At 35.0% G+C, this 72089-nt stretch overlaps 5 protein-coding genes and 1 pseudogene across 6 annotated transcripts; 4 read left to right on the top strand and 2 right to left on the bottom strand.

Annotated features, from left to right (window-relative positions):
• Positions 1-12730: 12730 nt before the first annotated feature.
• LOC110290159 (olfactory receptor 4F17-like) lies at positions 12731-18232 on the top strand. Its single transcript, XM_021156643.2, has 2 exons — positions 12731-12773; positions 17261-18232. The coding sequence occupies exon 2, from the start codon at positions 17294-17296 to the stop codon at positions 18230-18232; it is 939 nt and encodes a 312-aa protein (XP_021012302.1). The 5' UTR covers positions 12731-12773; positions 17261-17293.
• A 1933-nt stretch (positions 18233-20165) lies between these two features.
• Positions 20166-24263, top strand: LOC110287809 (olfactory receptor 4F4-like). The gene is made up of 3 exons (XM_021154334.2): positions 20166-20306; positions 21907-22841; positions 24008-24263. The coding sequence occupies exons 1-3, from the start codon at positions 20166-20168 to the stop codon at positions 24261-24263; spliced, it is 1332 nt and encodes a 443-aa protein (XP_021009993.2).
• A 3048-nt stretch (positions 24264-27311) lies between these two features.
• LOC110306830 (olfactory receptor 4K3-like) lies at positions 27312-31956 on the bottom strand. 2 transcript variants are annotated; one of them, XM_085829518.1, is made up of 2 exons: positions 31934-31949; positions 27312-28283 (listed from the first exon to the last, which is right to left on the bottom strand). In XM_085829518.1, exon 2 carries the CDS (start codon positions 28254-28256, stop codon positions 27318-27320), a length of 939 nt encoding a protein of 312 aa, XP_085685644.1. In that variant the 5' UTR covers positions 28257-28283; positions 31934-31949; the 3' UTR covers positions 27312-27317. The 2 variants fall into 2 exon arrangements, 1 of the variants encoding a protein (XP_085685644.1); XR_015044941.1 differs by lacking the exon at positions 27312-28283 and adding an exon at positions 29348-29475 and having other exon boundaries at positions 31934-31956.
• A 3664-nt stretch (positions 31957-35620) lies between these two features.
• Positions 35621-38425, top strand: LOC110306841 (olfactory receptor 4F17-like). The gene is made up of 2 exons (XM_021178975.1): positions 35621-35629; positions 37454-38425. The coding sequence occupies exons 1-2, from the start codon at positions 35621-35623 to the stop codon at positions 38423-38425; spliced, it is 981 nt and encodes a 326-aa protein (XP_021034634.1).
• An 8251-nt stretch (positions 38426-46676) lies between these two features.
• Positions 46677-53659, bottom strand: LOC110289914 (olfactory receptor 4K13-like; annotated as a pseudogene).
• Positions 53660-55895: 2236 nt separating this feature from the next.
• On the top strand, positions 55896-68428 carry LOC110306850 (olfactory receptor 4F4-like). The gene is made up of 4 exons (XM_021178983.1): positions 55896-55949; positions 59039-59143; positions 59262-59477; positions 67457-68428. The coding sequence occupies exons 1-4, from the start codon at positions 55896-55898 to the stop codon at positions 68426-68428; spliced, it is 1347 nt and encodes a 448-aa protein (XP_021034642.1).
• The last annotated feature ends 3661 nt before the right edge of the window (positions 68429-72089 follow it).

Raw genomic sequence — 72089 nt, 5'->3', positions numbered from 1 at the left:
AGATCTGTATTTTGAGCCTAAATTAGTTAGATATGTGTTTGCCAAATGCCTAACCATTCAACCTAACTGATCTCAAAATATCAATGGCATTCATCACAGTACTGGAAATGGGGAGAACCTCTTTAGAACTTGCCAGAGACCTGGCATGGGCTAGACTCTAGGAAGTCTAGTAGACTAACTTTATCTGAGACTCCTAGAAGGGTGGATATGGAGCCATCTCCTGTAGCTATGCATGACCTACTGGAGGGATAAGAATACCAATCCACCCACAAAACCTTCAAGATGGGTCCTGACTACAAGATTAGAAAATAAAATTTTAATGTAGAAAAAAAAAGACATGATCTAAAGAAAACTAATCTTAGGAAAAAGAAAGGGATAAAAGAGGACAAATTGTAGGAACAGGAGAGGTGACAGAGGGCAAATGGGGGCAAAATACACCAAATACAGAGAGTAAAATGTGACATAAAACACATTGTTTGTACAATTTACACTCTCTAATAGAAAACCTAATTCACCAAACAAGTGCTCAGCAGCAAAGGAAACTGCCTCAGATAATTTCAACTCCTCATTCACTGTAAGAATATTATTTAGATTTTTATAAAACACTAATTATGAAAGAGTTATTATCCTATAGAGGGCAAAATTATAAAACCTGAAACAAAATTTAAATGACTTTGGAACTGTTTGTGTATATTAAGAAGTCTGTGTGTAAAATTATACTTAGTGGTACTTGTTGAAAGCATGTAAAGAACTGAGATAATATATTTATAAAGAAGAAAATATATAAAGCTTATGAGAAAACTAGAAGAATATAGTTTCTTTTCTTTGAAAAATAAGGTTTTATTTAACCACGGTGTATTAATATAAATATTGACATTTTAAAATTATTGATCTAAGAAACATCATTTCTACAGTATTTGTTAAAATATTTAGAGATATTTATATGTCCATTTTACACTTCTCTTTTCTTCTCTTTTCAGGTTTGATTCCTTCCCTTTCCTACCTCTAAACTCTCCCATATTAGCCACCCCCGCCACTCTCCTTTGAATTTCTGGCCTCTTTATCCATGAGTTGTTATGGCATGAACATATGTATATGTATATATACATATATACATATGTATATGTATATATATGTATGTATGTATATGTATATATATATATATATATATATATATATATATATATTCCTAAATACTGCCTGATCAGTCCATATATGTTACTTATATGTGTGTTTCAGAGGTAACCATTTTGCTTTGGACATCAATGGGTGTGCTCTTCCTTGGGAAGAACACCTCTCCCACTCTCATCTATTCTCAGTTGCTTCTTGTTCTTTGTGTAGGGATGAGGTCTCACGTGTTTCTCACCATCCACTTTGGCATGTCCATTGGTATCATCCTTGTTTGTCTCACATTTGGGCAGTCATGTTCGTGAAACTTTATGTGTGCCAAAGGACCAGATAGTTTTATATAAGATTGTATATTTTACTGATGTCAAAATCCTCACCTTGTGTTCTGGATTGTATTGCTGTATTAAACAACTGGTTAAACAATGGACACTGTATCTGTGGTTCTTTAATTTTGTATCCCTCAATTCTGTATCCATTCTGTTTCTATCATGTGTTTAGGTTTAGCTTAAAGTAGTACATTTATGATGATAATTTTGCTTGTGTGTCTGCATGTGTATGTGTGTACATGCTCACACACACACACATACACACATGCCCACACACACACTCATACACATACAAAGTTATTTTACTTGTTTCCCTTTTCTGTACTGATTTTGTCTTGATCTTTCATTCATCTGTGTAAGCAAATTGCATATATGACAGTATATTATTTTCAAATCCTTTATATTTCTAATATCTTGTAAGCCACTTACTTTCAACCTTTTGCCAAATGTTCTGCTCTTCAAGCCAAAGAGTTCTGGAACACTGAATATCAATGTTTGTAAGGAAATAGAATCACTCTAAATTTTGTGTTTCTATTATTTTCTCATCATACAGCAATGAACCATGTCTAATATATATATATATTATATCAAGCAAGCAATAGTTTTCCCTGTGATGGGATTCAAAGCAAACCATCAAAGAAGCCAAAATAAGGCTTGCAGGACAGTGAAAATCCATGCGGGCCTACATAGTAAATGGACAGCTAAGAGTGCACTAACTTACTTTGTCTCTATTTATTACTATATATTTCTTAGTATTGAGTATAAACATAATTTAATAGATACCAAACAGGTATTATCAATGATCTTAATAAGTCCAATACATCAAACCTCAAAGTTAAGAAAATATTATCATAGTCACACAGAGACTCTCATCAAACAGAACAATTTGTCAAAATCAATTCTGCATCTATTAATAGTTGACTCTTGGGAAGAACAATATTTATGTAAGGCATTGTTTCTATAGAAAATCAATAATGATGTAGATATTGGATTTTATGCCCAGTCTTATTAATTATATTAATTATATTATATGTGACTATTGAGAAGGGTGTTGTTTCCCCAATTTCTTTCTCAGCCTGTTTATTCTTTGTGTAGAGAAAGGCCATTGACTTGTTTGAGTTAATTTTATATCCAGCTACTCACTGAAGCTGTTTATCAGGTTGAGGAGTTCTCTGGTGGAATTTTCAGGGTCACTTATATATACTATCATATCATCTGCAAAAAGTGATATTTTGACTTTATCTTTTCCAATTTGTATCCCATTGATGTCCTTTTGTTGTCGAATTGCTCTGGCTAGGACTTCAAGTACAATGTTGAATAGGTATGGGGAGAGTGGACAGCCTTGTCTAGTCCCTGATTTTAGTGGGATTGCTTCAAGCTTCTCACCATTTACTTTGATGTTGGCTACTGGTTTGCTGTAGATTGCTTTTATCATGGTTAGGTATGGGCCTTGAATTCCTGACCTTTCCAAGACTTTTATCATGAATGGGTGTTGGATCTTCTCGAATGCTTTTTCCGCATTTAATGAGATGATCATGTGGTTTTTGTCTTTGAGTTTATTTATATACTGGATTACGTTGATGGATTTCCGTATATTGAACCATCCCTGCATCCCTGAAATAAAACCTACTTGGTCAGGATGGATGATTGCTTTAATGTGTTCTTGGATTCGGTTAGTGAGAATTTTATTGAGTATTTTTGCATCAATATTCATAAGGGAAATTGGTCTGAAGTTCTCTATCACCAGAGGTCTTAGGATCCCATGGGGTATCTTGTGTGGGTTCTTGCCGGTGTCAGGAGACTCCGCTGGCAAGGCACCCTGGTGCTCGAGTGGACCAGAAGGGACTTGTGCCCCTGCTCAGGCCAGGTTGTCTGCTTCCCTAGTTAATGCATTCTCAGGTCTGGCGCGATTGGATTGGAGAAGACACTGTGTTCAACTCACCAGAGTATTTTATTGAGTATTTTTGCATCAATATTCATAAGGGAAATTGGTCTGAATTTCTCTATCACCAGACTCCGCTGGCAAGGCACCCTGGTGCACGAGTGGACAGGAAGGCTCAACCAGACTTTCAAAGAAGACCTAATACCAATATTACTCAAACTATTCCATAAAATAGAAACAGAAGGAACACTGCATAACTCGTTCTATGAAGTCAAAATTACTCTGAAATTTAAACCACACAGGGACCCGACCAAAAAAGAGAACTTCAGACCAATCTCACTTATTAATATCAATGGAAAAATACTCAATCAAATTCTGGCAAGCTGAATCCAAGAACAAATCAAAGCCATCATTCACCATGATCAAGTAGGCTTCATCCCAGGGATATGAGGTTGGTTCAATATGAAAATCCATTAACTTAATATACTATATACACAAACTCAAAGAAAAAAATCATATGATCATCTCCTTAGATGCATAAAAATCATTTGAAAAAATAAAAAAACCCTTCATGTTAAAAATATTGGAGAGATCAGGAATTCAAGGCCCATACTTAAACATAATAAAAGCAATTTACTGCAAACCAACAGCCAATATCAAATTAAATGGAGAGATACTTAAAGCAATCCTACTAAAATCGGGGACAAGACAAGGATGGCCACTTTCACCTTATCTATTCAATAACTCAAAGTGCTAGATAGAACAATAAGACAACAAAAAGGGATCAAGGGGATATAAATTGACGAATAAGAAATAAAGGTATCACTGTTTGCAGGTGATATGATAGTATACTTAAATGACCCCAAAAATTCTACCAGAGAACTTCTCCAACTGATAAACAACTTCAGCAAAATGCTGGGATAAAAAAATTAACTCAAATACATCAGTAGATTTCCTTTATACAAATGATAAACAGAGTGAGAAAGAATTTAGGGAAACAATTCTCTTCACAATATCCACAAATAATATAAAATATCTTGGGTAACTCCAACCAAACAAGTGAAAGATATGTATCACAATAACACTAAGTTTCTTAAGAAAGAAATTGAAGATCTCAGAAAATGAAGAGCTCTCCCATGCTCATGAATTGGCAGAATTAACATAGTAAACATGGCCAACCTACCAAAGGCAATCTACAAATACAATGCAATCCCCATCAAAATCCCAACACAATTTTTCAAAGGCATGGAAAGAGAAGTTCTCAAATTCATCTGGAAAGGCAAAAAACAGAGAATAGCAAAATCAATTCTTAACAATAAAAGAACTGCTGGGGTATCACCATCCTTGACCTCAAGCTCTACTACAAAGAAATAGTAATACAAACTGCAGGGGTGTTAATCAGTGTAATAGTATTGAAGACGCAGAATTAAAACCACACATGTACAGACACTTGATCTTTGACAAAGAAGCCAAAAATATACAATGGAAAAAAGTAGTCATCTTCAACAAACTGTGCTGGTCTAACTGGCTGTATATATGTAGAAAAATGAAAATAGACCAAATTTTTTCAAAGCTCAAATCCAAGTGGATCAAGGACATCCACATTAAACCAGAAACATCAAATCTAATAGAAGAGAAAGTGGGAAAGAGTCTTGAACTCATTGGAGCAAGGCAAAATTTCCTAAACAGAGCTCCAATGGCTCACACTCTAAAAATGACCAAGTATGCATTCATAATTGGACCTCATGAAATGGGAAATCTTCTGTAAGGCAAAGGACATAGTTAATAAGACAAAACGGCACTACAGATTGAGAACAATTCTTCATTAACACCACATCCAATAGAGGACTATTATTCAAAATGTATAAAGAACTCAAGAAGCTAGCCACCAAAAAAACTAACAACCCAGTTTAAAATGGGGAATAGAACTAAACAGAGAATTCACAACAGAGGAATCTCAAATGGCTGAGAAGTACCTAAAGAAATGTTCAAAGTCCTTAGTGATCAGAGAAATGCAAATCAAAATGATCCTGAGATCCCTCCTTATACCAATCAGAATGGCTCAGATCAAACCCTCAGGTGGAAACACATGTTGGTGAGGATGTGGAGATTGAAAACTGGTACAACCACTTTGGAAATCAATCTGGAGGTTCATCAGAAAATTGGAAATAGATCTACCCAGCAATACCACTCTTGCAATTATACCCCAAAGATGCTCCAAAAGGCCACAGGGGCACATGTTCCATTATGTTCATCATGACCTTACTTGTGATAGCCAAAGGCTGAAAACATTTCAGATGTCCCACAACAGAAGAATGGATTCAGAAAATATGGTTCGTTTTCACAATTGAATACTTATCAGCTCTTAAGAACAAGGACATCCTGAGTTTTGAAGGCAAATGGATGGAACTAGACAATATCATCCTGAGTGAGGTAACTCAGACCCAAAAGGACATGCATAGTATGTACTCACTAATAAGTGGATATAAGCAGAAAAACAGAAAAGTACACAAGATACAGTCCACGGACTCAAAATGTCAACAAGCTGAAGTTCCCAAGTGAGGATGCCTCAGTCCCACTTGGGAAGGAGAAAAAAGCAAACACAAGAAGGGAGGGAGGGAGGGAGGGAGGGAGGGAGGGAGGGAGGGAGGGAGGGAGGGAGGGAGGGAGGGAAGAGGGACTTGGGAAGGAAAGGGTACAAGATAGGGAAAGAGTGGAACATGATCTGGTATTGGGTGGGGGGAAAAGTCTGAAGCCTTGAAGGCCATCAGAAAGAATCAAAAGAGGCAACCTGTCTTCCTGCTGGAGGTGGGCTCTATAAGTTCCCTCTCCCTCCTGTCAGGCATTTCATCTATTGACTGATTATTAAAACTGTTGTACTTAATTTAATAATTAAACACATTAGACATTTAAAATATTTGTAAATACTAATATGTGGCTGTTGGTCAGTGAGTCTTCAGATTTGCCTAAAATAACCCAAACTATTGCCTTTGCCCTTGTTTGATGTCCAAGAAATCCATGCAGATCAACAAGATATAGGAGGCTTCATCTTAGAGATACAGGGCTAGTTTAACATACATAAAGAACAACATGTAACACACATTAACATAAATAGCTACTGGAGCAGGAACACATCACTGGAGTGCGAAGGAAGATAGGGAAGTGAAGACATAATGTAATTATACTTAATTTAGAAAAAAATAAATGAACAAAAACTCAGTAGTAAAGGTACTAAAAGCATGTGGGACAATATTAGTTTTTTTTTTTTTCTTAAAAAGGAAAAGATGAAGAATTGGTGCAGTTCTTTCTCTGGATCCTGAAATGTGGAGAATGGTCGCTATAGCTACAGTGGGGGAGGTCAGCTTTATTGATCGACCTTTGACTTTTCTTTTATTTAGATTGGTGCTTAGCCTACATTTAACAAGTGTTCGATATCTTTCAGAGTCTTCCTCACTTAAGTAGCTTTCTTTCTTTACAGGTACCTCTCTCTAGTGGCTACATTTAACTTTATATTCTGTGAGCTAGATCTTTTCAAAATCCCCCAATTGCCTCTTTGGAAGGGCTAACCATTCTATCTTGGGGGAATCTCCTAAGTTCATAGGAATGTGGTAAAGAATCAGCAATGAAATCTGTTCACCATAGGACTTCTATTCAACCTTTCCTCTTCTCTGAAACACTAAACATTGCACTGGAAAAATGTGCTTCAGAATTATCTTCCTTAATTTCAAACATCAAATAGTGGCTCCAGATGTTGATTCATCTACTGACCTCTGGCCCTGGGTTATTAGTTTCCTGTTCTATTCTCAGATGAACACATGGACTCCTGCCTGCAGAGTGGGCCTTAGTGTTTCACTGCCTGCATGAAGACCTGTTATATCTGAACTTTTCACTACAGAAATTAAAGAAACTTCTGCACCTGTAACTGTACTTTAGGGGGGCTTATTGTTCAGGCCACTGGTATATTAAATTCAGGCTGCCTAACTAGTAGTTTTTCCTCAGGGGAGATCAATTTTAAACAAATATTTAAGGAAACACATTCTGGGATGTGGACTTTTGTCTTTGCAGAACTATTTCTGAGACCTGGGACACAAGAGCATAAAAATGAGGCAGACAGAACTGAAAATACTGATAAAGTTTATAATAGCTCATTTATAAGAAATTCCAAAAAGAGAGGCTACAAGGGAACAAGGAAACACCTGTTCCCTAAAATACTTCATGAAAATCAGCAACACAGAGTCATTACAAACATTTAACAATGTCCCATTTTGCTCCAACAAGAACCAACATTTAATAAGTTTAAAGTTAGAAAGGAAGTTCTTTCTGAAACCTGCTTTCTTTAATCATCCCAAGCTACTTGGGATAAATAAGTAGTTACTTGGCCCCTTGTTGGTCACAATAATGAATTTCTTTCTCCCTTTGATGATCATTAGTCACCAAATTATCAAACTCTATGAACCTAAGTAGCTCTTAAATATGGCCTCAATTATTTACAAGTAACTACAGACAATTGAGTAGAGCTGGGAGAACACAATAGATTGATTTTATTCTTTGCATGATAATTTCAGCTTCTGTTAATGAGTGTTCTATTGCTGTGAAGAAACAGATTGACCATGCCAGCTCTTATAAAGGAAAGCATTTAATTGGAGATAGCTTGTAGTTTCAGAGACTTAATCCATTCTCATCATTGTGAGTAGCATAGCAGCATGCAGGCACACATGATACTGGAGAAATAGTTGAGAGATCCACATACAGATGCATGCATAACAGGAAGAAAGAGACTCTGAACTTGAAATAGGCTTTTGAAATCGCAAATCCTTCCTTCAGTTGGACACTTCCTCAAACAAGGTCATGCCTTCTAATCCTTCTCAAGTAATGCCACTCCCTAATGACTAAGTATTCAAATATATGAGTCTATAAAAGCTATTCTTATTCAAGGCTTTTAGCCTTATCATAATGTAAAATGCATTCAGTCCAACTTCAAAAGTCTCCATCGTTTAGCACAAGCTCAGCGTTTTGAAGTCCAAAATACAAAGTCTCTTCTGAGACTCATGATGTTCTCTTAACTGTATCCCCCAATAAAATTAAAATAAAAAATTTGATCACATACTTTCAACACCAATTGCACAGAATATACATTTCCATTCCAAGAGGGAGAAAAGGACAGATAGAGAGCAAATACTGGACTAAAGCAAGACTGAGAATCAGCAGGCAAACTCCAAACTCATCATCTCCATGTCAAAGAACTTGCTGTGGTTTGAATGAGTAGTTCTTCTTTCCGATGGGTTTATAGATTTAAATACTTGATCACTAGGAAGTGGCACTATTAGAAAGGATTATGAGATGTGGTCTTGTTTAAGAAAGCATAATCGTGAAGAAGGGCTTTGAGGTTTTAAACCCCATGTCAAAACCAATGCAAAGCCCCTTCTCTTCCTGCTTCCTGGGGATCCATATGTAGAACTCTCAACTACCCTCCAGCACCATGTCTGCCTGCATGCCACCATGATCACTACCAATATGAGGATGAAGTAATCCTCTGAAACTCCAAGCAAGCCCCAATCAAATGCTTTCTTTTACAAGACGTGCAGAAGTCATCATCACAGCAATAGAACACTGACTAGGACATATCTTTTCAGATCTCTGATTCCTTTTAGCTTTGTTGAATGAAACATACTTGTTTTTCTTTTAGAATGGTTCCATCAATAGTCTGAAGCGTTCCTTGGCAGTGTCCACAACTCCCCAACATCATGGAGTCTCCAAAGCAAACTAGGGCTCACCTGCATACAATAGCCTTTCTGGATTCATGCAAGAACACACCTGACACATGACAAACGTGACCTCAGGAGCTTTCCTTAGCTGTGGAGGGAGAGCCCACAATTTCCCTATTGTATTCTTGACTCTACAACCCAAGTTTGGCTGCTTGCTAGGCTAGAACTTGGCCCCTCATTCAAATGCCTTTTTATCAAGTTCCTCTTTTTGATGGTTTCCTTCACTGCTTAAACTTTTCTTTAACTCTTTTGCACAAAATGGGAGATTATCTGCGTGGGTTCTTTTCCTCAGGTCACCATTCTTTTTATTCCATTTAGTGACAGGCTTCTCTTTTAATCTCCTTGAGCACTGGTCTCAAATCCATTGTACTTCCTTGTGCACTTTTTCTCCTCAAACTCAGCTTTCTCCTTGATCAGCGTTCTCCTTTTCATTATAGCTCAGAATAAGACAGAGTCAATACTAAGTTATATTGAAATCCATTTGCCAATGCCATTGATGCAAAACTCTTAAATTTAGCCTAAGGCACATTTTTTAAAAAGGACAGAATTTTAGCCACATTCTTCACCAAAGTATCACAAAAACAGTCTATAGGCTAGTTACTAATATTCTTCAACCATGAAACTTCTGGAGCTGGGCCTCCACGGTCATTAAGTCATCACTATCTTCTATGTTCCTACTACAGTGGATCATTAATCCCTGCTCAAAATATCCAACTGCTTTTCTAGTCCAAAATCACAAAGTCTTCCATATTCCTCTAACAAACAACATGGGCAGACCTGTCACAGCAATATCCCTATCCCTGGTGCCAACTTTGGTCTTAGTGAATATTCTATTGCTGTGAAGAGACACCATGACCATAGCAACTCTTATGAGGGAAAGCATTTAACTAAAGCTTTCTTACAGTTTCAGAGGTTTCGTTCACTCTCTTTAAGGGGGAAAAGGTGGACCATGGCTGCAGGCAGGCAGACATGGTACTATAGCTGAGAGTTCTACATATAGATACTCAGGCAGCAAGTAGAAGACCTGGCTTGAGCTTTTAAAAGTTCAAAGCCAATCTCCAGTTACACACTTTGTCTAAGAAAACTACCTCTTCTAATTCTCAAGTAGTGCTACTCCCTGATGATTAAGAATTCAAATATTATTATTATAGACCATTATTACTCAAATATCATCAATTCCAATGAAATATTTGCCCTTCATGATGTTCTTTATATCATGGCTTCATTCTTCATGACATCATATCATTGGTTTCTCTAATTATCAGATTTGGATTCCTAAATTTTCAATTAGAGAGGTTTTTTTTTCTTCCTTTCCATTTATTTATTTATTTATTTATTTATTTATTTATTTATTTATTTATTTATTTATTATTAACTTTACATCCAAATCACAGCAACCCCTCTCATCCCAGAGCCCTCTCACACTCCCCCTCTCTCATTCTCCATCCTCATTCTCCTCTGAAAATGGAGAGGTTCACCCCTGGGTACCAAACCTACCTTCGCAGATCTAGTCACTGTAGAATAAGGCATTTCCTCTCCTACTGAGGCCACACAAGGCACCTAGTTAGGGAAACAGTACCACAGACAGTCAACAGTTCTAGGGACAGCCCCTGCTCCAGTTGTTAGGAGACCTGAATGAAGACTAAGCTGCACATCTGCTACATATGTGCAGGATACCTAGGTTGAACCCATGTATGCTCTTTGGCTAGTGTTTCAGTTTGTGGGAGCTGCTAAGGGTATAGATTAGTTGACACTGTTGGTCTTCTTTTTGAGTTCCTATCCCTCTGGGTTTCTCAGTCTTTCCTTCGTTTCTTCCACAAGACATCTACAACTCTGTCTAAAGATCAGCTGGTACTTTTGACATCTGCTTTGGTCAGCTGCTGGGCTGATCCTCTAGAAATCACTTATGCTAGGCTCTTGTATACAAGCATTACAGAGTATCATTAATAGTGCCAGAGATTGGTTCTTCTCCATGGGACAGAAGTCAAATTGGGCCAGTAATTGGTTGGTAATTCCTCCGGTCTCTGCTCTATTTTTGTACCTGCACTTCTTATGTCAGGAGAAATTTGTGGTCAAAGTTTTTCTGAGTGGGTGGGTGTTCTTATTCCTCCACTGGGAGTCCTGTCTAGTCACTGAGGTTGCCACTTCAGGCTCCGTATTTCCTACTGTTAGATCCCCTAGAGTTTGCCCTATTCCAGGTCCCTAGCATGTCCCACAGTTCAGGGATATTGTCCCTCCCACTGATGATTTCTCTTCACTCTCCCATCCTTCTTTCCCTGGCTTTTCTATCACTCCTAGACATATACACAAAATATGGGTTTCTTATATAACATTAAACATTCTGAAGTTGTTACTCAATACTTACATTCTCAATTTTTTAAAAAATCAAGTTACAGAATATCTGCATTCTTTGGTCATTTTAAGTTCTGCATCAGCAAAGGTAGATTTCACTGCAGAAACATCACAAACACAATAGCAACTAAAACAGTGCTGTTTCAATGGGAATAACTGAGTAGATGATATTGAGGCTTTCCATGTTCTCTTTCCATTATGATTAAAGAAGTAGATTCGTATGTGAGAGTGTTAGATTTTAGTTTTTCTTTTTAAATATATCTGGAAGATGTATTCTTCAGTTTTAATCTCATATGGATGTTATATCACATTGTATCGTACTCTATTATGTTTTATTGTATTATATTATGGTTATTTTTCAAAAATTTTGGTTGAACTAGCATCCCTTCTTTTTCTGTTGACCTAAGAAGAAAGCCTTTCCTTCTTCTGAACAAGAGAAAATGAAGTGCAGAGTTCTAAACAACACAGTTTTAAAGAAGTACACTTATAAACAAACGCAGAGCTTTCACCGTTTCAATGAAACCTCAGTGAGATCAGATTATGACTCTACATAAATGACAAAGACCCACCGAGACCGGTACCATGTTTTCATTCATATAGTGTTAAATGATGGTCTCCTTGGGTATCCAGACCCTTCATTTAAGTAACTCAAAACAACTACCTATATCTCCCAAAATTTCTAAACAAATTGACCCGATGACTTACAAGTTTAACTTATAATAGATCAACTCAAATGATAAAATAGTGATTTTCAAATATACCTATATCCTCTGGTTTTGCAGAACATTCAGTCTTTCTTGGACAAACATTTGTCAAAACAAAACAATAAGAACTTTTATCTTTTCCATACTAACAAGTGAAGTGTATTTTCAGATAATTAGTTTTAGACTATTTTTAATTTGATATATGAATCCAGAGTATAAATACAGCTATCCACTTTCGGAATATTTTTTATTCTATTTCAAGCAATTCATAAAAAAAGATTATAAATCCTCAAGGAGGTTATTTTAAACCTAACACATTACACAGAATATTCTTATTTTTTCCCTTTTAGATAACCAGACAATTCTTTTGATACTTCGCTCTTGGGGAAACCAACAGCTCATGATCCAATTCCCAATAGAAACTATTAATGAACTGGGTATTGGACACCTTCCCAGCGCCAAAGGGTCACTCTCCTGAGCAAATAATTAGCTTCTTTGCCACTATAAACAGTCATACATATATCTTTGTCTTCAGGGGCATTGCTTATAGAAATGAATAATAATCTACTTAAATTTCCTTTTTCTTCAAAGCATACCTGCTGTTACTTTAGAGAAGGTAAGGGGTGGTTTACATTTAAAACCTGCCGATTATAGTTGTTTCAGTCTTGCTAACTCTAATCTCCCATCTGTAAAATAATTATGTCAGACATGTCACCTTTCAAGAGTATTTTTACCCTTTTAATTTTAAACTATCACAGAATAGTTTTGTGATTTCATTTAAATATATTGGTTTATATAATTAATCTCATGCTCACAACTTTTTGGTATTTTTTTAATTTGCTTTTTTGGTATGAAGATTTTTCAAGAATGTGTGTTTCTGCTTTTTGTAGCCCTGAGACAATTGTGCAATTCATTTCCAACTATGCCAAGCAGATGTCTGGTCTCAGATATTCCTGCATATTAAAGATCATATTACAATCTCAATAATCTCAAGCCTTGTCTGCCAATACTCTGGAGTAATTCTTACCTTTTATTTCAACATTTGAATACTGTAAGTAGTGAATACACTGAAAGACTATCCCAAGACTTAGATATATTCTAGCCCACAGGATCCTAAAAAAAAAATGCATTGAATAGAAATTCTTTTTATTGCAACTGTTCAAGTAGTGGTCTAGATGTTTGAAAAAAAGAAAAAAAAATGGCAAAGTCTATCAAGGGCACAGGGTAGGGAAAGGACTAGTTGTTTACGAAGTAGGATGTGTAGTTTTATGCCAAACTGAGTATGAGTTCAAAGACTAACAGAATCCTTTCAGTAAAGCAAAGTGATCGTATCAAATATATAGTATTCTGAGATTTTACAACTGTTTCTCCTAATCATTTGTAGAGTAATACTGATGAACAGTGCACTAGAGTTTAAGACATCTACCCTCTGATCTGTAGTTCTGTATGTTTTGCTCTTGATGCTGTTAAACACTAGGCTGTTTTATGCAGAATCAAGTGTTAAATGCGTTTTCTCACAGTTGTTCCCAGTTTTCATGTAAATCTATGATTCCATTAGTATGCTTTGTTTAACACACGTCTATGTATCTTGTTTGAAGTGATACTTATCCCTAGACCTTGAATAATAGACAAATTTTAAGTCACCACCACCAGGAAAACCATCAAACACTATGGGGACTTGGTTTCTGATGCACTCCTCGAAGCTCCATGCTGTGATCAACAGTTCTGAAGGGAAAGGAATACAGCACTATATTTTGCTTTTGTTTTGATTTTATATTTTGAGATGAAGCTGAGAAGTTGTTTTGTTGTATTTTTACTATTTTTACACATAAATTCTCTAGAAACATGTGGATTTAATAATAATATATAAAAATAACTCAAAATGCTTGTAAGATAAAAAGACCTTCATTTATTTAAGTTCTCATTCTTTATAATTAGCACAAATAGAAAGCAACAGATATAAAGTGTATTAAATTAATTTCCACGATAGTTTTGGGGAAAATATAATGTAAATATAGGTTAGAAGTCTAAGAACAAAATCATGAATGCACTAATATTGCAAAAATTGTTTCGCAGTGTATATGGTACAATAACCAAGAACTTGAATGGGTATTTAAGGATTTTTATATGTAATAATGTAGGAAACAATGCAGAAATTGAAAGCTAACCAAAATTGTTTCATATTATAGATTAGGAAAGGAATCCAACTGATTAGTCTCCAGATTCATACCAAAGTATAATCTCTTTTTGTCCCATTTCATTATGCTTCTCTGTACTTGATCATTCATTCTATCTTTTTAAAAATAATCTCTTTCAATAATTGTTGAGCAGGGACAAAACCAACAGACATGCTAGCATTGGTGGAGGAAAGCTTCGATCTTCAATAAAGAATTACAAGTAACTAAGGAGTGCTGATAGTCGGGGAAATAGCCTTCCTGAGGGAAGAACACACTAACTGATTATCCAATAGTGTATGTTCATCCCTGGCAACATACACACAAATCACATCGTTCGGATTGAGTAAATTAATATCCCAGTGCACCTCACTACTCTGGCTCACGCTGAGCCTGATGAGGTCACAGGGCATCCATTTTTCTTGTAGTTATTTTATTATTACAAGAATTCATTCAGAATGGCACCTCTAGTCAACACAAAACAAGCAGCATGCTTTGTCACTGTTTGAGTAGACTTCCTTAGGAAGTTTTCATCTTAGGGTAGTTTTACATAAAGCCCAATGTTAAAGTATCTTTTATTCCTCTGATATATTGATATAATTATCAATGGAGGCTTACTGCTTCTTTCTTCTAACTGAGGTTTAGTATGGGAAGCTTCTGCCCTCCATGCAATTTTATCTAGGCCTAGAAGGTTTCCAGCTTCTGAGCATTACTGGTGAATAAACTCACCCTTGCTTGCTCTTTCTGAACTCTGGCTGCTGGCCAATTTAGCTGTTCTGGCTCAAAACTCCTCTCCAAACTGACTGATTTAATCTGACTTCTCTCAGATTCTCCTGAATATTTCTGTTTGGCCTAAAACTAACTCTGGCAATATATTCTAATCTTCTTGCTCCTGGCAATTTCATTTTCATTCTCTGGCTCATTCTGTCTTCACCTGTGACTAGCTTGTTCTCTGCAACCTGTCTCTGTACAGCTATCCTGGTAAAAACTGCCCTCGCTTCTGTATCTGAATGCTCTCTCTTAAGTAGCCCCTCTTTTCTCTCTGTTCTCATGAGAGATGGACATCTCTTACTTTTCAAAACTTTCTCTGATTTGCCACTGTGTCTGCCACTCAATTAGACATCACTTTCAAATAGACACATTCTTCTACAAACTAAATTTACCTTCATTGTTTGTGATTTTAAGTCTGTACGAAGGGAGTGTCTGTATTCTATCCAGAAGGATTAAATGTGGGTGCTAAGGCTGAGCTACACCACAACAAACAGGTTTTTCTAGTAAACAACAAAATCTCCAGGTTCACAGTGTGATCTAATATCCTGCAACAGCCCAAGAAAATTAAACACAGCCCTTTACTGATTTAAATGTATCTTGCTCCTAGATATCATTTGTGACATAAAAATGTGTAATAAAATCACTAACATTCTTTATTTCATCAGTGACAGGTTAACCCTAGTTTTCAAACAGCTTTGATAAATCTGTCATCTCTTTAAATCACTAGATAATTTGATATTTGAGGGGAAAATAGATATGAACGCAGTATGTGCATCAAAATATTCCTTAAATCTAAAAATAGAATTAGAAGCTCTGAAACCTGAAATGCTATCACTATAACTGGAAATGATGGGCTATGCTAATTACTTTCCAACAATGTTTAAGTAATAATCTTAAAGTCCATCATCAAGTTTTATTTTGTTATTATAGCCAACTGTGTATATTTGATATATTCATACCTATTTGCTTTCATTTAAACTGCCTTAAAGCCTTACTTAAAACAGTCAATAAAGTGTTATTAGTATTTGTGACTGGAGATATTTTCTGTACAAGTAGTATTTCAGAGAAGTATTTCACAACAAGGTATGGAGATAAAATTATTGACATATTGTTTAAGGGTTAAAATATCTTCTCTCTTGTGAATTATAAATAAACCAATTTCATTGAGCTTTTGCTCTCTGCTTTGTATGGAGAAGTATTGTCCACTCTGAATGATTTGGTGATAATAGTATTATATTTTGATAATTATATTTGTAATTTTTTATTTAACAAGAGAGTAGTATTTTCTTATATTTTATTGATTTCTAACACACATACACATCACACACAGAGAGAGAGAGAGAGAGAGAGAGAGAGTCACATTTCTCAATTCTGTATATCATTGTTTACTTTGCCTGATGGGTTTTTAATATCAATCATGTATATTTTAATCATTTTAATATTATAAAGATATCAGCTTTATTCTCTCTAAACATTGAAATTCAAGCGAAAGATAAGCATGAGTGACGAGCATGTGTAAGAAGTAATTCTTTCTTTTTCTTTCTTCTCTCTCTCTTTACATTTTTTTCTTCTTTTGCTACAGTGGATGAAAGTTCCACATGTGCTAGTAAAGCACTTTATCACTGAGTCATTTTTTTCATCTGTCATAAGTAAGAAATAAGTTAAGTGTCTTGACTCACCTTCCATTCTAATGCCTGATATTCACTTAATTTTATTAGTTTTAAATTTCAGTTTTAAAATAACCTTTTTAAGTTTTGAAAACAATGTTAATGTCCTTACAGAGTCTTTTCATTTTCTGGACTACTGTATTCATTTAGGATTGTTCCCAATATCTCTTTTCATTTCACCTGCACTTGAATTTAATACATTTTATCCTACTACATAAATCGTCTCATGTTTATGTTTTATCAATTGCTATAATTTAATGCAGTATATCATTCTGAGTAGAGCTTTTTTCATACTCCATAAATCTTATATACACTGTGTTCCTCACATTTTGTAAATTGTCTATACCAACTAAAAATACTTATTATTAATAGAAATTGTTTGATAAGCAAATGGTCTACTGTTAAGCAATATCTCTGGTACAATGACTGATTTTAAATTATTAACATTTAATCTTACTTTAATGACTTAAAATAATTCATCTGTCTTTCAGGATTTTTATGTGTTTTCCCGACTTTCTGATCCAATGGACCAAGTGAATGCTTCTGTTGTGCCTGAATTTGTTTTGCTGGGACTTGCACAATCGTTTGGAACACGGATTTTCTTTGGCCTCTTCTTCTCCTTATTTTACGTGGGGATTCTTTTTGGAAACCTCTTCATTGTGTTCATAGTGATTGTTGATTCTCATTTACACTTCCCCATGTATATTCTATTGGCCAACCTTTCGCTCGTTGACTTGGGCCTTTCATCTACAACAATTCCTAGGACAATATCTGACCTTCTTACTAGTTGTAAAGTCATTTCTTTCCACAGCTGCATGACACAAATGTTCTTCATTCATGTGATGGGTGGAGTTGAGATGGTACTGCTCATAGTCATGGCATATGACAGATATATAGCAATCTGCAAGCCTCTTCACTACCTGATGATCATGAATTCCAAAAAATGTATAATTTTGGTAATAGCAGCTTGGGTCATAGGGATGATTCATGCAGTGTCTCAGTTTCTGTTTGTTGTAAATTTACCTTTCTGTGGTCCCTATAATGTAGGAAGTTTTTATTGTGATCTTCCAAGGGTCATTAAACTTGCATGCATGAACCCTTATAAACTAGAATTTGTGGTCTCTGCCAACAGTGGCTTTATTTCTATGTGTACCTTCTTTTTCTTGATTACATCATACATTTTTATCCTGGTCAGTGTACGACAACATTCTTCAACTGATTTATCCAAAGCATTTGTCACCTTGTCAGCTCACATCACTGTAGTGGTTTTGTTTTTCATACCATGCATGTTTCTGTATGTATGGCCTTTTCCGACCAAGTCCCTTGATAATTTCTTTGCTATTGTTGACTTTGTTCTCACTCCTGTCTTAAATCCTACTATCTATACTTTAAGGAATAAAGATATGAGGTTGGCCATCAGAAGGCTAAGTAGACAGGTTTTAAGTTCTAGGGAATTTATATAATAAATTTTATTAGTATACACACTGAAAATGTGAAAAATTATCAATATAAACACTATAGAATAAAAACATTATTTTATTGGGTTTAGAAACAAAAGAATGTACCTATCAAAGAGTTTCAATTAATAAGGAGTTAAAATAACTTCTGCTGGTTACAAAATAAAAGTGTTATATGTTTTCAAATCAACATAACTAAATCTTGTTGGTTTTATATTTTGTATTAAATTGAAGTATTCATATTTATTAAAGTTATAATCAGCAATTATTGCACAAATGTTCATGCTTTTTGGTTTGTATAAATAAAGTGCATATATATATATACACATATATATATATATATATACCTTTATCAGCATCTATATGCAGATAATACAACACTGGTTACTAATATATATATTTCTTGTGGAAATTATGTGGATCCAATGGATAAAATAAAGGTTTATGTAAACCAATAATTTTAATTTAAGACTTATAAGTAGGATAACCATCACTATTAAGATTTTTGTGTCCTTCTCTTACCTGCTTTTCAATGATAATGTATAATGTCATTTTAGACATAGACATAGTATACTTTTATCATTTAATATCTCTGTGTGTCACTTTTCCATAATAGCATGACTTTGTTTCCCTGGTAATCTTCCTCAAAGAAGTTTATGATTAACATTAAAGAGACATGTACAAGTTAAAGTATTTCAAGAGACTTAATGCCTAAAGATTATTTCAAGAGACTTAATGCCTAAAGATCTTGTACTGTCAAGATCTAAAACGCTATTTAATGTGCCAGCTCTCCAGCTGTGGTGCTTGGGAAGAGGAATGTGTGTGAATTCTTCAGAAGAAACCAGAAACGCATAGTGGTCAAGAAGCACAACTTGAGACAAGTCTTAAATGAGTTTCTTAGATGTGATTTAGAAACCTAGCTGTTTATCTCAGCTCATTTAAATGTCTTCATGGTAACTAAAGCATAAAAAAAAAAAAAAAAAAAAAAAACAAAAAAAACCTCCTATGAACTGAGGTTTTATAAATTATTCAGGGAATTTTTGATATGCTCTCCTCAAACTGGCTATCAATGTCTTTGAATTATTCTCTTTATGAAATTGAAATATTATCATTCACTGACTGATTTACTTGTGTATTTTAATTCTGTAATATTACCTTATTTGTTTACAATGGGATTATTTTGCAATCACTCTTTGAGTGAGATGGTAAAATTATGCAGTGATCTAAGAAACTGCAACAATGTCCCTTAACTCAGGAATAACCCATGCTTCTCCCAAAGGCCAAGAGAACGCCTATGACACTGCATCAGTCTGCCAGTACGCCTGCGACTGTTTCTGGATCCTCCATGGACTTCTGGTTACTTCATAAATGCTTATTATTAGCCAAGCAGTTTGCTCAGGAGGACAATATGTATAAAAGCCAAACTCCCAGAAATGTTAATGCTTTAAAGTGTGTTTAAGAGAGACTCTGTACTGTTCTGTCTCTTAAGATTACTGCTGTCTCTTCAAGTTATGAAAGAGGTAAGTGGAATAACAAAATTGACATTCATCAGTGGAAGCACCTATGGGCAAAAATTTCATTGGTAGTTTAATGCTTCTATGAGTAGAAACTCACTCTGCAGAACTAAACTTTTTCTTCAGGAAAAAAAATATCATGTAGTTTTGCTTACACACTTAGAAGTTTTAACATGACTAATATTAAAAGGGTAACCCATATTATCAGTGTTGTAGTGCAATAATTATTGAGTTCTACACCAAAATTTACTAATTAAACATATCCTTTCCTCTCTGTGATGCTGTTCTATTTAGTTCTTCTTACAAAACAAAACAATACCCTAGTATTTTCTTGTTCCATGCTTTTTTTTTTCCTAATTAATCCAAGGGAAAAATAGTTTTGAACATTTCTTTCACATAGGAGTCACAAATATAGTGTTACAACTATGGAAATCCTGAGAAGAATTAATGGGATTATACCATTTGAAAACAGAAAATTGAAGGCAGAGGTGTTTTTCTTTGTACTCCCAGAATCAAGTAGTCTATCTGTGCCTAAACTCAAAGCCCTGATTCTGATTCTCATCCCTGTGAGTACAAAGATGTTTGCCTTTTAGAAAAAAATCAAGGTTAAACATGATTATGATTTATAACACAACATTAAATGATTCAATTCAAAACTTATATGTTGTGAGCATTTTCTCTTTGATCAGGCTTGGCCTGTGGTTGTTAAAATCAAAGCAGTACACCCAGCCTTAAAGTGAGGGGATGTGCTTGTTATTATTGCAACATGGTATGACATGTTTTGTTGATATACTGTTGAAGCCTGTCCTTTTCCTTAGGGAAACAAAGGAGGCGAGAATGTGGGGGAGATGGCAGTTTGTGAGGGAGAGATTGTGTTCAGGATATAATATATGAGAGAAGCATAAATTTCTAAAAAGGATCTGAGAGAACTCTTTAAATTTGACTGCAAAGTTAATAATAGAATCATTACCTCCTTCTAAAACTTCTTGCATATTCCCCAGAGGCTCACATGAAATGAGGAAGTTCTGTTGGTAAAAAGACCATTGATGTGGATACCATGGTATCATTTTCCTCTTAGCAACATAATTCTGCAGATGTGACCCATAGTGAACCACAGAATTACTTTATTTTTTAAAAAATAAAATTCTTAAATTCTTATTTTCTATTCTGGTAGATTTTGATATTCAGCAGTTGAGAACTCTGAAACCATTATCCTTGGCATATTTGTCATTGAGATACAGCCTGGAATATTTCTTTCCTTATCCTCTTAAACTTTGGAATGAATAAACACTTAAAACAACTTTAATTTACATAGTGTGATTCTAAACAAAAGCTTTCATGAAAGAGTCACACCATAATGTATCTCAACAAAAATCATATCCTTGAGTATTATCAGTTTTGGATAATTATATTTATACTCGGTTAAGAAGGCACAAACCAAAAACTTTCATGAATTATTTTGTGATTAGATCTGTCTTTATTCTGGAAAAAAGTAGAACCACTAAATTTTTATAGAACTTTGTACAAAGTAATTTGAAATTTATCTGGGCAAGGGTAAAGAAACAGATCTGGAATAATATGAAGATAATTATAATTTCTAAGCATAATGTGTTTTGGTTAGACAAACCACAAAGAAATAATAAATAACAGCATTCACCCAAGAAATTGAGGAAATAGAAGTTTTATGTCTCCTAAAAGACATTGCTCATCAAATCTGACTCTATGTTATAAATGTCTACTGTATGACCTTGTCATTTTAAATCCTGTATGTTCACTTTTTCTTTCATTTCTGTTTTCACCTTTAATTTCATGTTAGTAATTTTTTTTTTCTTAAAGACTATCATATAAGGAATGTTTTATTCATCACATTTTATTTGTTTTGTATTTAACATTCAGAGGGTAAAGAAAACAAGTCTAGGATGAGAGTACAGAAAGAGCAGCCGGTACCTGTACCATCCTGTTGGGAAGGAGTCTAGTACCATGGATACACAGGAGGCTTAGATAGCTAAGAAGCAAAGCAAAACCAGTATAGTTTAAATTACAAGTTCTGATTTTTAGTTTGGGAGATTTTAAGCAATATGTCATAGCAAGACCTTAATGGGTGAGCAGAGGTAAGAATTTGGATATAAGAACTCTGACATTTTTTTTTTCATTGTCTTCTCCAAGGCAAGTGCAGAGACTCTCTTCTGGAATCAATCAACATGGGAAACAAATCATTCTGTGGTGACTGAGTTCATTTTAATTGGACTCTCCAGTTCTCGGGAACTTCAGATCTTTCTGTTTGCATTCTTTTTTGTTTTCTATGTAGGCATTGTGTTTGGAAACCTTCTTATTGTCATAACTGTGACCAATGACTCCCACCTCCATTCGCCTATGTACTTTCTGTTGGCCAACCTCTCATTCATAGATCTGTGTGTGTCCTCTGTCACAGCTCCAAAGACTATTGCTGATTTTTTCTACAAACGCAAAGTCATCTCTGTCAAGGGCTGCTTTACACAAATATTCCTCCTTCACTTTTTTGGGGGGAGTGAGATGGTGACCCTTGTAGCCATGGCCTTTGACAGATACATAGCAATTTGTAAGCCTCTAAGCTACACTACAATTATGCGTGGCAATGTATGTGTTGGCATTGTGGCTACTGCATGGGCAATTGGCTTCCTACACTCAGTGAGCCAATTGGCCTTTGCTATAAGCTTACCCTTTTGTGGTCCTAATAGGGTTGACAGCTTTTATTGTGACCTTCCTAGAGTAATCAAACTTGCCTGTGCAGAGACATATAGGTTAGACATCATGGTCATTGCCAACAGTGGTGTGCTCAGTGTGTGTTCTTTTGTTTTACTAATCATCTCCTATGGTATTATTCTAATGACCATCCAACGCCGCCCTTCTGATAGGTCATCTAAGGCTCTGTCTACACTGACTGCTCATATCACAGTAGTTCTTTTGTTTTTTGGACCTTGCATCTTCATTTATGCCTGGCCCTTTCCCATCAAGTCATTAGATAAATTCCTTGCTGTGTTTTATTCTGTGGTCACTCCTCTCTTGAACCCCATTATATACACACTGAGGAACACAGAGATGAAAACTGCCATGGGACGCCTGAGACAATGGAATTTAAGCTTTTGGGTGAAGTCTTAGATCTCCTGTAGCCATGAGATTGAGATAATGAGCAAAGGAAGTCATTACATTATTCAGCAGACCTTATATTAATTGTAAAAATCCATTTTTACCTCACATAACAATTGTTTGAGAATGTTTGAACCTTTTATAAGGTTTGGATGTCATCCTAATAAAAAAGACATAATGATTTGTATTACATATGATTTTTATGAGAAGTAATAAAATAGAGGAGATATGTAAGATGACATAAACATGTGACATATTCACCACACAATCAATATTAGATAGTATTATGAAAGCCATGCTAATCCTTTATGTTAACACAGTTAAAAGTTTTCACGCAATGGTATTCCAGAACTTAGTTCTGGGATATGACATATTTCAATCTTAGTAGATGGTTCATTTAGGGCATTATAGTTACAATTGGAAATGTGTTCAGTTATATGCAATGTGACATTAACACATTTATACGCAAGAATGTCAAACACATATTTGGGTAATGTACATGTATTCTGTCATCACTGTAAGGAATTCTAAATATCAGGACAGAAGTAAAAGAGAATCTATATGTTTTATAAAAACTTAACAGTTATCCTGGTAACTTTTCACATTCCTATTGGCATTGATGCAGACTAAAGTTGAACATGACAGTGCTACTAAGAATCAACATGGTTGAATTGTTATAATCTGAATGAATGAATAGAAATGGAAATTCAGACAGAAAAATGGTCATAATTGTGCCTACTCAAGAGAAACAAAATAACCATGAGGTCACTAAAACACATGAACAGATAGAGTCTCTAATCAGTGGTAAAAGAGCTACTAATAAAGTGATGGAATCAATAGGATGCTTTGGAAAAGAAGGCATTTGAACTATTCATCATACTACAGAACAATTTCTAAATGAACTGATGATGTGAATCAATTTAAAAACCACACAAATATTTTAAAACATGAACTAATATCTTTAGAATTCACAATGTATTAAATGTCTTAATAAAATTAATTTTAATGTCAAATTAGACTATCTAAAAAGAAAATAAATGAGAAACTTAGTGGCACTCAAGGAGTAATAAATTATATACAACAACAATGGTTATTATATATAAGTTAGATAGCTTTCATAAACTCAACAAACTAGTAGAAAAATTACAAAAATTTTAAACTTACAGTGTTTACAAAAGATGAAGCCATATCTACAAGAAATATTGTCAAACTGCTTCAGGATAAAATATATGCAAGCTAAAATTTCATCTAAGTATCATCTTTGGCCTTTAAGGTGTCTGATGTCAATACTTAATAATACAACTAGAGAGCAAAGCTGTAGTGGAAGAAGAATAATGCACATCTACGAAACCTTTTTACAGTTACCTTTAAATGTACCTAAACATTTTCTATTATGATAAAGCCAAAACCTTGAAAAAGACAAAAGTAGAGTATCTTCCAGCAACAAGAAATTGACCATATGATGTTCAAAAATACAGTCCAGTGACAGTGATGACTATAACAAATTAAATCATAAGTACATACAAGCATCCACAAAATGATCATTAAAATAAAAGTGCCATAGTTTCTCTTTGAATGAACCTAGTAAGCTAAAATTAGTATGTAAGAATTTTGCTATAAATTTACAACAATTAGAAAAACAAACAACTTGAAGATAAAAAAATGAAGATCATTATGAATATCATGAATGGAAAATAAGGTATAAATGAAGTAATAATAAGTAATTAATAATAATTATCTGCCTAATGACATTCTATAGGAAAGAGATAGGACAAAAATGAGCAAAACTACCTAATAGATTCAACAAAATAAAAAAATCAAATACTGGAACAGTTAATTGGAAAAATTATTTAGACCATTGGGTTCAAGGAAATAAAGGTGGGTAGGAAGAATTGGTACAATTTGAAAGCCCGAAGAGACATCAAACTCAATGACTTTTGTCAAAGACCTGGCTTAAGCAAGCCAGTTTTTACAAAATTGTGAGACAATCAACAAAATTTGAGTAGCAAGTGTATATTTATAGTAATTATAGACAGACAGATATAACATCTGACTAATAAAAAAGAGAATGCAGGGTTGTAGGGTCAGGATGAATGAGAGAGAGAGAGAGAGAGAGAGAGAGAGAGAGAGAGAGAGAGAGAGATGGGAATCAGAGCACCAGGAAAGAAATGCTCATAACATTTTGTTTCATAGATAAATTCTTAATGAAATCTAATGCTGAAAATGGAGGTACAGAGAAGTTGCAAAAGGATAAAACATGGCAGCAGACCACCATACAACAAACCAGAGAGGACTAAATCAAGGACATGAAGAATAAAATCTATTAAATCAGACTTCTAATCATCTACTGAGCCTTATAATATATAAAATTATATTTTTCTCTTTTTATTATATTTTTCTTAATGCTCTCAGTATTTTATATAATTTTCATGGCATAATTCTGTTAAAGATGATCCTGAGATCTTGATATTATAAAAAGAATTATTCATTTCATTTCTGAAAGTCTACTGCTAAGGGAGAGATACATAACATTTTCAATTGTCATCATCTGTTATCTCTCTGAATTAATTTATTGTATCTAATAATTGCTATTTGGATTCTTTATTATTTTCAAAACAACAATTTGTATTATCTACCAATTTAAAGAGTTATACAATTTTAAGTCTTGTGTCCTTTTTGATTTTTATATTGTCTAAGACTTCAAATACAACCAAGAATAGAATAAGAGAAAGAGAAAGGTTTAATTTTTTGGTGAGTGCATCAATTTCCTCAAAGCTGAGAAATATAGAAGCATAAAATATTCCATATTTTGTTATTATCTTTATTGTCCTTAAGACATATCAAAAAGGACTGATATATACTTGTCTAATTATTTGATTTTATTCTATTTCACTGGTCAGACTAAAATTTTATCAATTTCATTAAAAAATAAATGGAGACACTTTAAATATTTAACATTTACTTAACAATAATCATTAATTTTATGTGTACATATTGTTAACCCTAATAACAAGCTATTTGCTACCATAGCATAGATATCCTTGGGACTCATCAGTTTCATCTATGTAAATGGTTCCCTAGGTACCCAACCTAAATACTCTGCTAAATTTGTGATCCACAGCCTTCATATATGTCTTTTTGGGGGTCAACTTTTCATAATAAAGACACACACGCACACACACACACACACATACAGAATATGTTCCAACGTGTAATAAGGACACATGCTCCACTATGTTCATAGCAGCCTTATTTATAATAGCCAGAAACTAGAAACATACCATATGTCCCTCAACAGAAGAATGGATAGAGAAAATGTGGTACATTTACACAATGGAGTACTACTCAGATATTAAAAATAATAAATTTTGAAATTTTTAGGCAGATGGATAAGATTACTTTTTTTTTTTAGATTTATTTATTTATTATATGTAAGTACACTGTAGCTGTCTTCAGACATTCCAGAAGAGGGCGCCAGATCTCGTTGCGGATGGTTGTGAGCCACCATGTGGTTGCTGGGATTTGAACTCTGGACCTTTGGAAGAGCAGTCGGGTGCTCTTACCCACTGAGCCATTTCACCAGCCCCTACTTTTTAAGATAATAAAATTATTGACCCTTTTTTTAAAAACCACAAATTACAGCCTGCCAGTAGGAGAAAATGTTTGAGCTTTGTTCCGTCCACCAAGGGTATTTATATATGTAAAGTGGTTGGAGTTTTAGAGACATCTGCACCTTTACTCACCAACACCACCATATGTACACTTACAAATATGTTTGCTAAAGACTTGTGTATTAACAACTAAATTAAGTACAATACCTCTAATAATTAGTCACTCAACTTGTGGAAACAGATGTTATGGATATTACATTTTGGGATATTGTACTATATTAAGTAATAATTTAAAGAACAAATTTTAGTCTCAGATGGAGATAACTTAAGAATCTCATTTAATTCTATTTGTTTAATTATTATTCTTTATTCATGTTACATAAAATGAAAACCCCAAATTATATAGACCACTGCTGTTTTGTTAAATGTATATCTTTGGTTTGATCTTTTCTAATTCTTTTCAGCTCACTCAATTAGTGTTTTGGTAGATAGCTGTGTTCATGCAAAAGTGGAAACCTTTGCCTGGTAAGGCAATTTAGTAAAATTTACTAAGATATTATTTATAAACATAAACATATGACTTTGTCAAAAATGTTAAGTTAAACTTTACTAAAAACAGAACAGTTAATTGAAAACCCTGTGAGGAAAAAGCATGTATGATCAGATTCAAGATTCAGTTTCACAGTAATTAAATGGTTGGTCAATAAATGATATATCCTCTTTATATTATTAACTTATATTTGGAGATTGGAACAAAATTTAAATATAAATTATATTTTCTATTTTAAAATTTATTTCAAAGAATCAGTCTTACAAATACTTGGTGCAGGTTTCTAGACATTATAAATTTCCTTTGTGACTAAGGTAGTTACTTACAAATCTTTTCATGGCATTTTTCATCTCTTTATTTCTCAGAGTATAAATGGCTGGATTTAGGAGAGGTGTAAAAACAGAGTAAAATACAGCAAGAAATTTATCCAACCAAGTGATATTGAGAGGCCACACATAGATGAAGATGCAGGGCACAAAAAAGATCAGCACCACTGTAATGTGGGCAGTGCATGTGTTCATTGCCTTAGATGCACCAGCTTTAGAGCTCTGACATACAGTGATAAGAATATATGTGTAGGAAATAAGCAACAGAATAAAGCAAGTTACAGCCACAAGTCCACAATCAGCATTCATTAGAACATCCAAGTCACGGGAATCTATGCAAGCTAGCTTGATCACCAATGGCATGTCACAGAAAAAGCTATCTATTTCCTTAGGTCCACAAAAAGGCAACTCCACAATCACTACCAAATGACTCAGAGCATGTACAAATCCAGTTGTCCAGGAAGTGAACACCAACCCAGTGCATCTCTTCAGGTTCATGATGGTGAAGTAGTGGAGTGGTTTGCAGATGGCCACATAGCGATCATAAGCCATTACCACCAACAGCACCATCTCTCCTGCAGCAATACAATGGGCAAAGAAGACCTGGGACATGCATCCTGCAAAGGAAATGGTCTTGTTTTCTCTGAGAAAGTCTGTGATCATCTTAGGAGTAGTGACTGAGGAAAGCCACATATCAATAAAGGACAGGTTGGCCAACAAGAAGTACATGGGAGAATGCAGATGGGGGTCAGTGGTGATTAAAACCAGAATGACAATATTTCCAGAAACAATGAGAAGATAAAGCATTGAAAACACCATGAAGAGTAAGACTTCAATCCTCTGTGAGCTGGAAAGTCCCCAGAGTATAAATTCTGACACCACAGTGTGATTGCCTTCATCCATTTTACTCAGTGTGTCTTCAGAAGTAACCTGTAAAAACAAAACAACTGGGTGGGTAGAGGGTGGGGGGAGGGTAGGGGATCTTTTGGGATAGCATTGGAAATGTAAATGAAGAAAATACCTAATTAAAAAAAAAACAGAACAACTAACAACTAGAGGTATGAGGGAGGCTACTTTCCCTGTACAATTTGTCATTCACACAGAAACTTACCTCAATAGAAATTCATACATGTAAAGAGAAATCAAAGCTAATTATGAGCGACTGGTCACCAAAATGAAAGTAAATGAATTTAAGTAACTCCCCAGGAAAAGAAGCATCAGGGGTGACTTTTATACTCTGTGAGAAACATTCATTTATGAGAGCTGTAAGGATATCAAGAGTGTAATGTGAAAACTTAGTGTAGTTCCTAAAGAAAATATCTGAATATGTCATCATGACATTCCATAATAACAATGTGGATTACATTTGGCAACTGGTGGTGAATTGCACTGAATTTCAATACAAATGGTATTATAAGATCTTATTATTTAGATCTTATTATTTAGATAGGATATATAATGATTACTTTGAACATGAATAGAATAAATGAATAAATGAAAACTTTAGCTTAAGACACTAAAGGACTTGTTGGGAAAGCCTAAGTTGGGAAGCAAACAGACATATACATACTCATGCAATTTAAATGGAAAAATCTGGTTCACTATTCTTTAAGAGATATATGTATCATGAGGTTTATTTTTTCAACTAAACTGATTAACAAACTAACATTGCAAATACATAAAGAAGGATTCCCCAAGCAACTATTCAACTCATATTCAGACCTGAGCGCTAAAACTCACAATCTTAGCAGTAGAAAAATATTGCTCTTAAATTGCATAAACTAATTATGAAAGGACATTAATAATATATCATCTATCATCAGTATATTTTCTCATTGTGTCCCTGGCCTACTGGTCATCTGTGTTGTTTTAAAATATATAATAAATTCAATAAACTTGTAAGCAAACCTGACCTGTCATTTGGCTGTCAGTCTTGAATGAATATGAAATTATACTTCCAGGAAGCAGCAATTATTCACCTCAAAGCACAGATGGGGTGCTTGTGCTGATATATTGAACAACACTGAAACCAGAAGAAGAATACTCATTTCCCATTTCCTTCTCCTTTCAGAAATTTGGAGACTTGGTGTTTGAAGTCTTATTGGTCTCCCTTTCTTTTATCCTAGAGCAAGTGAACAATGAAATCCCAAGAACTATCACCAGAAAAAGAAAATAACATTGATTACACAGTGAAGAGTACGTGGTTTTGAACATTTTTTCCATGGGTTAAAATGTTTCAGATCAATCTGAACTTTTTGTTTTTGTATTATTTCTTTTATCTTTTAAGATTATAATATATTACAACATTTCTCTCTTTCATTTCCTCCCTCAAAATTCTTCCATATCTTGTTCCCTGTTCTCTTTCAAATCATGGGTTTGAACAAGGCCATAAATCAACTGAGAAAATGTCATATAAACTCACAGAGAGCAAGGAAGCAAGCACATGGCCTCTAAGGATCCGCACATCTGCATAAATTCTATAGATGCCGTTTTAGTAATTTTATGCAGCTTCTGAAAAGTGGGTCTCCGATTCTTATGCCTTCTCTTGGGACTCTTGAATTTTTTATTGGCTTGTTACATTTAACTTTTATATGATGGTTTTTGTTTTACCTTTATATATATATATATATATATATATATATATATATATATATATATATGTGTGTGTGTGTGTGTGTGTGTGTATACATATATATATATACATATATATATATTTGTTGTTGTTATATCTTAGAAGCCTGTTCTTTTCTAGTGAAAAAAACAAAGAATACAAATAAGAGAGGGGGTGGGAAGGAACATGGAAGAAAAGAGAAATGGGAAACTATATTCACAATAAATTGTATGAAATAGGTATGTGTAATAAAGAGTGAAAAAAAATCATGGCCTCTTATTTCATTACACACATATACAAACACACACACATATACATATAAATGTATGTATAAACATTATTCCATCTGTATAATCTTACTTTTGTTACTTTTTGTATAACCAATGGAAATGCTTTTCCCTGGAATACTCCATTCCTCCCACTTTCAGGAATCTTTAGTTGGCTGTGATTCTTTGCATAGGGTTGAGAACTTCTGGTTTTTCCCCTCTTCCTCTATAGCATGGAGTAAGGTTTACTGAGCTCAATTTTGTTAATCATGATAGAACTATAGAACTACAAAAAAGAATTACTAAAAGAATTAATTCCCTGACAAAATGAAGTCAAACTGTCCTTTTGGACCTCTGCTGCAAAATAGAACCAAGTCTGAAGAAATGCCTTTTGAATTGTCACCTCTCGTTTTATAGGTGATATAGGACACTAATGGATCAGCCTTTGTGAATGTAAACATCATATAACTGCTTTCGGACACATTGTACCAGACTATGCATTATCAGACCCTTTTTAATGAAGTTACTCAATGTTTTTTTTTCATGTGATAAATAGAAAAAAATGATGACATATATTACAATAGCTTAGAGAATGTTGCATAGTCAATTTGATGTGTTTGAAAATATAAAATAAAATATACACGTGGAAATCATTAAATCTTTCTATATACACAGTGCAATTTGTGAGTTGTTCCTTTTATTAATATGTCCTAGTGTATCTTGAAACCATATTGTTCATAAAATTACAGCCAGTGTTTTTAATGTTTACCTGAACTCTTTGTTTAAGATATGCATACATAAATCAATATATAGATGTGTATGTATATATAAAATATATATTTTCAAATGTAACAAATATGTTCATATGTAAATACTTATGTGCTATATATATATACATGTATACTTATATATGTTTAAAAATTTATATATGTGTATAATTACTAAAGTTATATACATATATATAAATATACATTTTATATATGTTCTTGCTTGAAGTAGAATTACATTATATTTCTATTTTCTTTTAATCTCAATACCAATACCAATGCCTTTTATTTCCTATACCACTCCCAAATACCAGCCCTGCATACTGTTGCCATGCTACCCCTCAGTGGCTAGCCTCTTTGTCCTTGATTCATAGTGTTACATATATGGGTGTATAAATATATGTGTATGTATAAATGCATGTAAGTTCAAGCTGTAGGATCCACTTTTGTTGTGACTAATGGTATCAGGACTAACCTCTCTATATTTAACAATAAAATAGGGATTCATCTTTGGGAGTAGGTGATTCTTTTTCTCCTTGAAGATAATAGTTGGCAGAAATTTTTTATCTAATTTCCATTATAACCGCTAAACTTACTTTGACTTTACTCCCAGTTCAAAGTTTACAGTTGTCTTCTCTACTGTGTGCTCTTTAATTTAAAAACATTTTATCTGGTTAAGTTGCAGGAATACTTGTAAAACGTCAGCTGCCTACTACTCATATGGATTATCTGATTTTTAAAAAATGATGAAATTATGATATAGATTATGAGCAATCAAAAAATAGGAGAGGTAGGGAAAACTCATTAATTGGCCACTAAAACTGACAAGACAAAGAAACAGTTCTCAACCTAATACATCGTGGCTATTGGTATAAAGAGATAGCTAGAAATAATTTAAGAATTATATAATAGAAGACTATCAGAGAGATGACTTACCAAAAATCATAATTTTCTCTTGGGTCAGAATTTCTTCCCATCTAATATGTGCTTATGAAGACATTCATGTTGTGTAGAGACAGTTTTCCTTTCAACCTGACCAATCTTAACTTCCTGAAATTGTCTCATGGGGGTTCCATGTCACCTGTTCTGTGTTCTGAACAAAATGAGAAAGTTGGACATAATTATCTTGAACATCTCTTAGGGACTTCTCTGTTAAGTGGGATTCTGAGAGCTACATATCCGTGTAAATAGAAAATAGGACATGTGAAACCTCCTGTTAGTCATCCCAGAATTGATTATGTCAGTCAACTCTACAAAATCATTCACTTCATCAATAAGGAATATAGAGAAGCTTTCTCCTGCCTGGTCTCTTACTATATCTATATAATCTTAGTGACCACATTTTTTAAATTATTTTATTTATTTATATTTCAGCCATTACTCATCACTCCTGGAACACCCTCCCACAGTTCCTCGTCCCATTCCACTTCTCCCTTGTCTCTGAGAGGGTCCCCCACCCACCTTTCCTGAGGCCTCAAGTCTTTCAAGGATTAAGAACATCTTCTCTCACAGAAGCCAGACCATGCAGAATTCTGCTGTATATGTGTCAGAGGCCTCTGACCAGCCCCTGTATGCCCCTGGTTGGTGGCTTAATCTCTGGATACTCCCTAGGGTCTGAGTTAGTTGAGACTACTAGTGTTCCTGTGGGGTCCCTTCCTGCTTCAGTCTCTTCAATCCTTCCCCTAATTCAATCACAGGGGTCCAGTGATTGGGAATAAGTATCTATATTGCCTTAGTCTGCTGCTTGAGGGCCTCTCATAGGGCATCCATGCCCAGCATAGGCATAGCATCAGTAACAGTGTCAGGCTTTGGTGCCTCCCATCCCCATAAGATGCCTCAAGTTGGGCCAGTCATTGGACCACATTTCTCTCAGTCTCTTATCCATTTCAATACCTGTAGTTCTTTTAGACAATAATATTTCTGAGTCAGAAATTTTCACTGTGGGTTAGTAACCCATATCAACACTTGAGGCCCTATCAATCTACTGAATGTGGACTCTATGTGTTCCCTGTCCTCATTGTTGGGCATTTTGGCTAACATCAGTCCCATTGAGACCTGAGAGTCTCTTACCTCTTGGGTCTCTGGTACTTTCTAGAGGGACCCGCACCTCCTGTCGATAGCTTGCTTATTTCCATTCATTGTCCTAGCCCTTTGGGCTTCTCTCATGACTCCCCCCCCATACCTAACCCTTGTTCTCCTTTCTGCCTCTGCCTCGCTTTTCCCACCCATGTCTCTCCCTCCCCATGTCTCCTGTGATTATTTCTTTCAACCTTCTAAGTGGGATTGAGGCATCCTCATTTAATTATGAGACCATATGTTAAACATTTGAGATAACACCAGAAAAATACCCATGCTGTGAATGTAATTTCCTAATACATGGCAAATATATATCAAATATTGATCACATGACTGATGAAGTTTGATCTATAAATGTTTGTGATATTGGCATATATGAACTGAATACTATACGTATGAACTCTATAAAATACAAACATTTCCTCTATTGATTTTAGAAAATTAAGATGTCTACCTATCAAATAATTTCACCTAATATTCAGTTGCAATAAATTATGCTGATGATAAAATAAAGGTAATACACATGGTTTTTCTTAATCAGCATACCTAAAGTGAAATGATCAGCAATTGCTGCACAAAGTTCCAGGTCATTTTGCTTGTAAAAAGCCACAACCAAAGTACTGAAGTCCAGGACCCTTGTCCTGGACTTAAAGGCTTGAAAAGTTGAGGAGGAGGGCAACCCCATAGGAAGACCAGCAGTCTCAACTCACCTGAACTCCTAAGATCTCTTAGACATTGAGCCATCAACCAAGCAGCTTACACTAGCTGGTCTGAGGCCCCTGACAAATATATAGGAGAGGACTGCCTGGTCCTGCCTCAGTGAGAGAAGAATTGCCTAACCCTAGAGAAACTTGAGGCCCCAGGGAGTGGGAAGACCTGGTGGGATGGGTTGAGGAGGGTAGGGACATCCTCTTCGAGACTGGAGAAGAGGGATGGGATGAGGAACTGTTGGAAGGTAGACAGGGAGGGGGATAAAAACTGGACTGTAAAAAAAATTAAAATTAAGTAACAAAAAATCATGTATATGTATGCAATGAAACTTTATCAGTATTTCTTTGTAGGTAGGACAACACTGAATATTAATAGCTGTCTATTAAAGAAGTTATGTGGGGCCGGGCGTGGTGGTGCACGCCTTTAATCCCAGCACCAGAGAGGCAGAGGCAGGCGGATTTCTGAGTTCTAGGCCAGCCTGGTCTACAAAGTGAGTTCCAGGATAGCCAGGGCTATACAGAGAAACCCTGTCTTGAAAAACCAAAAAAAAAAAAAAAAAAAAAAAAAAAAGGAAGTTATGTGGGTCCATTGGGGGAAAATATGGGTTTATGTAGAGCAACAAATATGTAAACTGAAGAGAAAATAATCTTGTGTACTTTAAGAAAGAACTAATGAGTACCCCCACCGCTCCTTGGAACTAAACCACCAATCAAAGACAACATTTCATGGGACATGTGGCTCTAGCTGCATTTGTAGCAGAGGATGGCCTAGTTGGTCATCAATGGGAGGAGAGGCCCTAGGTCATGTCTTCACAAGACATATGTTCACACTTCTATGCCTCAGTATAGGGAAAGGCAAGGAGTAGAAATGGGATGGGTAGTTTGTAGAGCAGGGGAAGAGGGGAGTTGATAGCTTTTTTGTTTGTTTGTTTGTGTTTTGGTTTTTTAGGGGAAACTAGGAAAGGAGATAGCATTTGAAATGTAAATAAAATATATCTAACTAAAAAGAAAGAAAAAGAAGAAAAGAAACATTAGAATTTGTATGTGTCCTTTTCAGCTGAGTTTGTAATGTATAATGTTAACGTATAGACCATAGATTTTGAACCATGTAATCCTTCAACTCCCCCAAAAGAAACCTTTTGTATATTATAAAGCACAATTTTGTTGACTTGGTAGTCTTCTTTAAAGAATGATTTATAGAAAAAGACACATACAATTTAGAGTATTTTGAATAGTTACTTTCTGAAGTTATATTTAATTTAAAAGCATTGGTTGTTTGTCTTAGCTCACTTTAGTGTCTTCATTGCAATTAAATCAGATAAATGAAGCAAACTGCAGCACTGAGATATTTAATACTACTGAATATTTTTTCCTATGTTCTCCACATATTGGTCATTGACAGCTTAAGCTATGCTATTTGTATAATACCTAAATATAATCTTTCACTATATGATTAATACATATAGAATTTAATTTCTCCATGTTATTTAATGTATTTTAATTTTTTGACAATCAGACTTAGATTGAATGAGATAGTAATATTATCCAGTGGCCCAAGAAAATGTGACAATGATCCTTAACTCAGATAGATGGTTTCTTCCAAGACCAAGAGAAAACCTGAAACACTGAACCAGTTTGCCAGGAAATCTCAGGTTGTTTCTGGATCCTCTAGGGACTTCTGCTTACTTTATGAATGCTTACCATTAGCCAATCAGTTTGCTCAGGAGGACAATTCACATAAATTCCATCTCCCAGAAATGGATGCTTTTAAAGACTGTATAAAGACTGGGTCTCTGTACTGCTATGTCTCTTAAGATAACTGCTGTCTCTTCAAGTTATGAAAGAGGTAAGTGGAATAACAAAATTAAAATCATCAGTAGAAGCAACTACAGTTTAGAATTTTGTTAATAATTACATGTTTCTATGAGTAGAATTTCATTAGGCAGAACTCAGTTTTGATTCCTTTCTTCAGGAAAATGAGTGAAAAATCTTCTAGGGTTGCCTTAAGCACTTATAATAATTAACATGGGTAATAGTAAGAGGATAACCCTTGCTAGTGGTGTTCTAGCAGCAGTAAAGATTGACTCCTACACTTACTTTTTTGACATGAGAAATTACTTCATCTTCATTTAGTGGATTTTACAATTCTTCTGTGCCCCTAAATCTAGTATATTCTTTTCTGTGAGTTTGTTAAATATTCTTAGGGAAATTTTAAACTTTGTTCATAAAAGTTGAAATATACATTGATACAACTGTGGATATTCAGAAAACTATTGATTGAGTTATGCCATTTTTAAACCAGAAAAATAAAGGCCCCTGAATATTTCTTAAGACATCCAGGATCAAGCAGTGGATATGACTTAAACCCAATGCCTTGATTCCCATCCCAAAGAATAAAAAGATGTTTTTTTGAAAAAGAAATTAAGGCAAAAGATGGTTATGAAAAGCACAATATTTGAAAGATTGGATTCAAAGAGGGTGTGATTAAAGTATTTACTCCTTAGTCATGTTTGCCCCTTAGTAGCTTATATGCAGTGTGAGGTGCAAGAAACCTCCTTCAATAAAAGAAAATCAAAAAATAAAATCTGTAAATCATTTAAAAACATCTTGAGACTTTTTAACTTTCCCCAATGAAGCCTGAGGAGGCTATGTGCTGGTTGACAGACACTAGATGGGGATTAGACTTTACCATTCTCCTCTTAGCAACAAAACTCTGCAGATGTGACTCATAATGAGCTACAAGATTTCTGTCTTCTGATAAATTACATTCTTAAATTCTTATTTTCTACTATGGTAGATATTGAATTTCTTCATATAGGAATGTTTGAGCAATCTTCATGTTCAGCATATTTTTCAGGGAGCTATGTTCTGGAATTTTTGTCTATCTTCATCTCATGTCTATCTTCTTCTCTATTCCCCAGATGATATAACATTTTAAAATATATTAAAACTCAAAACAATTTTTTTACACAATATGATTCTAAAGAAATGCTTTCACTAACTAGCCACACCATAATATATCTTCTATCCTAGAGTGTTGTCAGCATTCATATGGTTATAAATTTACAGGATTAAGGAGACCCAAACTTAAAGAGTTTCATGAATTATTTTATGATTAGATCTTCCCCATATTTGGAAAAAAGAATCACTAAGTATTCATAGGACTTTGTACACAGTTATTTGATACTTAACTAGGAATGACTAAAAAAGGAGGTCTGGAATAATGAAGAGATGAACATAATTTGTAGGCACAATTGGTTATGAGTATGTAAATTTCCAAAAAGAGGAGATAACCAAATTCTACCAGAACATTTTTTTATATCCTCTTATCTCCCACAAGACATTGCTCATCATTTAACATTTAACCTTTCTATATATCTTAATGTCTTGATATTCAGAGATGAATAAAGTAAGCCTAGGAACATAGTACAGAAAACACAGCACAAACAGTAACATTTTCTTAGGATGGAGTCTAAAACCATAGAGTAATTGGGAGGCTTGGCTAACTGAGGAACAATACAGGCAATGAAGCAATGAGATTTAAATTATGAGATTTTATATTTAGCTTAGCAGATGTATGCAATAGAACATATCAAATCCTTAATGAGTGAACAGAAGCTAAAATTTGCACATAACAATGCTGAATTAATTTTTTATTGTCTTCTCCAAGGCAAATACAGAGACGCTCTTCTGGAATGAATCAGCAAGGGAAGCAAATGACTCTGTGGTGAAAGAATTTATTTTTATTGGACTCTCCGATTCTCAGGAACTTCAGATCTTTCTGTTTGCATTCTTTCTCATTTTCTATGTAGGAATTGTGTTTGGAAACCTTCTTATTGTCATGACTGTAACCTATGACTCCCACCTCCACTCTCCTATGTATTTCCTGTTGGCCAACCTCTCATTCATCGATCTTTGTCTGTCTTCTGTCACAGCTCCAAAGATGATTGCTGATTTTTTCAGGAAACGCAAAGTCATCTCTGTCCATGGCTGTTTTGCCCAGATATTTCTCCTTCACTCCTTTGGGGGGAGTGAGATGGTGACCCTCATAGCCATGGCCTTTGACAGATATGTAGCAATTTGTAAGCCTCTACACTATACTATAATTATGCGTGGCAATGTATGTGCTGGCATTGTGGCTACTGCATGGGCAACTGGCTTCCTACACTCAGTGAGCCAATTGGCCTTTGCAGTGAACTTACCCTTTTGTGGTCCCAATAAGGTTGACAGTTTTTATTGTGACCTTCCTAGAGTAATCAAACTTGCCTGTGCAGACACAAATAGGTTAGACATCATGGTCATTGCCAACAGTGGTGTGCTTACTGTGTGTTCTTTTGTTTTGTTAATCATCTCCTACACTATCATTCTAACAACCATCCAGCGCCGCCCTTCTGATAGGTCATCTAAGGCTCTGTCTACACTGACTGCTCATATCACAGTAGTTCTTTTGTTTTTTGGACCTTGCATCTTCATTTATGCCTGGCCCTTTCCCATCAAGTCATTAGATAAATTCCTTGCTGTGTTTTATTCTGTGGTCACTCCTCTCTTGAACCCCATTATATACACACTGAGGAACACAGAGATGAAAAGTGCCATGAGATGCCTGAGAGAATGGAATTTAAACTTTTGGATGAAGTTGTAGGTCTCCTGTAGCCATGAGATTGAGATAATGAGGAAAGAAAGTTATTACATTATTCAGCAGACATTATATCAATTGTAAAATTCCATTTTACCTCGCATAACAATTGTGTAAGGTTCAAACACTTACTCAATTTATTCTATGTGAGCATATAGGTTTTATACAGGTTCACAATTAATAGCATTAATTCAGAATACCTTTTCACTAGATTTTAGGACAATTAAAAGTATTATTATGGTGTTATTTGTGTACAACTGAGACTTCCTGGATACTTTTGGGTTAGAGATAATAAAAGATACAAGCTGGACTATTTTACATTAAAGAAAACTTTATTTTGGTCAATTTTCATAAAAGCATAATAAAAGAATTACTTCTTAACTAACGAAAAAAAAAGGACTAAATGATATGAGTTAAAAATCTGAATGACAGAAATTTATGAGAGATATTTCTAACTGGTAACCCTATATAAATTGTCTCCTACTACTATAGCAAAACATAGTCTAATAGTACATTATCAAGTGTGATATGGAATCCGAATTTACCATCATGATTTGCCTTCACAGTATTTCATACCCTGTAGAATATAGCATTTGGTTTTAAAACAGTGAACAGAATTAAGAGTTCCCTAGTCGCTTATCATGCTGGCACAAAGAATATGACTTACATTAACCTATCACTTTTCATTGTCAGAATTTTAAAATTAAAAGATGTTGATTTCCATTCCACTTAAACTTTGCTAAATATGATTATGGGTACTTATTTATTTTTTATAAAGTTTGGATGTCATCTTAATAAAAAAAGACATAATGATATGTATTGTATATGATTATTATGAGAAGTAATAAAATAGAGGATATGTGTAAGATCATATAAACAATGTAACATATTCACCACATAGTCAATATTAGATAGTATTATAATAACCGTGCTAATCCTCTATGTTAACACAGTCAAAAGTTTTTATGCAATGGTATTCCAGAACTTAGTTCTGGGACATGACATATTTCAATCTTAGTAGATGGTTCATTTAGGGCATCATAGCTACAATTGGAAATGTGTTCTGTTATATGCAATGTGACATTAACATATTTATATGCAAGATTGTCAAACACATATTTGTGTAATCTCCATGTATTCTGCCATCATTGAAAGGAATTCTAAATATCAGGACAGAAGTAAAGAAGAATCTATATGTTTTAAAAACTTAGCAGCTATTCTGGTAACTTTTCCCCTTTCTATTGTCTTTGATGCAGGCTAAAGTCACTGCTCTGACTAAGAATCAACATAGTTGAAAATTTATTATCTGAATGAATGAATAGAAATAGAAATTCAGACACTAAAAGGGTCAGAGTTGTGCCTACTCAAGAGAAACAAAATAACCATGAGGTCACTAAAACACATGAAGAGATAGAGTCTCTAATCAGTGGTAAAAGAGCTATTAATAAAGTGATGGAATCAATAGGATGCTTTGGAAAAGAAGGCATTTGAGCTATTTATCATACTACAAAACAATTTCTAAATTAACTGAAAATGTGAATCAATTAAAAAAACCATACAATTATTTTAAAACATGAACTAATATCTTTAGAATTCACAATGTATTAAATGTTTTAATAAAATTAATTTTAATGTCAAATTAGACTATCTAAAAAGAAGTTAAATGAGAAACTTAATGGTACTGAAGGAGTAATAATTTATATACAATAACAATGGTTATTATATATAAGTTAGGTAACTTTCATAAACTCAACAAACTAGTAGATAACTGGCAAAAGTTTTAAACTTACATATTTACAAAAGATGAAACCATATGTACAATAAATATTGTCAAACTGCTTCAGGATAAAATATATGCAAGCTAAAATTTCACCTAAATATCATCTTTGGCCTTTAAGATGTCTGATGTCAATACTTAATAATACAACTAGAGAGCAAAGCTGTAGTAGAAGAAGAATGATGCACATCTACAAAATCTTTTTACACTCACCTTTAAATGTACCTAAACATTTTCTATTATGATAATGCCAAAAAAAGAAAAAGACAAAAAAGTAGAATAATCTGCCAACAACAAGAAATGGACCATATGAGGTTCAGAAATATGGTCCAGTGACAGTGATGACTACAACAAATTAAATCATAAGTACATACAAGCATCCACAAAATGATCATTAAAATAAAAGTGCCATAGTTTCTCTTTGAATGAACCTAGTAAGCTAAAATTAGTATGTAAGAGTTTTGCTATAAATTTACAACAATTGGCAAAACAAACAACTTGAAGATACAAATCATTATTAATATCATGTGGGGAAAATAAGGTATAAATGAAGTAACAATAAATAATTAACTGCTTAATGATATTCTATAGGAAAGATATAGGACAAAAATGAGGAAAACTACCTTATAGATTCAACAAAATAAAAAATCAAATAATGGAAAAGTTAATTGGACAAATTATTTAGACCATTGAGTTCAAGGAAAGAAAGGTGGGTAGGAAGAATTGGTACAATTTGAAAGACCTAAGAGACATCAAACTCAATGAGTTTTGTGAAAGACCTGGTTTAAGCAAGCCAGTTTTCAAAAAATTGTGAGACAATCAACAAAATTTGAATAGCAAGTGTGTATTTATAGCAAATATAGACAGACAGATATAGCAGATATTTTATTTATTTTATTGATAAATAAAAAAGAGAATGCAGGGTTATGGGGTCAGGAGGAAAAAGAAAGAGAGAGAGAGACAGAAAGAGAGCACTAGAAAAGAAATGCTCATAACATTTTGTCTCATAGATAAATTCTTAATGGAATCTAATGCTGAAAAATCTAGGCACAGAGAAGTTCCAAATGGATAAAACATGGCAACAGACCAACATACAACAAACCAGGGAGGAATAAATCAAGGACATGAAGAATAAAATCTACTAACTCAAACGTCTAACCATCTACTGAGCCTTATAATATATAAAATTGTATTTTTCTTTTTTTATTATATTTTACATAATGTTCTCAGTAGTGTTATATAATTTTCATGGCATAATTCTGTTAAAGATGATCCTGAGATCTTGATATTATAAAAAGAATTATTCATTTAATTTCTGCAAGTCTACTGATAAGGTAGAGATACATAGCATCTTCAATTGTCATCATCTGCTATCTCTCTGATTTAATTTATTGTATCTAGTAATTGCTGTTTGGATTCGTTATTATTTTCTAAACAACAATTTGTATTATCTACCAGTCTAAAGAGTTATACAATTTTAAGTCTTGTGTCTTTTTTGATTTTTATATTGTCTAAGACTTCAAATACAACCATGAATAGAATATGAGAAAGAAAAAGGTATAATTTTTTTGACAAGTGCATCAATTTCCTCAAATCTGAGAAATATAGAAGCATAAAATGTTCCATATTTTCTTATTGTCTTTAATGCTATTAATATCACTGATATATCCTTGTTTCATTATTTGATTTTATTGTCTCACTGGTCAGAGAAATTAAAATTTTATCAAATTCATTCAAAACTAAATGGAAACTCTTTAATGATTTTACCTTTACTTAACAATAATCATTGATTTTATGTGTACATATTTTTTAACCCTAAAAAAAAGCTATTTGTAAAGTGCTACTATAGCATAGATATCCTTGGGACTCATCAGCTTCAACTGTGTCAGTGGATCCCTAGGTACCCAATCTACATACCCTGCTAAATTTGTGATTCACAGCCTTCATGTATGTCTTTTTTGGGTCAACTTTTCATAATAAACACACACACACACACACACACACACACACACACACAGATAATCATTTCTGTCTCTGCCCTAATGCATTACTCACCAATTGTATTAGGCTATTTTCTATCTCATTGGTTTCTGACATTACCTATTAGAATTTTTTCTTTTTGCATATTTAAATTTTTACTTCTTCTAGATCATTTACCCCTTTATTAAAGTATAATTGTGAAAATAAATAAGAGAAAAAACAATCTTTTAATATGTATGTCCTCTATGAAATAATCTCCATAATCAAGATAATGAACATCTGTTTTTTGTTTTGTTTTGTTTTGTTTTCACCTATTATAAGTCAGGTATTTTGTGTTCATTTATGTAATGAGAACACTTTAGACTACTCCTGTAAGCAATTTCAGAATGTATGATATTGTCAAATATACTAGACATGGAGTATCTTTAAATAGTACTTAGTCAGTAACAAAATCTGCCAGGTTCCAGTTCACATGGCCAGAATGGTAAGAGATCTGGCCCCTGCGGTTCAGTGTGTTTCACTCATGACACTCTATCGCAGGATTCTTAACCATATAGAAAATCTTGTCTGAGACCTGGCTACACCATTCCTCAACTCACCCTGCTACAGGAGCTTCACTATCAAGCCATGGGCACAAGTGACCATATTTGGTCAGAGAACTGCCTCTTGCATTGGTTTCATTCTTCTCACCCCAGGAATCTCAGAAAACTACCAGCCTTGTGGCTGTCACTGGGACTCTAGACAAATGAGCTTACCATTAATTTTTTTAAAAAATCTTACCAACAACCTAACTCCAGGAGACAATATCCTATCATAAAACCGCAAACAATATTAGAATGCCATTATCCAAGAAATCATTAGGTACACTGAAAAATCCTCAATAAGAACAATTTGAAAGCACAAAAGTAGTCCAAATATTCCTGAAACAAAATTTAAAAAAAGTCTAATTGGAATATTATTTCTGATCCCAAGTGATATTCCAGAGTCATGGTTATCAAAACAATATGGTGCTGGTATACCTGTATACATATAAATGAATAAAATAGAGTAGGACTTTATTTAACTCTACACAATGAGAGTGACATGCGTTTCACCACAGATTCCAAAACTACATACAGGAGGAAAGACAGAGTCTTTAACAAATCTTGTAAAAATGAGAAATGTAATGGGAAAGAATGAAAGAAGACATTTATTGTAGGAGCCTTGTTGGAGGAATACCAAAACAGCTTTAGAAATAGTGGAATGTGGCCCACCAGTTCACACAATTAGTTGAGTCTGCCTCAGAGAGCAAAGCCCAGAGGACTGACTATGTAATTTGAGAACTTCTTGCTGTTGTGGAGCATCACTCTGCTTGTTGCCTTCATGGTTAACCTAATTCTCCTAATCTATGAGTTTTATGGAAACACTAAGGGGCTTTCAGCCCCTCACCAGGCAGTATCACCGATGCAATTTTAGTGCTTGATGTTTTTCCAGCATTGCAGCTGGAGCAGATTAATGATTCGTGTCCACTATACTCAGAAAGAAATTAGAGATGTAGATTTTTAGCAATGACCCTTAGAGAGAATTTGGAGAAGTAGATTGTTAGTGAAGTTAGGTTAGGATCTTTTTACTAATGGATTTGATATAGAAAATCAAAATTTGATATAGAAGAACAATTTGGAGCTCAGAAAGGCAGTCTCTTTTTTAAAAAATAAAAACTCCAGATTTTATTCCCCTCCGGGTCCACTCTCCGACTGTTCCACATCCCATACATCCTCCCTGCACCCTCTGTCTCCACAAGAATGTCCCTACCCCTAGCCCCCACCATACCAGACCTCAAAACTCCCTGTGACCTCATACTCTTGAGGCTTAGGTGTATCTTCTCTCAGAGAAGACAAACTCTTAATAGTTAAACTAGAGAAGTGTTGAGGTCATGGAAGGACAATGGCAGCCCAAACAGCATTAGCTAATGTGCCTCTGGCTAAAGCTGGCTTTTGAGAAAGGTGATGGCTAATTTCTTGTACCGATTTTTACCCTTATCTTCTTGATCTGATTTTAAAAATATTAATAAGCAGATTTCATCCTAAGGATTTAAATTAGAAATAAGTGATTTTTATATGAAAGTTTAGGTTTGTGATTCTTTTAAAATTATTGTAAGATTACTTTTTTATTAGATATTTTCTTTATTTACATTTCAAATGTTATCCTCTTTCCTAGTTTCCCCTCTGAAAATCCCCTACCCCCTCCCCCTCTCTGCTCTCCAAACCACCCACTCCCATTCCTGGTCCTGGCATTCCCATATACTGGGCCATAGAACCATCACAATATCAAGGGCCTCTCCTCCCATTTATGACCGACTAGGTCATCCTCTGTAACATATATAGATAGAGCCACAAGTTCCACCATATATTTTCTTTGATTAGTGGTATAGTTCCAAGGAGATCTAAGAGTACTGGTTAGTTAATATTGATGTTCCTCTTGGGGGTGGGGGACTCCAGTCCCCTTTAGCTCCCTGTCTCTCTGGATCCTTCATTGGGGACCTTGTGCTCTGTCCAAAGGATGACTCTGAGTATCCACTTCTGTATTTGCCAGGCACTGAGATAGCCTCACAGGAGACAGCTATATCAGGCTCCTGTCTGCAGTCTCTTGTTGGCAACTGACTAGTGTCTGGGTTTGGTGGTTGTTTATGGGATGGATCCCCAAATGGGGCAGTCTCTTGAAGGTTGTTTCTTCAAACTCTGATCTGAAGTTTGTCTCTGTAATGCCTTCCTTGAGTATTTTGTTTCCCATTCTAAGAAGGAACAAAGGATCCACATTTTAGTCATCCTTCTTCTTGAGTTTCATGTGTTTTACAAATTGTATCTTGGGTATTCTAAGTTTCTGGACTAATATCCACTTATCAGTGAGTGCATATTACTTGTGTATTTTTGTGATTGGGTTACCTCACTGAGATTCCACCCCACACCAGTTAGAATGGCTAAGATGAAAAATTCATATGACAGCAGATACTGGAGAGGATGTGGGGAGAGATGAACACTCCTCCATTGTTGGTGAGATTGCAAGCATGTACAACCACTCTGGAAATCAGTTTGGTGGTTCCTCAGAAAACCCATAGTACTACCAGAAGATCCAGCAATACATCTCCTGGGCATATACCCAGAAGATATTCCAAATTTTAATATGGACACATGCTCCACTATGTTCATAGCAGCCTTATTTATAATAGCCAGAAACTAGAAAGAACCCAGATGTCCCTCAACAGAAGAATGGATACAGAAAATGTGGTACATTTACACAATGGAGTACTACTCAGATATTAAAAACAATGAAATTATGAAATTCTTAGGCAAACAGATGGATAAGATTACTTTTTTAAGACAATAAAATTATTGACCCTTTTTTGTAACCGCAAATTGCAGCCTACCAATAAGAGAAAAGGGCTGAGAAAACTATCTTGCTTGCTCACACTTGTATCTATAACAAGTTTATCAGTTGCAATAGTATATGGATTCTTGTCAATAACTTGTTTGTTTCACTTCGAATATGTAATTTATTATTCATGTGAGGATATTAGGGAACATGTTTTCTTTTATGTATATCCACTAGACTCATTCACTAGAAGAAAAAAAGAGTGTAGTCCCATTGTTATTTTTATACTTTTTGGCAGACTTTTCTGGGATATGTGCACTGTGGGAGAAAGCATAGAGTTGTTGGAGATTGTTCTTTTGAGCTTTGTTCTATTCACCTAGTATATGTATATATGTAAAATAGTTGATGTATTAGAGACATCTGCACCTTTACTGACCAACACCACCATATGTACACTTAAAAATATGTGTGCTAATGACTCGTGTATTAATAACTGAATTAAGAACAATACCTCTAATAATTAATCATTCAATTTATGGAAACATGTTATAGAGATTATATTTTGTGATATTGTACTATATTAAGTAATAACTTAAAGAACAAATTTTAGACTCAGATGGAGATAACTTAGAAATCTCATTTAATTCTATTTGTTTAATTATGATACTTTATTCATGTTACATAAAATGAAAACCCCAAATTATATAGACCACTGCTGTTTTGTGAAATATATTTCTTTTTTTTTTATCTTTTCTAATCTTTTCAGCTCACACGATTGGTGTTTTGGTAAATAGCTATGGTCAGGCAAAAGTGGAAACCTTTGCCTGGTAAGGAAATTCAGGTAAAATGTACTAAGATATTATTATAAATTTATATACATATGACGTTGTCAAAAAATATTAAGTAAAATTTATTAAAACCAGAAGAATAGTTAAATGAAAACCCTGTGTAGAAAAAGGATGTATGATCAGATCCAAGATTCAGTTTCACAGTAATTAAATGGTTGGTCAATAAATGGCATATCCTCTTTGTATTACTAACTTATATTTGGAGATTGATACAAATTTTAAGCATAAATTATATTTTCTGATTTAAAATTATTTCAAAGAATCAGTCTTACAATGTGAAATACTTGGTACAGATTTCTAGATATTATAAATTTCCTTTGTGACTAAGGTAGCTGCTTATAAATCTTTTCATGGCATTTTTCATCTCTATTTCTCAGAGTATAATGGCAGGATTTAGGAGAGGTGTAAAAACAGAGTAAAATACAGCAAGAAATTTATCCAACCAAGTGATATTGAGAGGCCACACATAGATGAAGATGCAGGGCACAAAAAAGATCAGCACCACTGTAATGTGGGCAGTGCATGTATTCATTGCCTTAGATGCACCAGCTTTAGAGCTCTGACATACAGTGATAAGAATATATGTGTAGGAAATAAGCAACAGAATAAAGCAAGTTACAGCCACAAGTCCACAATCAGCATTTATTAGAACATCCAAGTCACGGGAATCTATGCAAGCTAGCATGATCACCAATGGCATGTCACAGAAAAAGCTATCTATTTCCTTAGGTCCACAAAAAGGCAACTCCACAATCACTACCAAATGACTCAGAGCATGTACAAATCCAGTTTTCCAGGAAGTGAACACCAACCCAGTGCATCTCTTCAGGTTTATGATGGTGAAGTAGTGGAGTGGTTTGCAGATGGCCACATAGCGATCATAAGCTATTACCACCAACAGTACCATCTCTCCTGCAGCAATACAATGGGCAAAGAAGACCTGGGACATGCATCCTGCAAAGGAAATGGTCTTGTTTTCTCTGAGAAAGTCTGTGAGATCATCTTAGGAGTAGTGACTGAGGAAAGCCACATATCAATAAAGGACAGGTTGGCCAACAAGAAGTACATGGGAGAATGCAGATGGGGGTCAGTGGTGATTAAAACCAGAATGACAGCCCTTCCAGTCCGACCAGCACCGGGGTACCTAGGGCTCGGAGTCTGCTGACACCCGCCAGCTACACACAAGACATGCCACGGGACCTTAAGACCTCTGGTGAGTGGAACACAGCTTCTGCTCCAATCCAATCGTGCAGGACCTGAGACTGAATTAATTAGGGAAGCAGAAAACCCAGCCTGATCAGGGGCATGCCAGCACAGGGGTACCTTGGGCTTGGATTCTGCCATCACCTGTAAGGTATACAAAGGACCCTACAAGGGATCTTAAGACCTCTGTGAGTGGATCACAACTTCTGCCAGGAGACAGGTTCAAACACCAGATATCTGGTCACCTTGCCTGCAAGAGGAGAGCCTACCTGCAGAGAGTACTGTGAACACTGAAACTCAGGAGAGAGCTAGTCTCCCAGGTCTCCTGATAGAGGCTAACATAAACACCTGAGGAACAAGATCTAACCAGAGACAACTATAACAACTAACTCCAGAGATTACCAGATAACAAAAGGCAAACATAAGAATCTTACTAACAGAAACCAAGACCACTCACCATCATCAGAATGCAGCACTCCCACCCCACCCAGTCCTGTGTACCCCAACACACCCGAAAAACTAGACCCGGATTTAAAAGCATGTGTCATGATGATGGTAGAGGACATCAAGAAGGACCTTAATAACTCACTTAAAGAAATACAGGAGAACACTGCTAAAAAAAGTAGAAGACCTTAAAGAGGAAGCACATAAACCCCTTAAATTATTGCAAGAAAACAAGACCAAACAGGTGATGGAATTGAATAAAACCATCCAAGACCTAAAAAGGGAAGTAGACACTATAGAGGAAACCCAAAGTGAGGAAATGCTGGATAGAAAACCTAGGAAAGAAATCTGGAACTATAGATGCAAGCATCAGAAACAAAATACAAGAGTATTCAAGGAGTAGATGAGAATGAAGATTTTCAACTCAAAGGACCAGCAAATATCTTCAACAAAATTATAGAAGAAAACATCCCAAACCTAAAGAAAGAAATGCCCATGAACATACAAGAAGCCTACAAAACTCCAAATAGACTGGACCAGAAAAGAAATTCCTCCCGATACATAATAATCAGAACAAATGCACTAAATAAGGATAAAATATTAAAAGCAGTAAGGGGAAAAGGTCAAGTAACATATAAAGCCAGGCCTATCAGAATTGCACCAGACTTTTCACCAGAGACTATGAAAGCCAGAACATCCTGGACAGATGTTATTCAGACCCGAAGAGAACACAAATGGCAGCCCAGGCTACTATACCCAGCCAAACTCTCAATTACCATAGATGGAGAAACCAAAGTTTTCCTCGACAAAACCGAATTCACAAATTATCTTTCCTTGAATCCAGCCCTTCAAAGGATAAAAACAGAAAAAAAAAAAAAAACAATACAAGAACGGAAACCACGCCCTAGAAAAAGCAAGAAAGTAATCCCTCAACAAACTAAAAAAAAAGACAGCCACAAAAACAGAATGCCAACTCTAACAACAAAAATAATAGGAAGCAACAATTACTTTTCATTAATATCTCTTAATATCAATGGACACAATTCCCCAATCAAAAGACATAGACTAACAAACTGGCTACACAAACAGGACCCAACATTCTGCTGCTTACAGGAAACCTATCTCAGGGAAAAAGACAGATACTATCTAAGAGTGAAAGGCAGGAAAAAAAAATTTTCCAAGCAAATGGTCTGAAGAAACAAGCTGGAGTAGCCATTCTAATATTGAATAAAATCGACTTCCAACCCAAAGTTATCAAAAAAGACAAGGAGTGACACTCCATACACATCAAAGGTAAAATCCTCCAAGAGGAACTCTCAATTCTGAATATCTATGCTCCAAATGCAAGGGCAGCAACATTGATTAAAGAAACTTTAGTAAAGCTCAAAGCACTAATTGAACTTCACACAATACTCGTGGGAGACTTCAACACCCCACTTTCAACAATGGCCAGATTATGGAAACAGAAACTAAACAGGGACACAGTGAAACTAACAGAAGTGATGAAACAAATGGACTTAACAGATATCTACAGAACATTTTATCCTAAAACAAAATGATATACCTTCTTCTCAGCACCTCACAGACCTTCTCCAAAATTGACCATATAATTGGTCACAAAACAGGCCTCAACAGATACAAAAATATTAAAATCGTCCCATGCATCCTATCAGACCACCATGGACTAAGGCTGATCTTCAATAACAGCATAAATAATGGAAAGCCAACATTCACGTGGAAACTGAACAACACTCTTCTCAATGATACCTTGGTCAAGGAAGGAATAAAGGAAGAAATGAAAGACTTTTTAGAGTTTAAGGAAAATGAAGCCACAGCATACCCAGACTTATGGGACACTATGAAAGCATTTCTAAGAGGGAAACTCATAGCTCTAAGTGCCTCCAAAAAGAAACTAGAGAGAGCACACTCTAGCAGCTTGACCACACACCTAAAAGCTCTAGAAAAAGAGGAAGCAAATTCACCCAAGAGGAGTAGATGGCAGGAAATAATCAAACTCAGGGGCAAAATCAACCAAGTGGAAACAAGAAGAACTATTCAAAGCATCGACCAAACTAGGAGCTGTTTCTTTGAGAAAATCAACAAGATAGATAAACCCTTAGCCAGACTCACTAGAGGGTAGAAGGACAGCATCATAATTAACAAAATCAGAAATGAAAAGGGAGACATAACAACAAATCCTGAAGAAATCCAAAACACCATCAGATCCTTCTACAAAAGGCTATACTCAACAAAACTGGAAAACCTGGATGAAATGGCCAAATTTCTAGACAGATACCTGCTACCAAAGTTAAATCAGAATCAAGTTAACGATCTAAACAGTCCAATATCCCCTAAAGAAATGGAAGCAGTCATTAATGGTCTCCCAACCAAAAAATGTCCAGGACCAGATGGGTTTAGTGCAGAGTTCTATCAGACCTTCAAAGAAGATCTAATTCCAGTACTGCACAAACAATTCCATAAAATAGAAGTAGAAGGTACTCTCCCCAACTCATTCTATGAATCCACAATTACTCTGATACCTAAATCACAGAGAGAGCCAACAAAGATAGAGAACTTCAGACCAATTTCCCTTATGAATATCGATGCAAAAATACTCAATAAAATTCTCGCTAACCGAATCCAAGAACACATCAAAACAATCATCCATCCTGACCAAGTAGGATTTATTCCAGGGATGCAGGGATGGTTTAATATATGAAAATCCATCAATGTAATCCATTATATAAACAAACTCAAAGACAAAAACCACATGATCATCTCGTTAGATGGGGAGAAAGCATTTGACAAAATCCAACACCCATTCATAACAAAAGTCTTGGAAAGATCAGGAATTCAAGGCCCATACCTAAACATGATAAAAGCAATCTACAACAAACCAGTAGCCAACATCAAAGTAAATGGTGAGGAGCTGGAAGCAATCCCACTAAAATTAGGGACAAGACAAGGCTGCCCACTTCTCCCTACCTATTCAACATTATACTTGAAGTCCTAGCCAAAGCAATTTGAAAACAAAAGGAGATCAAGGGGATACAAATTGGAAAGGAAAAAGTCAAAATATCACTTCTTGCAGATGATATTATAGTATATATAAGTGACCCTAAAAATTCCACCAGAGAACAAATAAACCTGATAAATAGCTTTGGTGAAGTGGCTGGATATAAAGTTAACTCAAACAAGTCAATGACCTTTCTCTAAACAAAGAATAAACAAGCTGAGAAAGAAATTTGGGATACAACACCCTTCTCAATAGTCACAAATAATATAAAATACCTTGTTGTGACTCTAACTAAGGAAGTGAAAGATCTGTATGAAAAGAACTTCAAGTCTCTGAAGAACAAAATTAAAAAAGATCTCAGAAGATGGAAAAATCTCCCATGCTCGTGGATTGGCAGGATCAATATAGTAATAAAGGATATCTTGCCAAAAGCAATCTACAGATTCAATGAAATCCCCATCAAAATTCCAACTCAATTCTTCAACGAATTAGAAAGATCAATCTGCAAATTCATCTGAAATAACAAAAAAACCTAGGATAGCAAAAACGCTTTTCAAGGATAAAAGAACCTCTGGTGGAATCACCATGCCTGACCTAAATCTTTACTACAGAGCAATTGTGATTAAAAAAAAAAAAAAAAGGCATGGTAATGCTATAAGGACAGAAAAGTAGACCAATGGAATAGAATTGAAGACCCCGAAATGAACCCATACACCTATTGTCACTTGATCTTTGACAAGGGAGCTAAAACCCCCCAATGGAAAAAAGACAGCATTTTCAACAAAGGGTACTAGCACAATTTGTGGTTATCATGTAGAAGAATGGGAATTGATCCATTCCTATCTCCTTGTACTAAGGTCAAATCTAAGTGGATCAAGGAACTCCACATAAAACCAGAGACACTGAAACATAGAGGAGAAAGTGGGGAAAAGCCTGGAAGATATTGGCACAGGGGAAAAATTCCTGAATAGAACAGCAGTGGCTTGTGCTGTAAGATCTAGAATCGACAAATGGGAACTCATGAAACTGCAAAGCTTCTGTAAGGCAAAAGACACTGTCAATAAGACAAAAAGGCCACCAACAGATTGGGAAAGGATCTTTACCTATCCTAAATCAGATAAAGGACTAATATCCAAAATATATAAAGAACTCAAGAAGGTGGACTCCAGAAAATCAAATAATCCCAGTAAAAAATGGGGCTCAGAGCTAAACAAAGTATTCTCACCTGAGGAATACCGAATGGCTGAGAAACACCTGAAAAAAATGTTCAGCATCCTTAATCATCAGGGATATGCAAATCAAAACAACCCTGAGATTCCATCTCACACCAGTCAGAATGGCTAAGATCAAAAATTCAGGTGACAGCAGATGCTGGAGAGGATGTGGAGAAAGAGGAACACTCCTCCATTGTTGGTGGGATTGCAAGCTTGTACAACCACTCTGGAAATCAGTCTGGTGGTTTCTCAGAAAATTGGACATGGTACTACTGGAGGATTCCCTAATACCTCTCCTGGGCATATGTCCAGAAGGTGTTCCAACTAGTAAGAATGAAACATGCTCCACTATGTTCATAGCAGTCTTATTTATGAACCCAGATGCCCCTCAACAGAGGAATGGATACAAAAAATGTGGTACATTTACACAATGGAATATTACACAGCTATTTTAAGGAATGAATTTATGAAATTTCTAGGCAAATGGTTGGACCTGGTGGGCATTATCCTGAGTGAGGTAACCCAATCACAAATGAACTCAAATGATATGTACTCACTGATAAGTGGATATTAGCCCAGAAACTTATCATTCCCTAGATATAAGTTACAATTTGCAAAACACACAAAAGTCAAGAAGAAAGAAGACCAAAGTGTGGACACTTTGCCCCTTCTTAGAATTGGGAACAAAATACCCATGGAAGGAGTTACAGAGACAAAGTTTGGAGCTGTGATGAAAGGATGGACCATCTAGAGACTGCCATATCCAGGGATCCATCCCATAATCAGTCTCCAAACGCTGACACCATTGCATACACTAGCAAGATTTTGCTGATAGGACCCTGATATAGCTGTCTCTAGTGAGACTATGCAGGGGCCTAACAAACACATAAGTGGATGCTCACAGTCAGCTATTGGATGGATCACAGTGCCCCCAATGGAGGAACTAGAGAAAATACCCATAGAGCTAAAGGGATCTGCAACCCTATAGGTGAACAACATTATGAACTAACCAGTACCCAGGAGCTCTTGACTCTAGCTGGATATGTATCAAAAGATGGCCTAGTCGGCCATCACTGAAAGAGAGGCCCACTGGACTTGCAAACTTTATATGACCCAGTACAAGGGAACACCAGGGCCAAAAAGTGGGAGTGGGTGTGTAGGGAGTTTGGGGGGAGTGTATGGGGAACTTTTGGGATAGCATCGGAAATGTAAATGAGGAAAATAACTAATAAAAAAATTTTTAAAAAAACAACAATAAATGAGAAAAAAAAACAGAATGACAATATTTCCAGCAACAATGAGAAGATAAAGCATTGAAAACACCATGAAGAGTAAGACTTCAATCCTCTGAGAGGAAAGTCCCCAGAGTGTAAATTCTGACACCACAGTGTGATTGCCTTCATCCATTTTACTCAGCATGTCTTCAGAAGTAACCTGCAGAAACAGAAAAACTACCAACTAGAGGTATAAGGGATGCTACTTTCCCTGTAGAATTTGTCATTCACACAGAAATTTACCTCAAGAGAAATGCATACATGTAAAGAGAAATCTAAGCTAAATATGAGATACTGGAGGCCAAAATGAAAGTTAATGGATCTAGAGTAACTCCCCAAGAAAAGAAGCATCAGGGGTGACTTTTATACTCTGAGAGAAATGTCCTTTTATAAGAGAGCAGTAAGGAGATCAAAACTGTAATATGAAAACTTAAAATTGTGTGTGGTTCCTAAAGAAAATGTCTGAATATGTCATCATGACATTCCATAACAAAAATGCAGATTACATTTGGCAACTAGTGGTGAATTGCACTGAATTTCAATATATATATTATAAGATCTTATGGCAACTGGTGGTGAATTGCACTAAATTTCAATATATATATCATAAGATCTTATTATTTAGACAGGATATATAATGGTTACTTTGAACATAAATAGAATAATATGAATAAATGAAGAATTTAGCTTAAGACACTAAAGAACTTGTTGGGAAAGCCTAAGTTGGGAACCATACAGACACATACATAGGCACGCAATTGAACAATGCAAAAACCTGGTCTACATTTATTGAATAATAGATATTTATCATAAACATTTTATTTAACTAAACTGATTAACAAACTAACGTTGCAAATACACGAAAAAGTGGATTCACCAAGTAACAATTCAACTCATATTCGGACCTGAGATCACAATCTTAGCAGTAGAAAATATTGGTCTCAAATTGCATAAACTAATTATGAAAGGACATTAATAATATATCATCTATCATCAGTGTATTTTCTCATTGTGTCCCTGGTCTACTGGTCATCTGTGTTGTTTTAAAAATATAATTAAATAAACTTGTAAGCAAACCTGACCTGTCATTTGGCTGTCAGTCTTGAGTGAATGTGAAATTATACTTCAGGAAGCAGCAATTATTCACCTCAAAGCACAGATGGAGTGCTTATGCTGATATATTGAACAACACTGAAACCAGAAGAATACTCATTTCCCATTTTCCTTCTCCTTTCAGAAATTTGGAGACTTGGTGTTTGGAGTCTTTTTGGTCTCACTTTCTTTTATCCTAGAGCAAGTGAACAATGAAATCCCAAAGACTATCACCAGGAAAAGAAAATAACATTGATTACACAGTGAAGAGTACGTGGTTTTGAACTACTTTTTCCACGGGTTAAAATGTTTCAGGTCAATCTGGACTTTTTGTTTTGTTTTTGTATTATTTCTTTTATCTTTTAAGATTATAATATATTACAACATTTCTCTCTTTCATTTCCTCCCTCAGGATTCTTCCATATCCTGTTCCCTGTTCTCTTTCAAATCATGGGTTTGAACAAGGCCATAAATCAACTGAGAAAATGCCATATCAACTCACAGAGAGCAAAGAAGCAAGCACATGGCCTACAAGAATCCGCACATCTGCATAAATACTATAGATGCTTTTTTCGTAATTTTATGCAGCTTCTGAATAGTGGGTCTCTGATTCTTATGCCTTCTCTTGGGGCTCTTGAATTTTTTTATTGACTTGTTACATCTAACGATTATATGATGGTTTTTGTTTTACCTTTATATACATATACATATATATATATATTTGTTGTTGTTATATCTTAAAATATAATATATAATATAATATATTATATATAATATATAAGTGAAAAATATAATATAATATATAATATATATATATAAGTGAAAAACACAAAGAATACAAATAAGAGAGGGGTGGGAAGAAACATGGAAGAAAAGAGAAATGGGAAATTATATTCACAATAAATTGTATGAAATAGAATTTATGTGTAATAAAAAGTGAAAAAAGAAAATCATGGCCTCTTATTTCATTACACACATATACAAACACACACACACACACATACATATAAATGTATATATAAACATTATTCCATCTGTATAATCTTACTTTTGTTACTTTTTGTATAACCAATGGAATTGGTTTTCCCTGAAATACTCCATTCCTCCCACTTTCAGGAATCTTTAGTTGGCTGTGATTCTTTGCATAGGGTTGAGAACTCCTGGTTTTTCCCCTCTTCCTCTATAGAATGGAGTAAGGTTTACTGAGTTCAATTTTGTAATCATGATAGAACTATAGAACTACAAAAAAGAATTACTAAAAGAATTAATTCCCTGACAAAATGAAGTCAAACTGTCCTTTTGGACCTCTGCTGCAAAATAGAACCAAGTCTGAAGTAATGCCTTTTGAATTGTCACCTCTCGTATTATAGGTGATTTAGGACACTACTGGATCATCCTCTGTGAATGTAAACATCATATAACTGCTTTCTGACACATAGTATCAGACTATGCATTATCAGTGTAACTTCCTTCAGCCTAGACATGCTGGTTCAGACCATCTGCCACTGAGGTGGAGCCACCTGCTGTGCTGCTTCTCATCATTCTCCTTTGATGTTACACTGCCTGCTACCTGACTGAGACTGAACCAGTTCTCCAAGATCTTCAGGAGTTAGCTGTGAACTGTGAATTTCATGAGTTTCTGCTAAAAGGCTGTTCTGACAACTTCATAAGAAACTTAGTGTGACTGGGAATGGGCCTCCCCTCTCCTTTATAAAGCATGTCCAACGCCATTAAAGTTGAGCCTTGATCAGAATCCTGTCTTGGTTCCATTTCTCTCTGTCTTCCGCCTAGATTCCTTTTCTTTCAGCTCCAAAATGCCTCCCAGGCTCAAACCTGGACATGAGAGCCGCAGGCCGGCCCCAACAAATTTGTGTCCCACGCGGGGCCTGGGAAAGGCAGAGGACACTTTAAGAAACACTGCTGGTTTGGAGCTCCAGGGAAGAAGAAAGGAATTAAAGAAAATTCATAAACCAGTGCGCTGGATTTGCTTAGGTGCAGCAGTGATATCAGGATTTAGGAACGTAACAGGCAGACGGCCGCAGCTTTCAGAAGCTGCTTTTTAGGTGAGAGAGATAAAAGGGTTTAGATTTAATAATCAGGCGGATTGGCCTCAGTTGGAAACTGCATCATGCGGGAGGAAAATGTCCCAGAAGCAGAGAAAAAATTTAGGTGACTCCCTGCTTTGTTCTCTCTGGGCCCTACAGCAGAAGTTCTCTGCCCTCTTTATGTTTTTGTCTAAGGTCTTGTCTAATGTCTGGTGCACCAGTCTGTCCACATGTTCAATTCATGTGTTCGTGTCTAGTTGTTTAAATGACTGAATGTTCTGTGTTTTATGTTGGAAAATAAAAGACGGTTAATATTTTCTCTGCTGATATAACAAAGTCGAGAGTGGCCACATGCTTTAGCCAGATTCAGGCACAGCAGGAGGGCCTCTGCTGGAAAAATTGTTTTTAAAAAAAAGAGAGTCTGCAGCCTCATGGTTTTGGGGCAAAATAGATGATAGATGGCTTTTTCCTAAGAAAATTCTCTGCAATTGTGATTATTGTGTTTAGCTAATGACAAAGTGGTTTTTATTTTATAATTATAGCTAGAAAAATTAATATTCTCTGATTGGTCTAAGTGTAGCTGCTTCATTTGGTTTTTTACTGGTAATGTGCTCTGCGTGTCTTCACAATCAGCTCATAAGTTATTGGTTAGGATTAAATAATTGTTACATTGGTAACAGAAGATTAGCCTTAAATTGGCAACTCAGGAGTCTTTTCTAACACGTGGCATAAGGGGGCCAAAAAACTTGGCCTCCTAAGATACTTCTAGCTGAGTGTATTAGTCAGGGTTCTCTAGAGTCACAGAACTTATGGATAGTCTCTATATAGTAAAAGAATTTATTGATGACTTACAGTCGGCAGCCAATTCCCAACAATGGTTCAGTCGAAGCTGTGAATGGAAGTCCAAGGATCTAGCAGTTACTCAGTCTCACACAGCAAGCAGGCGAAGGAGCATGAACTAGACTCCCTTCTTCCAATGTCCTTATATTGTCTCCAGCAGAAGGTGTAGCCCAGATTAAAGGTGTGTTCTACCACACCTTTAATCCCAGATGAAAGTGTAGCCCAGATTAAAGGTGTGTTCCTTAAACTCGGAGATTTAATCTTCTGGAATCCATAGCCACTATGGCTCAAGATCTCCATACCAAGATCCAGATAAGGATCTCCAAGCCTCCAGATAAGGGTCACTGGTGAGCCTTCCAATTCTGGATTGTAGTTCATTCCAAATATAGTCAAGTTGACAACCAGGAATAGCCACTACACTGAGATAATATTTAATGTGATTCTTATACTAGAAAGTAAATTTAAAGATAAGATTTAAAGCAATGTGTCTTTAATGAGTCATTAAAGATTGCACTGTCATGCATTCATAGGTATAAGTTGGCAGCCAAACTTCATAACATGATAGTAATGCTTCTAATATTGATTCTAAAGATGATAAATTGTTTTGAAATTGGGTTTTTCTTTCCCAAAGTTGTAGCTATGGTCTAATATTGGAAAAAAAAAAAAACTTAGTAATTCTAAAATCTGTCCTCATGGCAGGAAGAACTAAGCTCAGAGCAGCCTCAATGAGGTTTGTGTGACTTTCTTTTGTCTTGTAAACGGTGGCTAAAGAAGTTCTCCTTGCCTCTCTTTGCCTCCAGGGGAATTTTCTTTTAACTAAAAGAGCTCCTTTGTAGATCTAGCCAGATGCTGTTTTAATAAAGTTCAAATTCAAAGTTTATAAAGGGTCAATCAGACTGTAGAATATATAGTCATTACAATCTGGCTTGCCTACTTTTTATATAGTTATTATAGATCTAAAAGTTTGTTTTTTCCTATGCATCTTAATAATTGTAAAGGGTCTGCTTCTAGTGAGTTTGTAATCACTGGAAAATTCTGCCTCTAGGTATGGCTAAATATAGGTCTACATTATGTAAGAAATTTTTTTTTTTTTTTTTTTTTTTTTTTTTGGTTTTTCGAGACAGGGTTTCTCTGTATAGCCCGGGCTGTCCTGGAACTCACTTTGTAGACCAGGCTGGCCTCGAACTCAGAAATCCGCCTGCCTCTGCCTCCCGAGTGCTGGGATTAAAGGCGTGCGCCACCACGCCCGGCTAGAAATTTTTATCATTTCTGCTGCTATACAAGAAACTAAGAATTTGAATCTTTCAGTGTATATTGTTTTCTAAGTGGAAAGTATTTTATTAGCTAATGCCTCTCAAGGGAAGTTTACTTAAAATCTTAGCTGTCATTAAGCTGACCCTAAGCAGAGCTGCTTTACTCTTACAGTAAACATTTATCTGGCTCCTGTTAATCCTTTTGAAGTCATTCCTTTGTTTCCTGTCAGGTAACTTCTAGGTACTTTGCCTGCTGTGACCTCCTACCCCCTTTATTTTCTGTAGTCTTTGGCTCCCAGACAGCGGGCTGCTGGTGGCTGCGGGGCCATTGGGCACACAGCTTTCCCTGAACATGGTGACATGAGAGGCCGCCAAAAATCGGGCAGCTTTGTAAGAAACTCAGGGGAGGGCCTTGCTCGCCATTGCCCCATGAGCCTCCACCTGTCCCCACCATATTTTTTCTCACTAAGACTTGGGGTGCTCCGCCACCCTCGCTTGGGTTTCCTAGCCTGAGAGAAAGGCCGAGGTGGCAGCGTTGGTGGCAGCGGCAGCCGAAGGTGGCGCCAGTAAAGGCGCACACCGCTTCGGAGATGCGGGGCACAACAGCGGGCTGAAATCCAGAGTCCTTTTCAGAGTGACTCCGCACACCATGGTGGTGAGCGGCCAAGGTTCAGCTCGGGTGGGGCAGAGAAGGACGAGGGCAAACGACCCCCCTAGGTGCACGGTGGGTGTGGGGCCCTGGACGGAGGAGCCACGACAAGGCAGGTGGGCGGGGCCTAGGTGGCACTCACCTCAAAGCACACTTTCAGCATCCTATTAAAACTACTGTGGTGCTAATAAAGAATTATAAGATATATTCATGTATTTTAGAAAACCTATAACAAAAATTGTGTCTTAGGAACCTGACATAGTGTCTGTTCCTTGTTCCAAACAGCAATTAATTTGGTTATTACAGAATATTAATAATTGATCTATTGCATACCATCATTTTAAATAAAATTGACAATATCCCAAAGATAAGTTAAAATTTGTTTTTTATGCATGCTTCTGTATCTTCTATAAATTCATGCATGCATGCATCCCAATTATTGTGTTTAAAAACAGCCCCTCTATGGGATAAGTAGATGTGAATTAGATCACACGCTTATTCTTTTGAGCTTCCCCCTGCTTCAGCACAGATAATTAAGTTGTGTGCTGTGGATGGTGTTTTAAAATACTGAACAATCAAACCTTAATTTGTATACTAATAGTTGCTTAAGATTGTTTGTCCCTCAGATGCTATTAATTCTCAAATTTGCGATTGCTTATGCATATACAACTCATAAGAAAAAATGCTGTCCTTTTAAGAAGGCTGTTTTTGGACATTTAATAAATTGTTCTAGATTGCCTGGACATCTTAAAGCAATGCCATGCTGGATTTATATCTCAGGCAGTCTATTGGTCATACATACAAGATAGATTGGATATATAATCTCGTTCTTTATATATTCAAAACAGTTATGGTTTAAGATAATATTTTAGCATTCTTGGAAATTGTGTATGTCAAATTCTTTGCTATTAGTGTCCTCAGTTACTACTTGTTTCCACATAATAGTGTTAATTCTTGAGGACTTATACTTAATAAATTGCTGCAAATAAATTATCTTATTTCTGATTTAATAAATAAATAAATTATACACATGTGACTATTAATAACTTTTCAAGCTTTCTAGTTACAACTGCTCTTTAAGAGAAACAATTGAAAGAGCAATTAGTCACTGCCCATGTTACATGAATACTGACTATAACAGTAAAGTATTTGAGATGTTTTGTCAACATATTATGAATTCTCAAGGACAAGGTATTGTGGAACTTTAAAACTTTAGCTTCTTAAAAGACAAAGAAGGGGGAACTATATCCCCGTGCATATTATTTAGTGCATTTCTGTGCACATTATTTAAATCATACTTTTATTTTAGAATTTTGAAATTTGGATGTCAAAGAATTTAATAAATGTTTATAGTATCTTCAAAGGATATACTTATTGGCATATGGCTTGATCCTGAACAGCTACTGAAAGGAAATAAAACTTGAGACCTGTGATTCATGTAATGTATGTCAAATAGCCCAAAGAGTTGTTTGTGAGCTTTGAAACCTGGTGCTGAGAACATAGCAGAACAGACCAGGACATGCCCGGGCAGGCCCATCGCCTCCCTATCTCCCACCCCTCTGACCTCAGGCTGCTGATGTTTAAATGGACCAATCATGTGAAACCGCGCCAATTCCTCCCCCAGCCCCAATCCTTTTCTATAAAAACCCCTAGCTTCCAAGCCTCGTGGTCGAATCCACTGTCTCCTGTGTGAGATACGTTTCGACCCGGAGCTCCGCCATTAAAATACCTCGTGTTGTTACATCAAGGCATTGTGTTCTATTCGTGATTCTTGGGTGCATGCCGAATCGGGAGTTGGGTGGGGGTTTCCCCACTAGGTTCTTTCACTACCTTATTGGGAAAGGGAAAAGCATAGGTTCTCTCCACAGAACGTTGCAGAAGCATGATGGCTAATTTGTGTGACAAACTGACAGGTAAGTTTGCTCAGTGCCTTGACTGTAGTGACAAGAAAGCTGAATTGGGTACATGTTTTCGATCCATCCTTGCTTGCCATTTTTCCAGTTTGGACTAGTGAAGCTGCCTTGCTTCAAGCTTTTTAACTTTATGGTAAAAAGAACATCAGAGACTGTTTATTCTGACTTAGAAAGATTAGTCATATAATAGAATTATAATGACTTTTCTCTTTTCTTCAATGTGACCAGTTATTCTAACTCAATCTTAGACTGGTCTAGTAATAATTCCATTATTAGAGATTCCTATTGAAGATAGCTAAAATTCTTAATTACCTAGCAACGTTAATATGGAGCTCAGCCTCCACTTCCAGAGAATCTCTGGCCTTTCTGCTAATTCTCAAAGCCAGCTCCCCAACACCGGAAGGCCAGAGCCTGAGCTTGGTAGTTGCTAATTTGCAACTGAATGGAGTACCTTGACTTCTTCAAAGAAGCTTTTATACAGTTGCTTTTTCACTGTCCCACCTTTGTTTCTCAAGCAGGTCAGCCACCATTCAGCCTGACTGCAACAGGAATAAAACCTTGCCTCCAACAGCGCAGGTGGCAGTTTTTATTCTCCATCAAAAGCATTCTACATACATATTGTGGCTTTGGTCTGAATTGGGAGTATGGTGTGCTATGAGGGCCAGTTAGTCAATAATGAGCAACCAGATCACGGAATCATACCAATCTAAGATAGGGGTACATGCCAAGAGGCCGTGGCTGTTAATAATACACCACAGACCATGTTTTATGTAAAATAAACAGAAACAAGCTGCACATACACTCCTATGACAGATAAGGATGATTCAAGAAGATCTGAGATCCTAAGGCAGATATAGCCGCCAGCAACCATAACTCCCAGGAAGGACTATAGAGCATAAATAAATTTTTTGCCTCAGTCCAGTTTTGTTTAATATTATTTAAAGGGGGGGGGATGTAACCTCCTTCAGCCTAGCCAGGCTAGTTCAGACTGTCTTCCACTGAGGTGGAGCCACCTGCTATGCTGCTTCTCATCACTCTCCTTTGATATTACACTGCCTGACCTGCCTGAGGCCAAACCAGTTCTCCAAGATCTTCTGATCTTGCATACTGTGAATTTCACGAATTCCTGCTAAAAGGCTATTCTGACAACTTCATAAGAAACTTAGTGTGACTGGGAATGGGCCTCCCCTCTCCTTTACAAAGCCTGTCTGCCTCCATTAAAGTTGAGCCTTGATCAGAATCTTGTCTTGGTTCCATTTCTCTCTCTCTTCCACCTAGGTTCCTTTTCTTTCAGCTCCAAGATGCCTCCCAGGCTTGAACCCGGACATGAGAACTGCAGGCCGGCCCCAACAATCAGACCTGTTTTAATGATGTTATTCAGAATGTTTTGTTTCCCTGTGATAATTGAGATACTAGTAAAAAAGATACCATGTATTACAATAGCTTAGAGAATGTTGCATACTCAATTTGATGTGTTGTGAAAATATAAAATAAAATATGCATGTGGAAATCATTAAATCTTTCTATATACTCAGTGCAGTAATATATGAATTATTCCTTTTGTTTGTATTTCCTAGTGTACCTTAAAACAATATTTTTCATAAAGTTATGGTCAGTGTTTTTAATGATTACCTGAACTCTTTGTGTAAGATATGCATACATATATAAATATATAGATGTGTATGTATATTTACATATATAAAATATGTATTTTCAAATGTACCAAATATGTTCATATGTAAATACATATGTGCTATATACATATAAATATATACAAGTATATTTGTATATGTTTATAAATTTATATATGTTTATAAATTACTAAAATTATATACATATAAAAATTCATTTTATATATGTTCTTACTTGAAGTAGAATTACATTATATTTCTATTTTCTTTTAATCTCAATACCAATACCAATGCCTTTTATTTCCTATACCACTCCCAAATACCAACCCTGCATACTGTTGCCATGCTACCCCTCAGTGGCTAGCCTCTTTGTCCTTGATTCTTAGTGTTACAAATATGGGTGTATGAATACTTGTGTATGCACAAATGCATGCAAGTTCAGTCTGTTGGCTTCATTTTTGTTGTGCTAATGGTTGCATGACTGACCACTCTACTTTTAACAATAAACTAGAGACTCATCTTTGGGAGTAGGTAATTCTTTTTCTCCTTGAAGGCAATAGTTAGCAGAGTTTTTTTTTAGCTAATTTCTATAATAAATTTAAATAAACTAAACTTACTTTGACTTTACTCCAAGTTCTAAGTTTACAGATTTCTTCTCTACAATGTGCTCTTTGGTTTAAAAGCATTTTGTCTAGTTAAGTTGAAGGGGATACTTGTAAAATGTCAGATGGATACTACTCATATGGGTTATCTGATTTAAAAATGATGAACTTTGTTACAGACACAAGCGATCAAAAAAATAGGGCAGGTAGGGAAAACACATTAATTGACCTCTAAAACCAACAAAAGATAAAGAAGCAATTCTCAACCCAAAACATTGTGGCTATTGATATAAAGAGATAGCTAGAAATAACTTAAGAATTATATAATAGACGACTATCAGAGAGATGACTTACCAAAAATCATAATTTTCTCTTGGGAGAGATTTTCTTCCCATCTAATATGTGCTTATGAAGACATTCATGTTGTGTAGAGACAATTTTCCTTTCAGCCTGACCAATCTTCACTTCCTGAAATTGTTTCATGGGTCTTCCATGTCAACTGTTCTGTGTTCTGAACAAAATGAGAAAGTTGGACATAATTATCTTGAACATCTCTGAGGGACTTCTCTGTTAAGTGGGATACTGAGAGCTACATATTCATATAAATAGAAAAAGGGACAAGTGAAACCTCCTGTTAGTCATCCCATCATTGATAAATTCAATCAACTCTTCAAAATCATTTACATCATCAATAAAGAATATAGAGAAGCTTGCTCCTCCCTGGTCTATTACTATATCAATATAATCTAAGTGACCACATTTTTTAAAAAATTATTTTATATTTTTACATTCCAGTCATTGTTCATCCCTCCTGGTTCACCTTCCCACAGTTCCTCATCCCAATCAAAGTGGTGGGACATGTGGCTCTAGCTGTATATGTAGCTGAGGAGGACCTAGTTGGTCATCAATGGGAGGAGAGGCCCTAGGTCCTGTGAAGGTTTTATGCCCCAGTATAGGGGAAGGCCAGGACTGGGAATGGGAGTGGGTGGGTTGGGGAGTAGGGGAAGAGGGGAGGGGATAGGAGTTTGTTGGAGGGGAAACCAGGAAAGGGATAACATTTGAAATGTAAATAAAGAAAATATCTAATAAAAAAAGAAAGAAAAATAGGAAAAGAAACATTATTAGAACTTTTATGTGTTCTTCCAAGCTGAGTTTGTAATGTATAATGTATATTGTCATTTAACGTATAGACCATAGATTTTGAACCATGTAATCCTTCAACTCCCCCAAAAGAAACCTTTTGTATATTATAAAGCACAATTTTGTTGACTTGGTAGTCTTCTTTAAAGAATGATTTATAGAAAAAGACACATACAATTTAGAGTATTTTGAATAGTTCCTTCCCGAATTTATATTTAATTTAAAAACATTGGTTGTTTATCTTAGCTCACTTTAGTGTCTTCATTGCAATTAAATCAGATAAATAAAGCAAACTGCAAGCACTGAGACTTTTAATACTACTGAGTATTTTTTCCTATGTTCTCAACATATTGGTCATTTTCAGCTTAAGCTATGCTATTTGTATAATATTTAAATATTATCTTTCACAATATGATTAGTAGGTATAGAATTTAATTTCTCCATGTTATTGCATGTATTTTAATTTTTTGACAGTCAGATTTAGATTGAATGAGATAGTAATATTATCCAGTGGCCCAAGAAATTGTGACAATGATCCTTAACTCAGAGAGATGGTTTCCTCCAAGGCCAAGAGAAAACTTGTAACATTGAACCAGTTTGCCTGGAAATCTCAGGTTGTTTCTGGATCCTCTGGGGGCTTCTGCTTACTTTATGAATGCTTACCATTAGCCAATCAGTTTGCTCAGGAGGACAATTCACATAAATTCCATCTCCCAGAAATGGATGCTTTTAAAGACTGTATAAAGACTGGGACTCTGTACTGCTCTGTCTCTTAAGATAACTGCTGTCTCTTCAAGTTATGAAAGAGGTAAGTGGAATTACAAAATTTAAATTCATCAGTAGAAGCAACTACAGGTTAGAATTTTGTTAATAATTACATGTCTCTATGAGTAGAATTTCATTAGGCAGAACTCAGTTATGATTCTTTTCTTCAGGAAAATGAATGAAAAATCTTCTAGGGTTGCCTTAAGCACTTATAATAATTAACATGGGTAATAGTAAGAGGATAACCCTTGCTAGTGGTGTTCTAGCAGCAGTAAAGATTGACTCCTACACTTACTTTTTTGACATGAGAAATTACTTCTTCATTTAGTAGATTTTACAATTGTTCTGTCCCTCTAAATCTAGTATATTCTTTTCTGTGAGTTTTTAAAATAAATATTCTCAGGGAAATTTTAAACTTTGTTCATAAAAGTTGAAATATACATTGATACAACTGTGGATATTCAGAAAAGTATTGATTGAATTATGCCATTTTGAAACCGGAAAAATAAATGCCCCTGAATATTTCTTAAGACATCCAGGATCAAGCAGTGGATATGACTTAAACCCAATGCCTTGATTTCCCATCCCAAAGAATAAAAAGATATTTTGTTGAAAAAGAAATTAAGGCAAAAGAAGGTTATGAAGGCATAATATTTAAAAGATTGAATTCAAAGAGGGTGTGATTAAAATATTTATGCCTTAGTCATGCTTGGCCCTTAGTATCATATATGCAGTGTGAGGTGCAAGAAACCTCCTTCAATGAAAGAAAATTGAAAAATATAATCTGTAAATCATTTAAAAACATCTTTAGTCTTTTTAACATTCCCCAATGAAGCCTGAGGAGGTCATGTGCTGGTTAACGGGCACTAGATGGAGATTAGACTTTACCATTCTCATCTTAGCAACAAAACTCTGCAGATGTGATTCATAATGAGCTACAAGATTTCTCTTTTATTTTCTGACAAATTACATTCTTAAATTCTTATTTTCTACAATGGGAGATATTGATTTTCTTCAGATAAGAACGCTTGAGCTACCTTCATCCTAGGCATATTTCTCAGGGAGATACATTCTGGAATTTTTTCTTCTCTATCTTCTTCTCTATTCCCCAAATGATTCAAAGTTTTAAAATAAATTAAAACAGAACAATTTTTTACACAATATGATTCTAAAGAAATGTTTTAATTAACTAGCCACACCATAATATATCTCCTATCCTAGAGTGTTGTCAGTATTCACATGGTTATAATTTTACAGGATTAAAGAGACACAAACTTAAGGAGTTTCATGAATTATTTTATGATTAGATCTTCCCCATATTTGGAAAAAAAAGAATCACTAAGTTTTCATAGGATTTGTACACAGTTATTTGATACCTAACAAGGAATGGCTAAAGAAGAAGGTCTGGAATAATGGAGAGACGAACATAATTTGTAAGCACAATTGGTTATGAGTATGTAAATTTCCAAGCAAAGAAGAGATAACAGAATTCTACCAGAACATTTTTATATCCTCTTATCTCCCACAAGACATTGCTCATCACACCTATCTCGGCCTTGTATGTTATACATAGGTGATGTGTCATGGAATCTCTTTAAATTCTATATTTTTACTTAGTTTTGCCATTTCCATTTTGTACATTTTGTTTCATTTGTTAATTTATTTTCTCCTAAGCACTTTAACATTTTAAATGTAAGGACCTTTCTATATCTCTTAATGTCTTGATATTCAGAGATGAATGAAGTAAGCCTAGGAACATAGTACAGAAATCTTAGCACAAACAGTAACATTGTCGTAGGATGGAGTCTAAAACCATAGAGAAATTGGGAGACTTGGCTAACTGAGGAACAATACAGGCAAGGAAGCAATGAGATTTAAATTATGAGTTTTTATTTTTAGCTTAGGAGCTGTATGCAATAGATCATATCAAATCCTTAATGAGTGAACAGAAGCTAAATTTGCATATAACAATGCTGAATTAATTTTTTATTGTCTTCTCCAAGGCAAATACAGAGACTTTCTTCTGGAATGAATCAACAAGGGAAGCAAATGACTCTGAGGTGAAAGAATTTATTTTTATTGGACTCTCTGATTCTCAGGAACTTCAGATCTTTCTGTTTGCATTCTTTCTCATTTTCTATGTAGGAATTGTGTTTGGAAACCTTCTTATTGTCATGACTGTAACCTATGACTCCCACCTCCACTCTCCTATGTATTTCCTGTTGGCCAACCTCTCATTCATTGATCTTTGTCTGTCTTCTGTCACAGCTCCAAAGATGATTGCTGATTTTTTCAGGAAACGCAAAGTCATCTCTGTCCATGGCTGTTTTGCCCAGATATTTCTCCTTCACTTCTTTGGGGGGAGTGAGCTGGTGACCCTCATAGCCATGGCCTTTGACAGATATGTAGCAATTTGTAAGCCTCTACGCTACACTACAATTATGCGTGGCAATGTATGTGCTGGCATTGTGGCTACTGCATGGGCAACTGGCTTCCTACACTCAGTGAGCCAATTGGCCTTTGCAGTGAACTTACCCTTTTGTGGTCCCAATAAGGTTGACAGTTTTTATTGTGACCTTCCTAGAGTAATCAAACTTGCCTGTGCAGACACAAATAGGTTAGACATCATGGTCATTGCCAACAGTGGTGTGCTTACTGTGTGTTCTTTTGTTTTGTTAATCATCTCCTACACTATCATTCTAACAACCATCCAGCGCCGCCCTTCTGATAGGTCATCTAAGGCTCTGTCTACACTGACTGCTCATATCACAGTAGTTCTTTTGTTTTTTGGACCTTGCATCTTCATTTATGCCTGGCCCTTTCCCATCAAGTCATTAGATAAATTCCTTGCTGTGTTTTATTCTGTGGTCACTCCTCTCTTGAACCCCATTATATACACACTGAGGAACACAGAGATGAAAAGTGCCATGCGACGCCTGAGACAATGGAATTTAAGCTTTTGGGTGAAGTCTTAGATCTCCTGTGGCCATAGATTGAGATACTGAGCAAAATTTTATAAAATTCCATTTTACTTCACTTAGTAATTGTTTAAGAATGTTCTAATATTGCCTCAATTTATTATCTGTGATTATTATAGCTTTTATTTTTATATAAGTTCAAAATCAATAGCTTTATTTCAAAATACCATTTCACTAATTTTTGCATAATTAAATGTATTATTGTGGTATTCTTTGTGTTCAACTGAAACTTCCTGGATACTTTTCTACTTGTTATAATAAAAGATACAATTTAGACTATTTTACATTAAAGAAAATTTTACTTTGCTCATTCTCCATAAAAACATAATAAGAGAATTAATAACCACCTAACTAAAAATGTGCTCAATGATAAGAGTTTATATGCCTACTACTGAGATTCATAAGTGATATTTCTTCCTGGTAACCATATCATTTTTTTACTACTACTATTATAACAAACCATAGTCCATTAGTGTCTCATCAGATGTGACAGCAATACTGAACTATCCCGTATTTTTTTTTCAAGATGTTTAAAGAAGCTGGGCAATGGTGGCACATGCCTTATTTCCCAGCACTTGGGAGGCAAAGGAACGCAGATTTCTGAGTTTGAGGCCAGCCTGGTCTGCTGAGTGCTTTCCAGGACACCCAGGGCTATACAGAGAAACCCTGTCTCATGAAACAAAACAAAACAAAACAAAACAAAACAAAAACTCCCAAAAAACCCAAAACAAACAAACAAACAAAAGACATTTAAAGACCTGAGATACTACAATTGACTATAGAACAGTAAACAGAATTAGAATTAAGAGTTTTTCAGCCTTTGACTATCTTGGCAAAAAGTATATCACTTATATACAACTATCAATTTCTATTATCAGAATGTTAAAAACAAAAGATGATGGTTCAATACCACTTAAACACAATTATGACTACTTATTTTTTTATAAGTTTTGGTCCACACATTAATAAAAAGATCATGATATGATTATACATGTTTATGAGATTTTTTTTTTTTTTTTTTTTTTTTTTTTTGGTTTTTCAAGACAGGGTTTCTCTGTATAGTCCTGGCTGTCCTGGAACACACTCTGCAAACGAAGCTGTCCTCGAACTCAGAAATCTGCCTGCCTCTGCCTTCCAAGTGCTAGGATTAAAGGTGTGCACCACCACTGCCCGGCTGAGAAGTATTTAATTACTAAAGTTACATAAGGCAACATAGCCCTGTGGCATACTCACCTTTCAGTGAATTTTAGATAGTATTATATTATCCATGCTAATTGGTGGTAATTTAGTAAAGAGTTTTGACTTAGTCAAAGTTTAGTATTTCACAAATTACTTTGGGGACATGATTTATTCCAATTTTAGCAAATATTTATTTGGGGCACTGGAGTTACAATGGAAATGTATAGATTTATGTGCAAGTGTGTATATTGTATGCATATTCTTCCATGAGCATATTCTTTCTATCCTACTGAGGAATTATAAATATCAGGAAAAAAGTAAAGGAGAGTATAAATTTAAAAAGATAACAAGTGATTCTACCAACTCTTCCAAGAAATTTCACAGAAGCTTGCCAAAGTTGAACACCACTTATTCTGAGCAACAAGTAATATAGCTGAATAAATTAATAGAAATAAAAATTAAGATATCATAAAGGTTTGAAATTATGTCTACTTAAGTGGAAAAATAATACAGATATCCACAGGGATATTTAACATATAGAAAGATTTACCTATGATCTAGCCAGTGGTAAAATAAAGGAACTATTTATAAATTGGTGGAATAACTAAGATAATACAGAAAAATGTTATTAAATCAATTTGTCATATCACAAAATAATTTCTCAATGAACTCAACATGTGAATCTTTTAAATCTGTAAATATATTTTTAAATTGAGATAATATATTTATAAGTCATCAGGGTAATAAAGTTTTCTAGTAAATATATATATATATATATATATATATATATATATATATATATAATTAGTTTTAATGTCAGATTAAACTACCTAAAAAGAAGATAGATGAGAAAATTAATAAAACACCAAAATAATAATTTTAATATTTAAAAACCAGCCATTTTTATATATAAGTAATTTCATGATCTCAACAATCTAATAGAAAATTGAGCAAAACATATAATCTTTTAGTTTATATGTAAGACAAAATTATTATTTACATGAAAAAATCTTCAAGTTCTTTCATGCTAAAATACATGCAGGCTAAAATTATACTTAAATACCATCCTTGGCCTATAAAATATATCTTCTCAATGTTTAATAATATAACCTAAGGATAACGTATAGAAAAAAAAAAGAATTTCTAATTATATTGTTAGTGAGAACACAAAATGGCACAACTTCATGGCAACACCAAGGAATTTCATGCCTTCATTCGTTCATTGACACATGCACACATGGGCACAGAATATTATACAGTCATATACAAGTGCAAACATTTCAAATTTAGAATATGAAAACAAAAACATTAAAATTTCCATGGGAGATTAGAAGAGAATAGTGGATCAAAGGGATTCAGGGGAAAAGGGATCTATCTGATTATTTTATGAAATTCACAAAGAATCAGTTTTAAAAGTAAAATACAAAGCATTGTGTAATCTCTAAAAAATCAAGTTTGATCAAAAATAATTTATTTAATGATATTTTATTTAAGTTATAAAATGCCAATGAAATGAATAAATCATTAAACAGAAATCATGCAAAGTTCAACTATCTATAAGTTGGTAACAGTGGTTTTCCTTTTTAAACAGCACTTATTTGATTAAAGCAAAGGACTAAATAAATTAATATCAGTAATAAAAATACATATCATTAAATAATTTTTATCTAATTTCAATTAATGATATGAATATGAATTGTTTTTATTTTAATAAGATATAAGCAGTTCTCAACATTTTCCTCTGAAATTTATCGAATCCAAATAAAAGAAAATTATGTTTAATGTCCTTGTGTTGTTGTCAAGCACTCTTTGTCACTAAAAAAAAAAATCTAAATTTCTTAGGTAAATACATGATGCTAGATCTACAGCAGAAACATGCAAAATCATTCTGGAACTTCTTTATTTTAACTTTTTATGACAAAGCATCATGTCACGTTGTCAAAATGTCCTCCAACTCATCATGTAGCTCATATTGCCTTTAAACTTATGAAAATATATCTAGTTCCCCTGCCAAGTGCTAGATATATACGTGCACCAACATGCATAGATATAATTTTTCATGCCATAGTTAAAGGAACCTAATGAATTTGCTACTATAAAACCAAAATAACACAAAAAATAAAATAATCTTCCAAAAACAGGAAATGGATCATATGAGGATCAATGATGCAATGGTAAGTATAATAAATTGAATCATCATTACATGAAAGCGTCCACAAATTGTTAAAATTTTAAAATATGACATTTTCCTTTCGGTGGACAGAACTAATAAGCTTATCAAATACTCTGAACTGTCTTAGTTTTTTGCAACAAATGTGACAAAACCAAACTGAAAGGTGATTATTAAAAAGGAAGATAGATCAAATATGTATAGTTCAGAAGTAAATATTTTAGAAAACTTCAAGTTCATAATTCAAATTTGTAATCATGAGTTATTCAATTAATGGGTGTAAAGTAAACAATAGAAACCAAAAATTAT

The sequence above is a fragment of the Mus caroli genome, unplaced genomic scaffold (assembly GCF_978045245.1).
Source record: "Mus caroli unplaced genomic scaffold, Mus_caroli_1 scaffold_2, whole genome shotgun sequence".
Classification (NCBI taxonomy): Eukaryota; Metazoa; Chordata; class Mammalia; order Rodentia; family Muridae; genus Mus; species Mus caroli.
This window is presented reverse-complemented; position numbering and strand designations above follow the sequence as displayed.

What these genes read in the sequence shown, in the direction of transcription:
- LOC110290159 (XM_021156643.2), top strand. Translation starts at nt 17,294, where the DNA reads ATGGACCAAGTGAATGCTTCTGTTGTGCCTGAATTTGTTTTGCTGGGA.
- LOC110287809 (XM_021154334.2), top strand. Translation starts at nt 20,166, where the DNA reads ATGGAAATCCTGAGAAGAATTAATGGGATTATACCATTTGAAAACAGA. An exon ending in TGATTCTGATTCTCATCCCT is followed by an intron (nt 20,307 to 21,906) that starts GTGAGTACAAAG and finishes GTCTTCTCCAAG; the next exon opens with GCAAGTGCAGAGACTCTCTT. An exon ending in AAAACTGCCATGGGACGCCT is followed by an intron (nt 22,842 to 24,007) that starts GAGACAATGGAA and finishes AACTAGTAGAAA; the next exon opens with AATTACAAAAATTTTAAACT.
- LOC110306830 (XM_085829518.1), bottom strand. Translation starts at nt 28,256, where the DNA reads ATGGATGAAGGCAATCACACTGTGGTGTCAGAATTTATACTCTGGGGA.
- LOC110306850 (XM_021178983.1), top strand. Translation starts at nt 55,896, where the DNA reads ATGAAGTCAAACTGTCCTTTTGGACCTCTGCTGCAAAATAGAACCAAG. An exon ending in AAAATAGAACCAAGTCTGAA is followed by an intron (nt 55,950 to 59,038) that starts GTAATGCCTTTT and finishes TATTTTCTGTAG; the next exon opens with TCTTTGGCTCCCAGACAGCG. An exon ending in ACGACCCCCCTAGGTGCACG is followed by an intron (nt 59,478 to 67,456) that starts GTGGGTGTGGGG and finishes GTCTTCTCCAAG; the next exon opens with GCAAATACAGAGACTTTCTT.